Here is a 60948-nt window from a genome sequence, read left to right as displayed (position 1 = left end):
CAATGGAAGATCTCTCTGTTTGACAGTGATGGCCCCTGAATTTAGACGCCTGACCACATACACCTACCATCCCATATTCCAAGGAAGAGGGAGGGTTGGGAACCTTTCCTATTGGCTGCACTTTTACTACACATGGTTTGTGTAGTCTGCCCTGCTTCATTTATTTAATTCTTTTACAAAACTGCTTATAGAACTGTCTCTTTCTAAAGCACTCTGAGCATTGGCCTCAGCTCTTCTGACGTAACTGGAGAAAGGGATCAGTAATATCTGCAGAGGACACAATGCAATGTGCGCTCTGTACCTGCTACATGTAATTTCAGCCCAGGTGTGGGTACAGCAAAGCATCAAATAAAATGAAAAATCAGACTCAGAACTTGTCGTCTACCTGTAACTGAAGTTGGGGGAAATCCAGAGAGGCAAATAGCAGGCAAAGGAGCAGAGACCCTCGTAGCAAAGAAAGCACCCACATTATGAATAATTATGAATTATTACTCATTAAGAATTGCCCAGGTATCAAGACTTTCAGAAGAGAAAAGACAAAGGCCTGAGAGGGTAGAAAGTGGCAGAGTTTCTTCAGGCTTTCACAACGTATGTAATGCAACTCAGCACAGGCAAGCCAGGTTAACCTACACCCTTGGGGTAGCTGAGCCAAAACCTCCCTTTTCCCCTTCTCTAATCTACTTTGAATGAATGAATTAGAACATAGAGACTAAATATAAGATACTCTGTGATGTTGCTTGATATAGTACCCATAAGCACTGGTGCATCCAGTCATTTCAAGGATACAATTAGATATTAATACAGCACAATCATCATAATAAGGCATCCGTATGTAATCTTAGCACCACACAGACACAGGATAGGACAGGTCCTTGCACCCAAGAGCTTACAATCACAATAGACGAACCAGAAAAGCACTGGCTGAAAGGGTTACAATGTACAAGCAAAATGATTCACCCCCTCATGGCTTCTCCGGCCCCTCCTCAGAGTCGTTTGACAGCCCCAACCACTTGCACTGCAGATTGGGAAGGGCTGTCTGGTCAGTTGCAGGGTCTGCTGGGGCAATGGACAGAACCTTTATGAGCTTTCCTACAACCTCCCTGGAGAGTTTTGCTGGCTCCCGCTGCATCCCTGCAGAGTTGGGAGGGTTTCTAGTATGGGGAGTGCTGCGTCTTGCCCCATTCCTAAAGTCTTTTTTTCTTCCCTGAGGGGATAGAGGCCCTTGTCCAGTTTGCTGAAGGTTGGGTAAGGCCCTCCTGGAATCTCCGGTGGCTCGAGTTGCTTCCCCTGAGAAGAAGGACTCTCTGGTTTGGCCAAGGGGTCTGCTGGGGTTGGAGACCGGTTTCTCCTGGCCTCTCAACTAACCCATGTGTCACCATCAGTGAAGGCAATGGAGAAGTACACACAGCAATGAATGGTATTTTCCTGTTACGATTATAGGCTTTTCTGTAGTGCTTGTGACAGCAGTATCTGAGCACCTCAGGGACATTCATATATTTATCATCATGGCAGCCTCCTGAGGTAAGGAAGAATTCTATCCCCATTTTATAGATGGGAAACTGAGGCACAGAGAGGTTAAATGGCTTGCTCTAGCTCACATGGGATTAAGTCTGTGGCAGAACCAGGATTAGAACAGAAACGTATAGTTTTAAATACTTTGGAGACATTTTACTATCAAATAAATAGGAGATCTGACTTCTATCTGACTCCCACTCCAGTGCCCTCCCTCCCCAAGACCCTTCCTCTCAATGACAACCTCTTACTTGTCCACACACACAAACAGAGGAGGCAGGCATATGTGAAGGAATGAGTGGATTAAGTACAGATCTATTTGTGGGCTGTGTCTGGAAGGTATTGCCTTTGTTTCATAGCATGAGAGTCAGCAGAAAAGACATGCAGTGAGGCTTCCAGTGTGAACAGAGATGGAGCAGGTTGGCTGACATTATTATTATTGGTTTGTATTATGTTAGCACCCAAGGGCCCCAAACAGAACCAGGGTTCCATGGTGATAGCGCTTTACAGACATAACAGTCCCTGTCCCAGAAAGCTGACGAGCTCAATAAAGACAAGAAACCATGAGTGAGGGTAACCAACAACAGGGGGGGATGGGGGAGGGTATCAGACGGAGGGTATGTCTAAAACCTTGCGTAGGCATCCCTTTAATCTAGCTAGTGCAGCTAAAAATAGCAGCGAAGAAGGTGGCAGAGTGGGTTAGCAACATGAATCCATCCCAGGGTTCTGGGCAAACTTGTCTAGGCTGTACTCCACTCGGTGCCACCACCTCTACATTGCTATTTTTAGCTGAGCCAGATAAATTCAAGCTAGTGTGGGTATGCCCACCCTCACTGCAACCACACCTCCCACTGCAATGTAGACCCGCACTGAGACCACGTGGTTAGTTACAGGCATAACTTCACAGCATTCAGTCTTTTAAAACATTTTTTCCTTCAATATAAATAAATAGCAACAGCCCAGCCCAGCCCAGCCTGTCACCTACTGGAGGCTTAGAAACACCCGCAGGAATTACCTTCCTTCTCCGACGCAGTTCCCAGCGTACGCTTGGCAGGAGGAGCTCGCTCCCTGCAGGAGTTTTCAGACTCCACGCGGAGCAACGCAGGGTACTTTGTACATGGCTCCCCGAAGAGGCATTTGGGTCACCACCTCACTGGACATTATTGGCTGCATCACTTTATTGACTGGGATTTAGCCCAGTCACAGAGCGCTCTGTGACTGGGGCATCCCTCCGCTGTGCTGCCTGCACCAGTGGAATGTGATATCTCCTTGCAACTGCTGGGGCTCCTGCCCTGAGCTGGGCACAGCTGGTTCATTCACTCCTTTGGAGTCCCAGGTATTTCATGCCGTTACCAAAGGGACTAGGGCATTTCTAGGTATAACCAGAGGCGTGTCTGAGCTTTCCCAGGGCTGAGGCTCTGAGAGACACTAGAGGAGTGTGTCAGGTGGTGGAGGGAGAGGTTACTAGCCAAATAGGTGGGGGATTCCAAGTGGCACTGGAAAAAGAGGCAGGGTGTTTCCATTGTAAAGAGAGGAGGGGGGATTGTGAGTGTGACTGTGGTTTCTAGCCTCTCAAAGGTGAGGGGGAAGGTTTCTGAGCACTCTAGAAGGTGGATGGAAGAACAGAGTGTGTGACAGGAAAGGCCCATGAGTAACCAGAGAGGTGGCTGGTGAAACCATTCATCTCCTATTGCTGATGCCCTTGGATGTCCCCATTTCCCTGAAACAGCATCACTGGGTTTCATCTGTTCTTTAGTCCTGGTTTCAGTGCTTGGCCTTTGATAACTTTTTTAATTAGTGGTGGTGAGCAACAAGGAACAGGCCTTGGCCTGGGAGATGCTACAGTTCAGTACCCTAGTGTGCATTCCTCCAGGGATAGTTACCATTCAGTGGGGTTTTCTAAGAAGTTTATATCGCTTTTTAAAAAGCAATTCAGTAGTTCAGCCCTGTGAGCATGAGACTCCTTCCACCTGAGTGAGCAGCAGGACTAACTAAAGAAAATATTATCATTATTATTCTTTGTATTACAACAGCACCGAGACACCCTAGGATTAGGGCCTGTTGGTGTTAGGCGTTGGACGAGCATCAAGTAAAAACAGTCTCACCCTAGAGAGTTTACAATCTGGATTTATCATGAGATCCAGCAGGCGGGTGAAAGAGAAAAGTGTGCGGTGTAAAAGTTAACAGTAGAACAAGCCTGGTTTTGCACAGGCTGCTGTATTCTGCATTTATTTACCTACCTATCAGTTGGCAGGGTTCTGTACGCATCATGGCATCTTCTGGTAGTATTGGACTGGCATCCTCTTTGGAAATTAACAGTTACTATCTCCTTATTGCACGGATGTTGTAATTGCTTCTCATCTAATTCACTCCACAGGGCACCCACCAGTGTCCTCCATTTATTTTGGTCTTCTGTGGGTCTGTTCAGGCTTCTGAATGTCACCACCCATTATAAACAACATTTATTCATACTGTATTTTGGAAAGAAACATTTCAGATTGCATTGATTTCAACCCCCGCCCCATTTACTGATGTATCTGTTTTCTCGTCAGTGCCCTTTTTTCTCCCTAGAGAAGCAACCTTCCTATTCCCTTTAACCATTTGGCCACCACTCAGGCCCAGATACTCAAAGGTATTTAGATCCTAACTCCCACAGAAATCAATGGGAGATAGATTCCATAGGTGGCGGGTCTAATAGGCCAGGGGAGGGTAAGCCTCCCTTGGCGCAGCTGCCACTCACCTGCCTGAGCTGTGGTGGCCCCGCCTGTGCTCCGCCCCTTCCCCGAGGTCCCCACTGCCCACCACTGGCTGAGTCCCTCCTCCCTTCCACTCCACCCCCTGGAGGTTCTTGCTGCTCCACACGTCCCTCCTCTCCTCTAATCTCCCTCCCCTGTGAGGCCTCCCCCATCCCTCCTCTCTTCCCCTCCCCTCCCCTGTGAGGCTCCCTCCACCCGCTGCTCACTGCGTCCCTGGGGCGGTGGGGGCCTCATGGGGGAGGGACGCAGGAGAGGAGGGATGCAGTGAGAGGTGGGCAGTGAGGGCTTTGCGAGGGGCAGGAGAGGAGGAACACTGCGGGTGGTGGGGGCCTCGGGGAAGGGGAGCTGTGGATGAGAGGAGGGATGCGGCAAGCAGGGGCGTGGAGCGGGGGCGGGGCCTGGGGCGGAGCAGGTGCAGTGTGTGCGAGCCACGGGCAGAAGAGACAGGACAGGGAGCTAGCATCCCCCAATGGAAGCTTCATCCACTGCCCATGATAGACACCTAAATATGTTTGAGGAGCTGGGCCTCACACCTTTCTCCTCCCCATTTGTCCATCTGGGAGCCTTAACTGCACCTGGGTGTTTTCCGTGTTGGGCGATCTCTCCCATTTCCATCTCCGCTTAGGTTTTTTTTTAACCCCTCATGTCATCACCTGGGCTGCTGCTAGCTCTATCCTTCTTTTACACAGAGTGACGATGAATTTGCAACGAGCCCGCTGGCTCTTTATCAATCACCCCTGCCCTGCCATGCGCGAGCTAGAGGGGAAGAACAGAGCCGCAGGTCATTCTCTGCCTAATGGCCAGAGAAAAGAACTATCATCTGGGTGTGGAGAACAGAGGGAAAAAGCCAAAGGACTGTGTGAGCCGCAGGCCAGAGACAGTAATCTGGGAACTACCTGCGGAGGGAGAGCCATGCAGTGGGCAGCCTGAGAAAGTAAGGATCCTGGAAAGCTGAGAGCCAAGCCTAGAAGCAGGTTGCGGCAGACGCAGATGTAGCACGGGCAGGATAGACAGGAGGCAGCCTATAAGCAGAAGGCATGAGCCGTTACAGCAGCACCATCCCTTCCTCACCTACACCCGCCAGCATGAGAGGTGGGTGAATAATGGATTTTTTGATTTGCTGGTGGTTCCGAAACAAAGGGTCAAAGCGACAATGTCATTTTTTTTCAAAATTTGTGGGGAATTGAAAAAGTTTCAAGTCAGGTCGAAACAAAATGGCTTATTTTGACCTGACTCAAATTTTTTCATCTTGATTTTGGGTATCTTGACAAAAGCAAGGGTGGACCAGAGGCACAAATGCAGGGTGGGGGAAGCTGCAGGTCATAGAATCATAGAATATCAGGGTTGGAAGGGACCTCAGGAGGTCAACTAGTCCAATCCCCTGCTCAAAGCAGGACCAATCCCCAACTAAATCAAGGTCCTTTAGCCCAGGGTACTCGCTCAGAATGGGAGAATTGCACTTGGGTCTCCCACAGTACAGAAGAGCACACGGGGCTATGCTGGTCTAGGCTTCTCTCGGTTGAAGCTATTCCACTTTTGATAAATAATTGAATAGTCATTGAATCAAAGACTTGAACTCCCACATCCTAGGTGAGTGCTCCGATTCCTAGGCTATAGAATCAGTCTCACTCAGGTTCCCTGGCCCAATGATTATTCATTGTCATTTGCAGACTATTCACTGAAAAAATACACCCAGCTCTAGCCAGAGCGTGTCCAAGTCTGTGCTAGGAAAAGGGGTGGACCCTGGTTTGGTGAGGAAGAGGAGTGGGTGGGCTGCGGGTCATGCACTCTGGTGCCATTAAACTTACCCAGGAAAAGTAGTACAGCCCAGGCTGTATTACATTTCCCCCATAGCACTGCCTTCAGGGGTGGCAAGAATTCAGGCTGGGAGACAGACCCTTCCATGTGCAAAGCCCTCTTCCCAAAGAGCACCATAAAGAGGAATCTCTGTGAGATCTCTCATAGACATTTCCAACTGAAGAACCTGCCACCCATGACTTGTAACATGGACGGGAACAAAATGGCCCCAGCCTTTCTGGACCTCTTCCTCTCATAACAGGAGAAGTCTGGAGACAAATGCTTAGACTCGTTTGGGAAGAGAGAGCTGTAAACACATTTAATAAACAGGATGGGCTAAATGCAGTGTGTATAATGGCAAGACAGCACAGCTACTGGTGAAGGCTCCCAACCCCTTTCTCCAGGCGGATATGGAGAAGTGTGTGAGTGGGGTCAGGAGTTTATTGTCGAGGACAGTCACTGTCAAACAGAAGGATCTCCTCCTTTCTGTACAGTTCAACCAGCTTCTCCTCTAACTCACCCAGAGTGAGCAGCTCGACTGCATTCTGATCATTCAGAGCAATGACTGCCCAGGACTTCCTGTGATTGTTATCAATCTCACAGCAGGCGGCAGACCAGATGTGGCTGGGCTTATTGACTCTGCCTCCAGCTATGTAATTGTTGCCAGGGACCACTCCCACAACGACGTATGTGGTAGCACACCCTTCAGTCCTACTCATCATTACTTCTTGTTCGTAGTTGTTCCATTTCCCACTATTGAGATTCATAAACTGGGGCACAATGTTGGTCAGGGTGAAGGTAGCAGCCTTATAGTCAGGGTCGGGTTGGTGCCCATTCGGGTTCAAGTGGCCCCTGTTGAAATTAGTCAGATTCTTATAATCTCGCAGGACGGCCTGGCTCTCATTAAGCAGTCCCTGGTCAACACCGATATCATTTAAGAGCATCCATTCAGTTGCCATTTCCTTTCGGTAATTTGAACCCATGAGCTTGAAAGTCAAAAAACAAATACAGGGGTCAGTCATGTGTGCAGCAGAAACAGAGCCAGTGTCCTGGGGCAGGTGCCTTTGGAGGTCTAAAGGAATTGGTACCGCTAGGCAAGAGATCTCCCTAGGGCTCTGTGTTCTTGCTTCCTGGGCCCCTGGGGCCAGTGTGTCAGCTGGAAGGAAGTTCACCAGCAGCCTCATTCACAGTCGTGACTAGTGTGAAAGAGGAGCCACACTTGGAGTAACTTCCTTGCTTCCTGAGGGCTGGATTGTGCCCACAGTAATGTGGCACAGAGCTACCCTGACCCGGAGGAGCGCAGAAGTCTGTATTCAGTTTGGGGCAACTCATTCATAGAAAAATGTAAAAAAAAAATGGGAGGGAATTCTGAGATGAGCAATAGATGATCCACCCTCAGTGCTCTACAGGGAGCTGACAACTCCCAAGGTTTCTGCTAAAATGCCCCTAGGGTAACCACAGATTTGCCAGTTGACTCAACCCTGTCCTTGTGAGCCAGAAACACCCGGGTTAGTATATAATTCCATTTCAACGTGGAGATTGCATTAGTACAATAACTAAGTACATTTTTGACCACTGTTTTCTTGAGTTCCAGTAAGAGTAAATCATAAAAATGCTTTGCATGACCACAGCACATTTTCCCTGAAGAGTCCAAACCACCTGACAAAGATCAATTAACTCTCACAATAACCCTATGAAGTAGATAAGCATTAATATCTCCATTCTATGCCTGGTGATGGCAGGGCACAGACAAGGTGTGACCTGCCCTAGGTTGCACAGCAAGTCAGTAGAAGTGAGGAATAGGACTCAGCAATTCTAGCTCCCAGTGTCCTGCTGCAACTACACATCTTTGTCACAATGATGTGACCCTGCACTACAGCATGGGACAGGGAATTCCCGTGTGTGTGTGTGTGTGTGTGTATATATATATATATATACACACACACATATATTGGGATTTATTCTATATTTCAATTTTTCATGTCCAAGATTGTGCCCTATTGTAATGGAAAGGCAGTCAGGAGAGCATCTTACCTGGGGTTCTACCATCCAACTATCAGGTCGCTTACCATAACCAGGTTGGTACACATATGCAGAGTATATTGGAATGCGGTTGTCCGTGTCGTACAAAGTAGCAAAGCGATACTGATTCTTGTAAAGTTGGCAAATCTGGGCTGGATTGGCAGGTTTGATGGCATTGTTTGGGGGGGTTTCCCTGAAGAAAAACCCAGGGCATGTGTTTTCAAAAGATGTCACCACCTCACTGTTCCCCAGCATGAGGCAGCATATGGAAAACTGGAGCAGCAGCAGCAGCAGCATGGGAACGAGTTAACACTAAAGGCTCTTCTGTACCTGGGGAACAAATGTAAATAAAATTTAAGCTTGGTGTAAACGTGGTCTCCAAGAGGAGGAGTGAGAGGCTCTAGCCAGGGAAGAGCTGTTCTATATGGCAACCACCTTGTCTCAAAAAGTGGAAACTAACATGGAAGTTAGTGCTGCTCCTTGAGCTTTCAGAGAAGGGGGTTAAAGCACATACTTCAGGAGGGAGTCAATGGCACCATCATTTCTGACTGAGTCACACTCCTATAACAGGGGCAGGAAGAAGGAGGAGAGCTGTGTGAACAGGTTGATTGCCTACATAGACATAACCACATTTCTCCATCTGGCTGGTTAGAAAACCACACTTCTCCCCTATCTCTGTGGCTGCAAATCCCTGTTCCCAAAGGAAAAATGCAGGAGATGTCTGCAATTTGAAATATGCAGAGTTTCAGGATCATTTTCTCCATGGTTATTCTATGTGAGGGGAGGATTTGGCTCAATCATTCACATTTGGAACCAAGTAGACCTGCCAGCCACCAACCCTACATCTGCCTGTCCTTAGCTGTTAGCAGGAGGATATCCTGTTGCTTGGAGAAAACGATCTATACAATTGCCACAACAATGCCAGAAAATTTGGATGTTTTATCCTAGTTCAGCCATATCTCATAATGTAAGATGAACTGTTCCAAAACTGTGGTTCTTCCAATTTCACTGGGATCTGCAAAACCTCAATCATTGGTGCTGAGCAAGTGCTATTAAAACAATTAGCCTACACACCTGTTTCAGATACCACCATAACAGAAAGTTTTTTGCATCAAGTAATTAGAACAATCATGTTATAATACATATCAAACTGTATTTGGATGGCTGCTGCTCTATATCAGCTGCTCCCTGCTATCAGCAGCCTGGGAGCTTAGGACATGATCCAAAGCTCACTGTTTTTCCATTGTCTTGAACATCTTCATAGGCTGATTGCACTGGGTGGAAGGAAGAGTCCCAGAAACAGGGCTCTGTATTGGTTCTCCCTCCACAGTGTTTGCATTTTTTATCTCAAGATACAAGTGATTGGCTTTGCACTGAAACGTCTTCCGGTCAGGAACTCATGATTACGAAATATATAAATAACAATTTTTGAAAAAGAAACCAACCTACCGAGTGAAAGGTCTGCGCACAAACTTGTCAACTGGCTTGATTCTGTTTGCACCACCAAAGTTGTAGTGGATTTTTCAAAAGCTTCAGTTAGAGAATGAGCCTAGGAGCCTGAACCTGAACCTCTTTATATATGTGTAAGCAGAGTCTGAGTGAGCGCTCTCCTGACATCTAGTGGTGAGCTGTGGAAAAAGACTTCAGAAGCTGATCTTATTTGCATGGACACATCCACCCTGCCTAGGTGCTCAGCATGATGGGATTGCTTGCCCAAATGATCACTTGTGGCTGGTGTTGGATCCCCAGTCTCCTTCTTATTGGGGCAGGAATACCGGTAATAAAGGGTTGTTATCCTTGTTGTGTGAACTGAGAGCAGCAGAACTGTACCTGGCGTAGCCCAACGGAGAGACTCACCCTCAACTGAATGGCACTTGCTAGGCAGGGGACATGGGTTCTAAAGCCTAGTGAGCTGAAAGAGGGTGGGGGACAGAGATTTGTGCCTGATGGTGTGGGTCCTGGTTAAGAGTCCTAGATACCACTTGGTACCTCATTTCTCTGAGATATAATAAAAGAGCTAATTTAGACTCAATTCAGAGTCTTGTAGGGGTCCAAGTATGCAAGAAGCCTGGGGAACAAGCAGAAAGAACTGGAAGTCCTGGCACAGTCTATGATGTGGTTGGAATAACAGAGACTTGATGGGATAACTCACATGACTAGAGTACTGTCATGGATGGATATAAACATGCAGGATGTCATGGATGAAAGGACAAGCAGGGCAGAAAAGGTGGGGGAGTTGCATTGTATGTAAGAGAGCAGTATGACTACTCAGAGCTCCTATATGAAACTGCAGAAAAATCTGAGAGTCTCTGGATTAAGTTTAGAAGTGTGAGCAACAAGGGTGATGTCGGGGTGGGAGTCTGCTATAGATCACCAGACCAGGGGGATGAGGTGGACAAGGCTTTCTTCTGGCAACTAACAGAAGTTACTAGATCGCAGGCCCTGGTTCTCATAGGAGACTTTACTCACCCCTATATCTGCTGGGAGAGCAATACAGCAGTGCACAGACAATCCAGGAAGTTTTTGGAAAGTGTAGGGGACAATTTCCTGGTGCAACTGGAACCAGCTGGAGGAACCAACTAGGGGCAGAGCTCTTCTTGACCTGCTGCTCACCAACCAGGAAAAATTAGTAGGGGAAGCAAAAGTGTATGGGAACCTAGGAGGCAGTGACCATGAGATGGTCGAGTTCAGGATCCTGACAAAAGAAAGAAAGGAGAGCAGCAGAATACGGACCGTGGACTTCAGAAAAGCAGACTTTGACTCCCTCAGGGAACTGAAGGGCAGGATCCCCGGGAGAATAACATGAGGGGGAAAGGAGTCCAGGAGAGCTGGCTGTATTTTAAAGCATCCTAATTGAGGTTGCAGGAACAAACCATCCTGATGTGTAGAAAGAATAGTAAATATGGCAGGCGACCAGGCTTAACAGTGAAATCCTTGCTGATCTTAAACACAAAATAAAGCTTACAAGAAGTGGAAGATTGGACAAATGAGCAGGGAGGAGTATAAAAATATTGCTCAGGCATGCAGGAGTGAAATCAGGAAGGCCAAATCACACTTGGAGTTGCAGCTAGCAAGGGATGTTAAGAGTAACAAGAAGGTTTCTTCAGATATGTTAGCAACAAGAAGAAAGTCAAGGAAAGTGTGGGCCCCTTACTGAATGAGGGAGGCAACCTAGTGACAGAGGATGTGGAAAAAGCTAATGTACTCAACGCTTTTTTTGCCTCTGTCTTCACGAACAAGGTCAGCTCCCAGACTACTGCACTGAGCAGCACAGCATGGGTAGGAGGTGACCAGCCCTCTGTGGAGAAAGAAGTGGTTTGGGACTATTTAGAAAAGCTGAATGAGCACAAATCCATGGGGCCGGATGCGCTGCATCCAAGGGTGCTAAAGGAGTTGGCGGATGTGATTGCAGAGCCATTGGCCATTATCTCTGAACACTCATGGCAATCGGGGGAGGTCCCGGATGACTGGAAAAAGGCTAATATAGTACCCATCTTTAAAAAAGGGAAAGAGGAGGATCTGGGGAACTACAGGCCAGTCAGCCTCACCTCAGTCCTTGGAAAAATCATGGAGCAGGTCCTCAAGGAATCAATTCTGAAGCACTTAGAGGAGAGGAAAGTGATCAGGAACAGTCAGCATGGATTCACAAAGGGCAAGTCATGCCTGACTAACCTAATTGCTTTCTATGAGGAGATAACTGGGTCTATGGATGAAGGGAAAGCAGTGGATGTGTTATTCCTTGACTTTAGCAAAGCTTTTGATACAGTCTCCCACAGTATTCTTGCTGGCAAGTTAAAGAAGTATGGGCTGAATGAATGGACTATAAGGTGGATAGAAAGCTGGCTAGATCGTCGGGCTCAATGGGTAGTGATCAATGGCTCCATGTCTAATTGGCAGCTGGTATCAAGCGGAGTGCCCCAAGGTTTGGTCCTGGGGCCGATTTTGTTCATTAGCATCGTTAATGATCTGGAGGATGGCGTGGACTGCACTCTCAGCAAGTTTGCAGATGACACTAAACTGAGAGGACTGGTAGATACACTGGAGGGTAAGGATAGGATACAGAGGGACCTAGACAAATTAGAGGATTGGGCCAAAAGAAACCTGATGAGGTTCAACAAGGACGAGTGCAGAGTCCTGCACTTAGGACAGAAGAATCCCATGCACTGCTGTAGACTAGGGACCGAATGGCTAGGCAGCAGTTCTGCAGAAAAGGACCTTGGGGTTACAGTGGATGAGAAGCTGGATATGAGTCAACAGTGTGCCCTTGTTGCCACGGCTAATGGCATTTTGGGCTGTATAAGTAGGGGCATTGCCAGCAGATCGAGGGACGTGATCATTCCCCTCTATTCGACATTGGTGAGGCCTCATCTGGAGTACTGTGTCCAGTTTTGTGCCCCCACACTACAAGAAGGATGTGGAAAAATTGGAAAGAGTCCAGCGGAGGGCAACAAAAATGATTAGGGGGCTGGAGCACATGACTTATGAGGAGAGGCTGAGGGAACTGGGATTGTTTAGTCTGCAGAAGAGAAGAATGAGGGGGATTTGATACCTTCTTTTAACTACCTAAAAGGGGGTTCCAAAGAGGATGGATCAAGACTGTTCTCAGTGGTGGCAGATGACAGAACAAGGAGCAATGGTCTCAAGTTGCAGTAGGGGGTGGGAGGTTAGGTTGGACATTAGGAAAAGCTTTTTCACTAGAAGAGTGGGGAAGCACTGGAATGGGTTCCCTAGGGAGGTGGTGGAATCTCCTTCCTTAGACGTTTTTAAGGTCAGGCTTGACAAAGCCCTGGCTGGGATGATTTAGTTGGGAATTGGTCCTGCTTTGAGCAGGGGGTTGGACTAGAAGATGATCTCCTGAGGTCCCTTCCAACCCTGATATTCTATGGTTCTCTATTCTAAGTATTAGACCTACTTTAGGACAGTGTCGCTATTGCAAGAGTGTGCCCAGGGGTAAGGCTCCCCCCTAACAGCTGAAATCATTGAGAGCTGTGTTAAGTGTGTGTGTGAGTGGGCGGGGGGAATCCTGAAGACATCTTGTAGAGTGGGCAGCTGGTGGATAGGTGTGGCAAGCAGCCAGAAGGGTGGTTGGGGGGAGGTGTGGCAGTTGTCTGTTGGGGCAATGAGTGAGTGCCCGAGCAGTGCAGTGTGTAAGGTGCCTCCTTACCCCCTCTGCTTTCCACACAGGGTGGGAGGTGAACTCTGTGGATGCACCTCTGAACTCTGGGATTGCACTGGCCAAGGACAGCAACTGTGAGTGGGGTGCAGAGAAGGGACGAGCACATTAAAGGGACTTTTGGGTTGCTGGACTTATGATCCTGAGGGTAAAAGGATATTGCCCAACTTTCTTGGGGGTGGGTCTTTTGCTCATGGTTTGTGTTTATGAACCCTAGCTGAGGTGCTTTCCCAACTTAATGCTGAGTTAATTCCCTCCTTTTATTACAAGTTTTTGCTACACTCAGCCTCTGTGCTTGAGAGAGGGGAAGTATTGCCTCTTAGAGGCACCCAGGGGGTGGTGTGTAATTGTCCCAGGTCACTGGGTGGGGGCTCGAGCTGGTTTTATGTTCTATTGTTGAAAAGGAACCCCTAGATACTGAACCCGGCCCTTGTTGCTGCTGGCTCCACCTGGCAGAAAAGTTACATAGGTCCTTAAAGAAGGGAGGCTTGTATGTAATTGCATTTTATTAGCTTTTTCTAGCAATGTTAGTACTTCAGGGGCAGAGCTAGTATTGCAATTTTATTATGCCGTGTGTCTTTCACAAGGTCACTTACTGAGATAGCTCTCTGTAAGAGCTACCTCAGGTTATTTACAAGAGAAACAATTGAAGTAAATTCCTTGCCCCGTTTTATGGGAATTGCCCAGGTGAGTTGGTGGCTGGGTCTCAAATGTTTATTATGCAAGATGGAATGATCCCAAGCCACAGCCCCCTTTCTCAAGCCCGGAGCCAAACTTCATATCTGGCCACTGGGCCCAAACAAAACACCGAACCTACATGTTCTTGAACTTGGAGGTTCAAAACCCAGATATGAAGTTGAACTTTCCCAAATGTTAGTGTCTTTGGATCTGATGCCTGGATCTGAGCCTATTTTAGAGAAAAGGGTGAGCTTAGACCTCCAGTCCAAACCTGGATCCAAATTTGGGGTTCTGATCTGAAACTCTGGCCTGGGCCTATCTGTAACTCACAGAAAAATATCTCAGTAGATAGCGTAAAGTTGATCTGGTATCATCTCTGCCCGTATAGGACTAAATTCTTCCCAGATGAAAGCAGGTAACATATCAATAGGGCAATAAACGATTACCCCCAATTAGCAAAGTGTGGTTTGTACAAATGGGGACCAATAAATCCCAGGATTTGACTTTAGCATTGCAGGGTGAAGGGGCAGGTTGTTACAACTTGTCTCCATTATACAAAATGTCCTACCATAGCTGTGGCAGCTGCCACCAACTTCGTCAAAACAATGTGTGAACTGACAGCTGTGTCTGGGTCCTGACCTGCCAGAGATGCTCACAGGCTATGAATTTAGAGTTCTTGCACTTCTTCAGTGACATGATGCTTAGGGTTAGGACAAGCCTATCTTAGGGTCCCTGGAAATGGAAAGACATCCTTACAGAATAACAACCCCGATAATTATCCTATCATTGCATCTTGCTCCCATCCACCCCTGTTTGAAAACTTCCAGAGGCATAGGTACTGTTTATGTGAGTCAATCTGCATAAAGCAGTGACGGTTTCAAAGGTCACGTGCCTCAGATCAGTGAGGGAACCAGAGACAATGCCTGTAACAGTATGGGACTCACCCCTGCGGCGCCTCCTGCTAGTTGTCTCTGGGAATTAGCTCATCCAGCCTCCGGAGCACCCTCTGCAGGCTGGTGTCCTGCTGCCGCTTGGCCCCTGTGTCCCTCCCAGACCCAGTGCCCCATTGCTGCCCCCTAGCAATACCCCCACACTCTGCCTCTGGGTCTCCCCTCTCTGGGGAGCCCCCAACCCTCTGATCCCCACCTCACCTCATTCTGGGCTACTGCCAGTCATCACCAAGCCCCCACTCCCTGGGGCAGACAGCAGTGTAAAAGCCACTCAACATACGCAAGGGGGTTTTGGACCTGCTGCCTCTGCCAGCCTCCCAGTACCTCTGTGGGCCTTGGACCAGGCCCTGCAGCCTGGGGAGTTGCCAGCCTGGAGCTTCCCAACCCTGCTTCACTCCAATACCCTTTACGACTCAGGCAACTAGGTCCATCACCCTCCTTTGCTAGAGGGAGACTGCTTGCTCCTGGCCCACTGCCCTCTTGTAAGGGCCAGCTGGGCCCTTATTAAGCCACCTACATCTGTGGCTGCTTCCCAATCAGCCCAGCTTTCAGAGCTGCAGCCCTCTCCAAGGCTGCTTTTACCACTGCAGCCCTCTGTCAGGGCTGATTTCAAGCCCTTCAAGGCAGGAGCAGGTGACCACCCCACTATAATGCCTTATCAGGTGGATCCTCCCCTTAGGCTTGGGGGGGATCCTTTAGCATTGGGCGGGCTTCCGCCCACCTACTTCCCAGATACCCAATAGGTACAATGCCTTATCAGGGCAATATTCTGGCACAGTGCTGCTCAGAGTCCTATCCAGCACCAAGAGTATCAGGGGCTAGTCTCATTGTTCTAACAGTGGTCCCAGCTGAGTGCCAACCTGAACCCTCAGAGAAAGCTTGTCCCACTCTTTTGCAAATCTGAGAGGAGAGGGACACAAGCGAGCCAAATCGGAGGCTCTGTGTGGGTCGTGAACATATACCCAGAGGTGTAGTGTCGCTGGAATGGTCTGAAGCACCGGGCTGGCACCTGAAATCCAGGATGGAGCAGTGCTCCAGCACGTCACCCCTGGCACACAGGTTTGAAATGTCATTTTGGCCCGGCCACCCCTCCATCATGACTAGGGTGGCCATTGACACATCCCCAGAATAATGGATGTTCCAGTATTTCCAAGAATAGCATGGGCCCAATCCTGCCTGCATGGCCCTGCCTCCGCCAGCATGACCTCACATGCATGGTATGTGTGAGGTCACGCCACATGGAGAATGCCATTCGAGCACCCCCCACCAGTATGAGCTTGCATGCACAGTGTATGCTGCAAGGTCATGTAGCACCGAGGCTGCATTTTGAAGCACACGCTTCCCCGTCCCGATGAGTGCGATCTTGCACACACAGTGCGTGCGAGGTCACGCCGATGAAGGTGGAGCAGCACGTTTTTCAAAATGGCATCCTCAGCATGTGACACCAGACAAAACCACGTTGGGTTTTATATGAGTACCAGCCAGGGAACAAACGACATAAAAACAGGACTGCCCCACTTAACACTGGACAGATAGCCTCCCTAATCAAGACAAGACGGTGTCTGGGCCAAATGTGAACGAGTGGCATTGTGACCTGGTGCAGACCATTGCAACACCAGTCAAATTTGGCCTGTGCGGCATGGCCAATGGGAGTGAGCAGAGCTGGGATTGGGAGGAGCAGCCCTAGCCCAGGACAGGAACAGAGCACTGAGATGAGGGGACACCAGTAAGTGGCTGTTGGTGGGCTGTGGGGATTTTTGAGGGGGCTGTGGGGTGAGCTGTTGGGGGTGAGTGAGGGATGTTGGGGTGGTGCTGGGGGGAAATAGGGATTTAGTGATTGTGGGGTGGGAGCCAGGATGCTGGAGGGGTCAGTGAGGGCTGCAGTGACAGAGAAGTATACCAGGGCTGCTGGGATATCTGGGGGGGCTGTCAGGATAAGTGGGGGCTGGTGGAAAAACCATTGTCAACCTGGTCTGATCAGCCAGTTAAACTGGGTGTATGGAGTGGCCTAAATGTAGCTGGAGCATAACCGTGAAGCTTGCCCTTCTTTGAAGTTTGCAGAGAACATTAACGTTGTAAGAACAGTATTTTACATGTTCTGCCAATGGGCTTTTTGCCTACCTGTGCGCTTTGGCTCTGCCTTGCTGCTTAGTTTAAGTTTGGCATGTAAAAGCTGAGTTAGGCATGATTTCTCTTGATACAATGTGTATTTATTACTAGTGTGAGGTCTCATAATTGCTGTTGCACAGATTTTCAATGAGATAAAAGATGCTGATAAAATGTTAGTTAGGTTTTGAGCCTGGGTGCTTTATCTTATGGTGACAGCACACAAAAGATAGTCTCCAAAATCTATCTCCTGCCTGACAGAATTATTAACTTGAGATCACTACCGCAGGGCTTCTGCACTATCAAATGTAGCACTATGTCACTGCATACACCCATTATACTGGACTATAGTTGGGGGTCTGTGCTCGGCAACTGGCATCCACATACGGACTCACAGACAGCAAAAAGTGATGGGCCCTGCCCCCCCACTGTTGGCACCAAGTGGCCCTTCTCAGGAGCTGCTGGCAGATACAGTGCCAAACACAACTTGCAGCAATTCATAAGTGACACTGACAAAATGCCAGTCGTAGATTGCAGAACTCCCCTGTTGCACTGAAGGACGGTATAGGGAGGATAAACATTTCTTTTTTTTTGCAATATCTTTGGGAACTGCCCAGGTGAGCTGGCAGCTGATATAACAATTTTTAACTAGAATATTTATCTTGTGTCCTGTCATGACATTTATGCAGCAATAGTTCAGTAAATTATCTTATCACGTTCGGTGGCATTGCACTAAAGTTTAGGGGAACTAAAATCCTGCTTGGCCGTTACTCCCATTTAGCAAATAACTTTGTCTCAGAATATACTAAATATCACAGTAATGTGAAAATACACAAGACAAGGAGAGATAAACTCTATAGAACTAATTTTTTAAAAAAGGAAAAAATACAGCTAACTTGAGTACTCACAATCCACATTTAGGCACTTAATCACACCTCCATCACTCTAGAAGCTTTCTTTCTCTTGATTATTAACCTCTCTCAATATAATTTCTACCTGATGCTGCAGAAGGACGTAGTATTTGATTAACTGAAATTGCAGACCATGGAGTTAATAATTTGCAGGTTTAACTGACAGACCTTGTAGTCACTATTGATGTAAGGTGCTTCCCTCCAGCCCAGCAACATATCCCAGGATGTTGGCCAAGTGCTTGGCCTTGCTTGCAGTTCACTTGTGTCATTAGGGCCTGCAGGTTTAAATGGCTCTTAAGAGCAACATCTTACAATGGGGTGGTTCATTCCCTCTGGGAGATGTGGTCTCTCTTCAAGTCCCTTAGTCAGAGAGTGAGCAAGAAAATAATTCACCCTTAGATCCCACTTAAATTTTAACTTTCTTAGAGGTCACCCTAGATTCCATAGGGTTTCAGCCCATCTCCTTCGGGACAGGTTCACTGATCTATTTCAGCGTCTGGTGCACCTGAGGATCTAGCCCATATTTTCCATTTCTTTGTCCTCTTTTACTCTGGTGTTTCTTTTCCAGATCTGTCCTTTTTCCTTCTCGGTCCTTGATTTTACCTTTCATTTGTTTCGTCCATAATATAAAACTATAGTTACTGCAAAATATGACTGTAATATAAGCTGTGTGTTTCCCTTTATAAAGGTAGGTGGTTCTCTATAATTACAAGTTTGTTTTCTGTCTATTGTATTTACTTTTACAGCTTAATCAGGTTATATAAAGAATACAAGCAATGTGATAAATATATATGTATATAAGGAGAGACACCAAAGGCCACAGAAAAATCTGTTGAATAATTGCTTGGTTCTGTTGTCTCTAATTAAGGTGGATTTTTCAAACAGCTCTATCACAACATGAGAGTGGCTGTATATCTGAGGCTGCTTGGCGGAAGGAGGAGAAATGGAGTATATTTGTGTTGTTCTTGACAGAATTATTCATGCTGGAGTCTGCAGCGAGATAGGGATCCCACGCGTCCTGCTGGACCCACTGCCATAATAGCGGAAGCAGATAAAATGTACTTTGTTGGAGGTGGGATTAAGTGGGCAAATAACCAGACTGTCAGTTTGTCATAAATAGAATTTCAGCAATGTACAGCAAGTGTTTCTTGTCTTTATTAAATAAAGATTTTAATGCTTAATTTAAGTGAGGGATAGAAAGAGATTTGATGTCTATTAACAGGAGTTGAAGTGTTTTTTTAACATGGTTTAAGTAAGATTTTTTTTTTTTAGTGGTAAAAATCTGTACGTGAATTCCATTTTCATATATATATTAACCAACCATTTTTGTTTTGTTTTAGGGTTTTTAGTAGCATGGGGGAATCTGTCTCTCTTGTGGGATTTGCAGGAGCTAAGGTTTTTGCAGATAAGAGTGGGATAAAAATGCAAGAAACTATGTGGGAGCAGGTAGGAGTGGATATTGCATGGTGGGATGGGAAAAGGATTAAAATAATAGTCCTGCGCAGGGTGCTAGTTCATGCCTACCCAGCTAATTATGGTGCCAGAATTGCTTTTGTGTACTCTACAGGACTTCTCCCAAACTCATTCACTACCATTTTTTTGCCGCATAAAAATGAACATTTCTGTTAGTTTCCTTTCAGACTTCCAAAGAATTCCACAGGTTACATGGCTGCTGGAACAGTAATGAGAATGCGGCATCTGTGCATGTGCTCACACACCTATCTATCCTTATTTACACACACCGTACGTCTATAATTACATAATGCTTTGTAAACAATGAAAATAAGGAAAGTCACAGATTAGACCAACCAAAGTTGACTTTACATGGCAAGTTACTGCAAACCCTGGGAGTTTCAGTGTGCTGTAGCAGTGTCCACACCACATGTTACTGCACAGCAAGCTGGTGCATTGTAGATTCACAACTTGTCTTGCTGTGTATTAACTTGCTGTGTAAACAAGCCCTTAGATTAGTTCAGCACTCTACACCAGTGATGTACTTTCAGAGGAGAATATGGCAAAACAACTGGTGAATTGTATTGATGTGTTGATGATATTAGACCACAGTACACACTTCCTGTCTCTGACTAAATACAGGTCTTCAGACAGATCCTGTCTGGCCCCTATCCAAAGGCTGGTTTCTTCTTAACATATGCACAACATACCTGAGGTGGCACATGACCAGGATTCATCACCGAATTTGGTCCACTGATTGGATCACTAGCTTCCCTGGCTTGGGCCAGGTACTGATGGGGAGTGCGACATGAACGCTGATCCATGCCCCCCATACGTTTCTTAACTGATGGGATGAAAAACACTTAATGATGGACAAGCCCTTGGCCTGGGAGATATCACAGCTTAGTACCCCCGATCATATTTCTTTTAGGGTTGTTAGCCATTCCGTAGAGATTTCCAAAACAGTTTGCATTTGTTTTTCAAATCAGTTGAGTACCAAAGCTCTTTCTATCTCAGTGGATAGCAGGACTAATGTAAAGCAAAGAGAGGTTACTGACCAGTAATTTTATTCTTTAAGAATGTTGCCTCTGCATATTCACACTTGTGGAATTGGTGCCTACTAAAAATGGACTGAGGGTGACTCAATGCTAGGGAGTTCCGTACACCACATAAGAACATCAGAACGGACATACTGGGTTAGATCAAAGGTCCATCTAGCCCAGTATCCTGTCTTCCAACAGTGGCCAACGCCAGGTGCCCAGAGGGAATGAACAGAACAGGTGATCTATCCCCTGTTGTCCCTTCCCAGCTTCTGGCAAACAGATGCTAGGGACACCATCCCTGCCCATCCTGGCTAATAGCCATTGATGTACCTATCATCCATGAACTTATCTACTTCTTTTTTGAATCCTGTTATAGTCTTGGCCCTCACAACATCCTCTGGCAAGGAGTTCCACAGGTTGATTGTGCATTGTGAGAAGAAATATATCCTTTTGCTTCTTTAAAACCTGCTTCCTATTAATTTCATTTGGTGAACCCTAGTTCTTGTGTTATGAGAACACTTCCTTATTTACTTTCTCCACACCAGTCATGATTTTATGGACCGCTATCATTATCTCCCCTTAGTCATCTCTTTTTTCCAAGTTGAAAAGTTCCAGTCTTGTTAATAATCTCTCCTCATATGGAAGCTGTTCCATCCCCAATCATTTATTGGCCTTCTCTGTTCCTTTTCCAGTTCCAATATATCTTTTTTGAGATGGGGCAACCACATCTGCACACGGTATTCAAGATGTGGATGTACTGTGGATTTATATAGAGGCAATATATTTTGTCTCATTATCTATCCCTTTCTTAATGATTCCTAACATTCTATTCGCGTTTTTGACTGCCACCGCCCCATTGAGTGGATGTTTTCAGAGAACTATCCACAATGATGTCAAGATCTCTTTCTTCAGTGCTAACGGCTAATTTAGACTCCATCCTTTCATATGTATAGTATAAGCGAGACAGTAGGGAGATCCTCAAGGAAGAGGAAAGAAAAATTCCTTACTGGTAACTACAGATCTTTAAAAGTTGCCTCTGTAAATTCACACTTGTGGGATATGATACCTCCTGGCATAGACTAAACTACACCTCAACTACACCCCGAGAATATGCAGAGGACACTTAAAGAAGAAAAATTAGCCTATTTTATATTAATGATTGTAATCATTTTGCAACTTCTCTTCTTCTAATGTATTATCTTATACACATTTTGGGACACACACAATAATAAAAAATAATAATAATTAATAATCAATTAATATTAAACAAATACACAATATTTAATCATTTTGTTTTCCTGAAATACAAATTTTAAAATAAAACTGATTTCAACCCCCTTCTCAATCAGTCAAGGCCAATTTTCACTAGCACTCCTTTTCTCTTTATCAACATTAGAAGCTGTGTTCATATTTGGTCACTTTCCTCATTTACACTACTGTACATTTTTTTTAAGCCATCCCCTCCCCCACGCCTGATCTTTGAGTAGTCCATTTTGTAGCCCCATTGACTGTTCCTTATTCCTAGCTTTACTCTTTTCAGAGGAATTATGTAGGTTGTTCATGACACAGCATCTGCTGAAGTCACTAGCAGAACTCCCATTAACAACAATGGATCAACAGACACCTCTGTTAGCATGTGCACTGACTAGAACTCTGAAACTGTTTATATATGTCCAGAAAAAAGGGAGAGTATTAGGTAGGTAAATTATTATATTTCTGTACAAGGGGGCTGAAGTCTAGTTTTCCATGGGCAAAGCTGGTGCCAGAATGATTGTGTGTTATTTCACAGTCCTTTCACAAGGTCATTCACTGAGATATTTCTGTCTAAAGGCCACATCAACTCATTTATAGGATAAACAGTTCAATTAATTTCCATCATACTTCCAAGGGAATTGCCCAGGTGACCTGGCATCCAAATATTTATTCTGTCTGATCTCAAGGGAGTCTAGAATATATATTGACCGGAACCAAACCCCCAAGTCCAAATTCCAGAGCCATTCTTCATATCTGTGTAATGAGCCAAAACAAAACAGCCAAACATTCCTGAACCTAGGGGTTCACATTCCAGATGTGAATTTGAACTTTCCCAGATACTAGTGTGTTTGGACCTGATGACTGGGTTGGACTCATTTTAGAGAGAGATTCAAACTACAAACTATGATCCAAAACCATGTCAGGGTTCAGGGTTCCAACCTGCAGTTTTGGCTCATGTCTGACTCTTATCAATGGAGAAGTATCTCAGTACAAAATCTTAATGCAGTTCTTAGGAGTAACACAAAATTGGTTTACTCAGGTAGGCCTTGAATCCTCCCACAGAAATTAGGTACCATCTCAATAGGGGAAGAAAAGTTTGTTCCTGCACGGTGCTGAGCATTCTGGCCCCAACCCAGAAAACCATAAGCACATGAGAAGTCCCTCTGAAGCAGAGCCGGTGCAAGGAAGTTTTGCGCCCTAGGCAAAACTGCCACCTTGCGCCCCCCCCAAGCCTGTGGCAGCTCCACCCTGAGGCGCCCCCCTGTGGCAGCTCCCCCCCCTGCCCTGAGGCGCCCCCCTGTGGCAGCTCCTCCCCCCCAGCTGACCTCTGCTCCAGAAGCCCTGCTGTCGGGACCCCCTGGGCTGCCTGCCGGGGCGACGTGCTGACCCAGGGGAACCTCTGGGCTGCCTGCCGGGGGCTCAGACTCCCTCTCCCTCCCAGCGCAGCGGCTGCTGAAAGGCTTTAAAAAAAATAGGGGTGCCGCTTTTTGGCGCCCCCAAATGTTGGCACCCTAGGCAACCGCCTAGTTGGCCTAAATGGTAGCACCGGCCCTGCTCTGAAGCCAAGCATAAAGTCTCCTGAGAGCTGCACTGCAGCATCTGGCCCGAGTGCTGCTGTTAGTGCTCACGCGCTACCTGCAAAGAGAGCTTTCCAAGGGCTCATGCTGCTTACCTGCCGTACATACCGAAGTACTGTGCTCGTCACTGTCAGGGTCCTCTCCAGAGACAGAACATTATTTCCAGAACTTCTCGATTTGTCACTCAAAACCTGTTAAATGCTCACTCCCAGCTGGCTTGTCACTTACCTTCTAGCCCGTAGTAAGGAGTATTGCATAGCTGCACCACTCAGGAACAGTCGGGAGAAGGGATTGCAAGTCAGAAATACACAGTTGTCTCCCTGCCGATCTCCTTGCTCCTGGAGGGAAGCAAGATCCTTCTGGCCCATCTGAGTAGCAGATTATTTCAGTTCAGCTCTGCTGGGGAGTGCACTGGAGGGCACAGCCAAGGCTCCCACCGCCATCTCTCCTCCTCTTTGTCCATTTGTGCTCTACAAAGCCCTCTCCCTCTTGTACATGGACAGTAAGATGAGTGTAGCTCACACAAAGGAATAAGGGGAAATCTTACACCCCCTGTACTTCCTGGTCTCAGGTACATAAAAGCGAGTGATCCCCATTTCTAGTCTGATGACTAAATTAACAAAATGATCAGCAGCATTGACTTGCCTTGCTCATCAACAGCACTAAGGGGTTCCATCGTTGGTAACCATCTAACCTTTCCTGTAATGTACAGGAATCCATAAGCTCCTTCATTGCCTACCTCAGGACATGCAGCATACTGGAGGGGACTGAAAAACTTGGGACAGCCCACTCTACAGAGTCTTGTGGATGCACGGCATACAAGGGCAGGCTGGTGCTCCTTGGGAAAATATAGGCTTTGCTGGACCCAAAAGTGCATATACCAATGAGATCCACATACAAACTCTGCAGGATGCTCCAGAGAATGAGGCATATATGGAAGGGGAAGGGATCCCAGACTCATGCACAATGGAGAAGATCCAGAATCAGAAGATTCCTGTCTCCTGGAGATTATGTCATGGTATGGCCAGTCCCACCAGCATCAGTTGATATGATGAGATGGGGTGTCAGGCCTTGCCTTGGCTGGCCTGGTCCAACATTACTCAAGGAATTAAACACTAAGAGAAAACTCTGAAAGTGGCTGGTGCTGTTCACAGAACATAGGGAGCACTGAGAGACTGAGGTGCCTGCTAATTCCAGCTCCAGAAAAAACACTTATTCTGGGTTTATTCACCCCAATGCAACAAAAGAACCAATAGCTAATTAAGAGATAAAACGGTTAGTTTGGGTGCTTCTGGGGATGAGAGAGCGAAAACAGCAGCTGCCCTTTGATTTCAGTGTCATTGTCAGCTTTGGCCCAGCGCTGCTGAGCCATCGTGATTTCTTTCTCTTCACCTCAGCCTCACACCTCTGGGCACTGACTGAATGTTAATAACCTTGTCTGCTTTCCACAGATAAAAAAGGGTTAGCAGAAGATGTGAGCAGACAAAAGCAGAGGTTACTGAAGGGATGTGAGCCCATCAACTATGCACGCAGCATGGGTAATCATCATTATTATTTATCATTTGTATTGCTGTCATGCCCGGAAGCCTCAGTCAAGATTGGGGCCTCACTGTGCTTGGTACCATACTTCGTATCTGTGCGTAGCGGAGACGACAGCTCCAGGACGATAGCTCTCAGCACTCTATGGAAACAGGCAGCAGTGAGAACCAACAGGAGTGGCTGTATCACAAGGGCCATCCTGATTATCACTACAAAAGTTTTTTTTCTCCTGCTGCTAACAACCCACCTTAATTGATTAGTCTCGTTATAGCTGGTATGGCAACACCCATTTTTTCATGTTCTCTGTGTATATATCTCTTCCTATTGTATTTTCCACTGCATGCATCCGATGACGTAGGTTTTAGCCCATGAAAGCTTATGCCCAAATAAATTTGTTAGTCTCTAAGGTGCCACAAGGACTCCTCGTTCTTTTTGCTGATACAGACTAACACGGCTACCCACTCTGAACCCTGGTCAAGCCGCTGTGTTTGGATTCCACACAGTGGACCCATGTGCTTTTGGCTTACTGAGTCTGCACAGAGTCCAGGTACAGCCTCTGGCTCTGGATTTCTTGGCATGGTCTTAAGGTGCAGATTCTCTTTCTAGCACCCCCTTCTGAGAGCTGAGACCCCCATAGTGAAACTGCCCAGCCCCTGAGTCTAATGCCAGCTCTCCCAGATTCCCCAGTTGCTTAAGCAACTTTGTCAGTGCCACTCAGGGTTTTTTGGGGACCTGGGGCAAAATATGAAACTGAACTTCTTCTCTGAGTGCTGTCCCTGTGGGTGCTCCACGTCAGGTGTCGGTGCATCCTTGTGCCGTCAATCGGAGATTTACGGTAGCAGTGTCCATGCGGGTCGTGCGTGCTCAGTAGGTGTCTCACAGTGCTGTTGGTGCTGCATCTAGTGCGCACATGACCCTATTCCTCCAGTTCCTTCTCAACTGTTCTCGGCTAAAGATGGAGCTCTGGGGCAACATTCACCACTCTTGCCAAACCCTAGGAAATAATAGTCAACGTAGTTAGTTAGTCAGTTAGAAAGTTATAGTTAGCTTTAGTTTTAGTTTTAGTAGTAAAACAAAAAAAGAAACTGTTAATTTCTCCTGGTTTTCCCCCTCCCCGTAGTTTCCCCTCAGTGAGGTTGGGTAACTGTTAAAGGTGCCTGTCTCCCCAGGCTTTAAGAGGTGCGGCTCCTGCTGCAAAGCAATGCCTGTCGGACATTCGCTGTGTGTCCGATGTCTTGGTGAGGCGCATATCCTGCAAAAATGTGTCCACTGTAGTAACATAAGAACATAAGAATGTCCGTACCAGGTCGGACCAAAGGTCCATCTAGCCCAGTATCTGTCTACCGACAGCGGCCAATGCCAGGTGCCCCAGAAGGAGTGAACTTAACAGGCAATGATCAAGTGATCTCTCTCCTGCCATCCATCTCCATCCTCTGCCGAACAGAGGCTAGGGACACCATTCTTTACCTATCCTGGCTAATAGCCATTTATGGACTTAGCCACCATGAATTTATCCAGTTCCCTTTTAAACATTGTTATAGCCCTAGCCTTCACAACCTCCTCAGGTAAGGAGTTCCACAAGTTGACTGTGCGCTGCGTGAAGAAGAAGTTCCTTTTATTTGTTTTAAACCTGCTGCCTATTAATTTCATTTGGTGATCCCTAGTTCTTGTATTATGGGAATAAGTAAATAACTTTTCCTTATCCACTTTCTCAACATCACTCATGATTTTATATACCTCTATCATATCCCCCCTTAGTCTTCTCTTTTCCTAGCCTCTTTAATCTTTCCTCGTATGGGATCCTCTCCAAACCCCTAATCATTTTAGTTGCCCTTTTCTGAACCTTTTCTAGTGCTAGAATATCTTTTTTGAGGTGAGGAGACCACATCTGTACACAGTATTCGAGGTGTGGGCGTACCATGGATTTATATAAGGGCAATAATATATTCTCAGTCTTATTCTCTATCCCCTTTTTAATGATTCCTAACATCCTGTTTCTTTTTTGACCGCCTCTGCACACTGCGTGGACATCTTCAGAGAACTATCCATGATGACTCCAAGATCTTTTTCCTTACTCGTTGTAGCTAAATTAGTCCCCATCATATTGTATGTATAGTTGGGGTTATTTTTTCCAATGTGCATTACTTTACATTTATCTACATTAAATTTCATTTGCCATTTTGTTGCCCAATCACTTAGTTTTGTGAGATCTTTTTGAAGTTCTTCACAATCTGCTTTGGTCTTAACTATCTTGAGTAACCTGAAGGCGAGAGCATGGCATGACAGGGAACAGACACAGACCAATGGACCACCTCTCTGGGCACCCCCCCTTCGGCGAAAGGGGACATACCTTCCTCTAAAAGACTGAGGAAGAGGGCGCAAATATCATCACAGAGAGCACCACAGAAACAATGGTGGTCTCCTGCCAGGTCGCGACCCCCGATGCCGACACATGCTTGGGTGAGCGCCTACGATGCTCCGGACACCTCTGGCACCGCCGAGTCCCAAGCTAAGGAGACGTAGTTGAGACTTAGGAGACATGCCTCCTCCACAGCACTGACCTCCCCTGTGAGGGACGTGGTGCCGAGCGTCTACTCAGGCAGCATGCCTCCATCTCTAGCACCGACATCACAGTCAGCATCGATAGAGAAAGTGAAATCGGCACTGACCTCACCAACTAAACTGCCAGAGCATCTGACAGCACCATCATCGGCACCGACGAGAGTGCCCCCATTGGCACTGGCACCAGATACAGCACAGAATCTGCTGCAACATAGAGATTTAACAGTCTCTTCGGCACCGCAGTCCCCTTTTTTTGGTACCAAGGGCTCTCCTGAACATTATAGCGTGAGTCCACATACTTCACCCACTGCTTTACATTCATCTATTGAAGATGATGCCAAGCAGGAGCCGTGCACCTTCTCAGCACATCAGTCATCTCCAAATGAACGAAGACCATCTTGGGGGCATATGGGACCTAAATACTCCTATAGTCAGGCGGCTCAACCATGGTATGGAGCCCCATGGCTGTACCCACTGATGACTGTCCCTATCCAATGGGCACCAGGGGAACATTGGGCAGCTTACAGGGGCCATCACTCCAGGCCACCCGCAGCTCATAGAGGCAAGCTGAGATCAAATCCCACATCCCCCATCACACAGACGTTGGATGCTCAGAACATTGGGGATAAAACTGAACCAGGCCCGGATCAGAAACTCATCTCCTACACATAATTCTTCCTCCTCCCCGGATAAAGCAATCATGCCACCGCCTCCTACCATGGCAGATGACTTCAAACAGTTCCAGGAACTGTTCAACAAAGTTGCCCAAAGCCAAGACATTCCGTTGGAGGAAGTTCAGACAAACCAACATAAACTGGTCCAAATTCTGCAAACTTTCTCAACTTCCAAAATCGCTCTGTCCATTAATGATGCAATTATGGAACCGGAAGAGATCGTCTGACAGACCCCGGCCTCGATTCTGCTGACTTGCAAAAGGGTGGGTAGGAAGTACTATGTCCCCACCAAAGTGGGGTAGCCTTCCTCTTCTCATGGTCATCAGAGGGGATGCTACTGAGGGCCTTTGACCAAAAATTATGAGACTGGGCCACTGGATGGCTGAGGCCAGATGACTGAGGAATTGGGGAGGTCACGCACTCTATTATTCTGGAGCAACTGCTACAGAGTCTCCCCAAGGCTGGTAGGACTTGGGGGCAGAGACACTTTTAATTTAATGTTAATACTTTGAATTGTCCAGATGGTTTAACTGTAAAATTCCTCTGAATAGATACATAGTAACCACATGAAATTAAAGTGAATGCATTTCTTTGTTAATGACAATTCTGTGCACACCCTCTGGTCCTTATTCCATATATACCTACCTAGCTCTAAAAGCGTAGCTATCTCACTTCTAGCAAACCAGCCCAAATATTAAGGGGGAATATCTGCTGCCTCCTTCACATGTTGAATTTTAGTCTGGATTTGTTTCTCCTCATTCTCCACGTCTGCTCTTTGCAGCTGCTGCTGAGATCTGACTCATCCCCTCAGTCTCTGTTTTCAGTACATCTCCTCCTCCTGTAGCAACACACTAACAGTACTTTGGAGGACAGGGTTAGAATTCAAAGCCACCTTGGCAAATTGGAGAATTGGTCTGAAATCAACGAGATGAAATTCAACAAAGAAAAGTGCAAAGTACTTCACTTAGGAAGGAAGAAGCAAATGCTCAACTACAAAATTGGGGAATAACTGGCTAGCCACTGCTGAAAAATATATGAGGAGTTACAGTGCATCACAAATTGAATATGAGTCAACAGTATGACACATCTGCAAAAAAGACTAATATCACTCTGGGGTGTATTAACAGGAGTGTTGTATGTAAGACATGGGAAGTAATTGTCCTGCTCTACTCAGCAGTGGTGAGGCCTCAGCTGGAGAACTGGGTCCAGTTCTGGGCACCACACTTTAGGAAAGATGGGGACAAATTGGACAGAGTCCAGAGAAGAGTAACAAAAATGATAAAAAAGTTTTAAAAAACTGACCTACAAAAAAGAAAAGTTTAAAAAAAATGGGCATGTTGAGTCTTAAGAAAAGACTGAAGAGGAAGCTAATACCAGTCTACAACTATGTTAAGGCCTGCTATAAAAAGGACTGATCAATTGTCCTCCATGTCCACTGAAGGCAGGACAAGAAGTACTGGGCTTAATCTGTGGCAAGGGAGATTTAAGTTCGATATTAGGAAAAACTTTCACACTAAAAGGGTAGTTAAGCTCTGGAACAGGCTTCCAAGGGAGGTTGTGGAATCCCCATCACTGGAGGTTTTTAAAACAGGTTAGACAAACACCTGTCAGGGATGGTCTAGGATTTACTTAGTCTTGCCACAGCACGGGAGGCTCAACTTGATGATTCTCGAGGTCCTTTCCAGCCCTGCATTTCTGTGATTCTATTGTTAAAATCACAGGCCTGGGTTAGAATGCAGCAGTTCACTGGAAGTCTCTTTATAGAGGGGGGGAAAAGGAGATGGTGTTTGTGACCAATTCCATGTTTGTTCAAAGGAGTTCAAAAGTGATAATATTTATCTTTTATCTCAACTGGCAATCAGTCAAGAGCCAGTGCAGAGAATGGTTCACTAGGGCAACGTGCTTTCTCGATGAGACTAACCATGGAATGCAGTCCTGGCTGCAATTTTCACAGGGCTTGATGGTACAGTCCTTCGCAGATCACACTGCAGAAATATGACCTTGAGAGGTCAAAAGCATGGAGAACTGGCGATATATCTCCTCCAAAAGCAGAGGACACTCCTCCTTGCCAAATTCAGGTGATAAGAGGGACATTTGGCAGCCACTATCACCTGAAAAATCCAGTAACAGCTAGGGATATCAGACTACAAGCCTTGGGTGGAAAAAAGACAGACATTTATAAGGAACTCTGATATAGTGTCTTGTTTCCTCCATCCTATAACTATTATCTCTGCCTTATCTGGGTTGAGCCTTGCCAGTTAGCTGTTATCAAGGCCTCAATTTCCTTTGACACAGGGCAAGAGGCCCCACTGTATCTTCAGGGTTAGAAGAGATGGAAATATAGAACTGGCTACTGAAGACTCGCAAGCCGTATTTCCTGATTACCTGCTCCCTCAATAGCCCCACAAACCCAGTTAGCAAGAGGGGTGACAGAAGGGGATGCTGCAAAACCCTGATGCGGTGCTGCTTGCTATTGTTTCTTTACAATGATCCGTCCTAAATGAAGACAATAATCAGGAAGGCAGTAGTGGCAGCAGCTATTAAGACCCCAAAATCAAAGCTGTTAGCAGATGACTTTGTCTGTAACACCAGAGTGATTACTACAGTTCTAAAGGAAAGAAGGTTTCTCTACAGTTCATTTAGAGAAAGAGTTGTTGGAAGTGGGATATGAAGTTACATTCTTGCCCATGCAGAGGGACATAGTAATATCTAGGCACCACCGCAATGCTCTTTACTCTGGTAGAGCTCATATGGATAAGTGAGAGAGACCAAAGATCAGAGAGATCCAGAGGTCTGATCTGGCTCTCATTAAAGTCAGTCGCAAAATTCTCACCAAGTTCATTGGGACAGTATCCAGCCCATGGACGAGTGATTGCAAAATAATCCTGGAATACCAATGCTCCTGCCATGGTAAACATCTGTGGTGCTATTCATTTCCTTCTCTTAATGGCTTCCTATTAATCCTAGTTCCCCCCTCATGAGTCCCCTAAGCAATTCATCTCCCTCCTGGGAATTTACATTTGTCACATATTAGTAGAGAATGATTGTTTTGCAAAACATTCATTAACCCTGGTTGTGTTGATTCTCTTGAGGAGAGTTCACTAATTTAAAACCAGAAACTCACTTTTGTGAAGGAAGAATTACCCCCATTAATGAAGAATTCCCATGTACCTGTTACAGGAAGTATCACAGATGGAAAATTACACCTAAAAGAGAGAGAAATATTCCTGTTTTACTCTTGATTTACTGACTTTAATGAGACAGAGCATTGTCTTTCTATTCCTGTAGCTTTCATCTGTGGCTAAAAAGGGTGGCTTTGGGGATCTCAACCCAAGATAAGCAGATTGTTTGTTTGTCTCATCTGCCTGTAGTGCATCTACTGCACAAGGACAGAGAAATTTGTTCTGTAGCACCTGCTGGAATTCCAGCCAGATCCCAGCTCAGTTATATGACCCATAGTGACCACTGTCAGCCAATGATATTAGGTGTTTTTAAATTGCAACCTGCCTCTAGTCCATAGAGAGCAGTGCTGTGAGAGCTCTCTCAGAGAGACACTTTCAGTAAAGTCTAGATTTGTCACTCAGACTTCAGAGGGAGCAGAACTGGGCTTTAAATATCAATATTGTTAACTATTTCTCTGCCAAATATTTTAGCAAAAACATCCAGGTATTCTGGGACTGTGGGCCGAGTTTAAGTGGAGGACTGTGACTCTGGACCCCCTGCTTCTCACTGAAGCTACATAGCGCTCCCCTGAGTGCAAAATGGATGTGGTTTTCTTTCCACCTGGTGACAGTGGAAGATGTAATTCTTTCTTTGCATCATGTGTTGTATTCAGCTCTAATTTTTTAAATGCTTTGATAACCAGTTGCTTTAAATATCATCCTTTAAGATATGCAGTGAGGCACTTCCAGCTGAGACAGGCTTAGCATGGTTCCTATTATCTTGCCTAGGAAGAGGGTACCTTCTAACTCACCTTATAGATCTTTAGGTTTTTAAGGCCAGAAGGGACCATTATGATCATCTAGTCTGACCTCCTGCATAACACAGGCCAGAGAACCTCACCTAATGCTGTCTACAGTCCACAAAACACCCATTCTGAGACTTGCTGGAGATAACGTATGGGAAGTACGCACATAGCAAGTCCTGTTGCTTGATGAGGAACTCTGATAACTGACTTAGTCAGCTCTGTTGTCGAGCCACAAGTTGGAACGTTCGAGTCCCTTTGTGGTAATCCTCTCCTGTGTCGTGCAAGAAGCTGACAGCTCAGGGGAGTGAATTATGAAGTGGTGCTCTCGGTGTCTCAGGGACTGAAATACAGAAGTCCTGCCGTTACTTTAGTAGTTGGGTTTATTGAGTATTCCTTGATCACGTGCCTGGGATACTGTCAGTGGAATGGACACGCCTGATGCAGATTTCCCATCTGAAAGGCCCTGCATAAGTCCATGGAATGACAACAGCTATAGCCAACGACGCTTTTCCCTTAAGGGTCAGTTTTATAACAAGTAAAATAAAAGTATGTAATATAATCAGAAAGGAAACAGATCTTCCTGGCTTGGGATTCAACCCTGGAGATGGAGCTCAATGTTCCCCACAGCAGTCACTTCACTCTGAGAGCCAAGCAGACACTTCCCTGGAGCACCTACGTCAGGGGTAGGGTAAAGGTAGCTAACACCTCATTCATCAGGGACTAGTCAGTACCAGTGCACCCCATCACACCTGATTTGGGAATCTGCTGTGTTGACTCTTGCTCTCCATGCTTGCTCTGTGTTCTCCATGCTTGTTGTCATTAATGCACTGCAGATTTAGCTTAGTCCAGATTTTCCCACTGTCATCCTTACATGTGCAGATGTCAGAGGTTGGTGCGGGGGTCAAGCCTTATAACTACTCAGACACTTAAAATGCAGTTCCTGCCCCATGGGATATCCTGTCTCAATAGCTCTGGCATGTTGCATGGGCCTGGGCATCCCACAATAACCAAAGAGATCCAAAGGAGGCAGGCAGTTATCTAGATACCACTTGTACCCCACTGTGGCTATTATCAGATCAGTGCAATTTGCTGCAATGTGCTTGTGCGGGGAAAACCAGACTCTCCCAATTATTCGGCGTGATATAAAAATACTGCCATTAGATCACATAGGAGCAACAGTTTCTGAATCAATGATTATGAAATATTGTCTAATACAAAACATTAAAGGGTGGGATTTTTGAAAGCACTCATCACTGTCTGTTCTCTGCTCCTATGGAAGTCAATGGACGAAATGTTACAGTAATTAATGACTAATACTTATTTTACCTTTCATGTCAGACTGGACCGTGGCTAGTGGGTTCTCAGTAACTCTGCTCCATGTTCTTGTTTCTGACTGATATGAAGGTCTGGGCAGAGTAGATCTGTGATCCCTGGTGGAGAAGATTGTTTCATCTCTTCTGTTAGACAAGATGATATTTTATAGAATCGTAGGAGTTAGGAATGGAAAAGCTCCATCTGATTGTCCAGTCCAATCATTTGTGCCAGGGCTTGCCAGGCCTGAGCCCCTGCCCCTCTGGGCTTAGCAGTTCATAGCCCTGGCACCTCTGTGCTTGTTGCATCAGTTCTGAATGTAAAAAACTTGCTTGAGCCTCAGCACCTCTTTCATTACAAATTAAGCACGGAGCCCAACCCTGGTCAATGCAGAATTACTCTCTGTAGAACATACTCATATGTCTTGTTCAATCTTGTTTAAAAGTCACAAGAAACAGGGCTTTCCCCATTGCTCTAGGGAAACTAGTCCATAGTCTAATACACAGCATCTCAGCACTGGGAAATTTTCTTGATTTTTGTTTTTATTTTTTAGCCTAAATCCTCCCTTTGTGTTTTAGTAAAGCAAACAGTTTCACAATTAAATGCGTTCATGTGTTGTTTTTAGATTTGTATCTCAGGGACAGCGTTATATTCTCTGTACCAGATCATAGAGCCAGATTAACTTGAAATATTCAAAAAATAGCTTTTGTGGCTGCACCAGGAGAGAGGGTGTTTTAAACCAGAATGACCATGTGATGGGGCGAAGGTGTTGAAGAGACACCTGGTGATAAAATCCCCTTGCCTCATTGCTAATGGTCCCCAGGCAAACAGCAAAACAAATGTCCAAACGGCTGCTAAATAGGTCAAGAGGTGTGAGGTGGCTATTGTGGCCTGAAGAGAATAAACCCAAGCAGCAGCAAAAAAGATATGAGCAAATGAAAAATAAGTAGAAAAAGCATTGCACTGAAGTATGAACTTTTAAGTTGGCTGCATTCATTAGGGGGCAGCTAACACTGTGATATCCTTGGCAATATACACAATCTGTGATTCACAAGATATTAGACTTGGTGATACCCTTACTTACGTCTGTGCAGTCCCACTGAATTCACCCCATTGGTGTAAATAGGAACAGAGTGTGTCCTACATGGAGACCATCCTTTTTCCTGTGCCAGTACAGTAGACCACGCTAGAGGATTAGCCTGTAGCAACTAGCCTGTACACTAATAAGAATATGAGCCCTGGTGAAGCAGTGTCTGTCTCACTGTATCCCACACCACAGGCTATAAGATTCACTCTTGTGAGATGCTGGAATTGGTAGTAACCTTGAACAAGAGGTAAAGATCAAACCACATAACTGAAAAGGCCTGAGATCCCTTGACACAATGTCACAATCTCCTCATTAGTGGAAGCAGCCAATTCTGTTCTTGCCTGGGATCCATCTGGAAGTTATTTTTAAAAAGCTCTGCATTTTTTAAATCTGTCATAAGGAACATCGTGCATCTCAGGTGTAAATTCATTGCAGCATTTATCTAAGAAGAGCCTTATAAGAAACATCAGTTTTATGGAATGGATTATGGACAGATTAATACAAGTTGGAGATGGAAAAATTCTATTAGGTCATCTACTCCAACTCCCCGCAAGTGTAGCAGTGCAGTTTTAAAAAACTCCAAAGATAACACCAGAGGTGTGTGGTCTTGTGGTTCTGTAGTTTCTACAGCACCTAGAACAATTGGGTCCTGGTCTATCACTGGGGCTTCTAGGTGCTGTGGTAATACTACTACTAATAATAAATTATTTGGCTCTGACCACTTTTCCGGAGACTATTCCACAGCATAATCTGTTAAACATAGAAGTGTTGCCATGCTTTCACTTTAACACAAATACGTTAAATCCATCCTTTCCCTACACAGGTCAAGAAGCATTTCTGGCATGCTATTGGTTAGGTTGAATTGATTAGTATGGTTTTAGAAATATTAGCTCCATGGAACAGGAATAGTGTCTTTGCACTCATTACACTGCAAATTTCATGGTCAGTCCTAAGAAAATAAATAGTAAATATAAATATCTCTAATGAATAGATAATTCCATTCAGAATTTTTCCTATTATCCTGTGATTTCAGAGCTTGGCCTGAGTCTCAGTCTGCTCAGACATGATGACGAACATGGTAGAAATGCCTAGATTGATTGATTAAGCAGAAGTTTGGTTATAGATTCAGATCCAAACTACTCCAATGTTCAAGGATGTCCAGAATGGGAGGGTAATAGGGACTCATCTGTTACTTTTAATAGGATAATGCTTTAGCCAGTATCTTATGAATCCCTATCGGTCAGGTTTCTATGTGGTTTGCTTTCACTCTTTCAGTTTCATTCAGCTTGGAGAGTGAAACTAGACTGGACAGTTTCTCTTTCTCATTCTCATGCACTGACCCAGCATTGTTGAGTTTCTATAGGTCTGCAAATAATGTTTAAATAATTAACTATGTAGGTTTTTTAAATACTTTGTCTCAGGTGATGATAAATGTATGAACAGAATTATATGATGGAGTTGCCTGTGATAACAGGGGACTGGACCTGATGACCTACGAGGTCCCCTCTGGTACTATGTTCCTATGTTAATTCCATGTCAATATCTCTATTTATATTAGGTTTTGTAGTGTGAGTGGAAGTCAATGGGACACTAGTGGGAGATTTGCGTGGGCAAGAAGTTAAAGGTAGTAATGCAAAAGCGTAATTCATTGACATAAATCAATGTACTTCCATAGGAGAAATTAAGACTCCTGTGTTCATACCTACCATGAATAATACATTGAAAGGATCTGTAGAACTAGCAGATGTGCCCAGATTCCTTTGTACAGTCAATAAGACCACTCTGCCTGGGTTTCCTTTTATACCCATCTTCACAGATGTAATACCCGTTACTGCCTACCACATACCTTTTGATTGTGAATTCAGCAAGCTCAGTTACATGTGGGACTGTAGGACATTTTTCTGAAAAGAGAAAGAAGGTGCATAAGGATAACAGTACATGGCTGGAGGACTTAGAATAACTTTGATCTTAGATAACCAGGGAGGCTATTGCACTAGTTCCATTACTGCAAACGGGTGCCACATGTTTAAATAGAGACACAAAAAACAGACATAAACTCGTGTGTCAGAGGCCTAGTCTGAGGCCTGAAGCCTGAATCAAAGTACTTCCAGGCATTGCTAAGCAAAAGCTGGGCTGTGCGCCAGAGGCAGGCCTCACTCACAGAAGTGGTGAGAAGAGGAACTAGTGCCAAGATGACATCAGGACACTCCACAGACATAACAAGGAACAGGCAGGTGCATCTTAAAGACAGGACAGCATGATGGATAGATCTGTTTGTCTGGAACAACACGATCAGAGGGGAGACAGCACCCTAATGAGCCAAGGGGCTGCACTTAATATGTCAGTAGGGATGAGTAACCTGTCCTGTAACTGTATAAAAGTAGGTCCCAGAATGAGCATCTTTGTCCAGCCTAGGGGGCAGTGGAAAGTCCCGCCACTGACTGAGCTGTGTCCATTGCCAGGGGGCACATATTGGTAGTATGTCCTGTAGAGTCCATAGGAAACTATTACTGTGCTTCGTTTGACAATAAACCTGGCTTGGGTTCCTTCGTACCTTACTAGAGTCTGTGATCTTTGGGGGTTCTCTCGGAGTTTGCTGTGTCAGCTATCTGCGCAGAGCTGGGGCAGCACACAGAGGGAACACACATGCAGCCGACTGTTATCATCATCGAACAAGAGCAGAGCACCACACCGGTAGCTACTGACAACACAGACCTGGGAAAATCCAGGCCAAAGTGGCAGTGATTGGGGGCCTGGCTTTAGAAAACTACACTTCTAAGATATAGAATCAGAGACATGCAGGGCTGGAAGGGACCTTGAGAGATCATCTAGTCCAGTCCGCTGCACTGAGGCAGGACCAAGTAAACCAAGACCTTCCCTAACAGGTGTTTGTCTAACCTGTTATTAAAAACCTCCAATGACGAGGATTCCACAACCTCCCATGGAAGCCTATTCTAGAGCATAACTACCTTTACAGCTTGAAAGTTTTTCTTAATATCTAACCTAAATCTCCCTTGCTGTAGATCAGGGGTCTCAAACTCAAATGACCCCGAGGGCCGCATGAGGACTAGTGCATTGGCCCGAGGGCCGCATCACTGACACGCCCCCTTGCTGCCCCTGGCCCCACCCCCAATCCACCCCTTCCATGAGGCCCCGCCCCTGCCCTGTCTCTTCTCCACCTCCTCCCCTAAGCGCGCGCAGTTTTAATAAATATATACACTCAGTAATGCACCTCACTCAAAGGACAAAACACGCACTTAGATTTACTGCCTAAGGCTCTGGGAGGGAGTTTGGGTGGGGGAGGGGGTCTGGATGCAGGCTCTGTGCTCGATGCAGGCTCCAGGCTGCGGCAGGGGGTGGGGGTGCAGGCTTTGGGACGGAGTTTGGGGATAGGAGGGAGTGCAGGGGTGAGGGCTGTGGGGCTGAGGGTGAGGGGTACATGATGCAGGAGGGGGCTCAGGGCTAGGGAAGAGGGTTGGGCTGTGGGGTGAGGGCTGTGGATGAGGGGTTCATGATGTGGGGGCGCTCAGGGCTGGGGCAGAGGATTAGGGTGCGGGGGGATGAGGGGTTCATGATGTGGGGGCGCTCAGGGCTGGGGCAGAGGATTAGGGTGTGGGGGGATGAGGGCTCTGGCTGGGGCTGAGGATTAGGGTGCAGGGGGATGAGGGGTTCATGATGTGGGGGTGCTCAGGGCTGGGGCTGAGGATTAGGGTGCGGGGGGAATGAGGGCTCTGGCTGGGGCTGAGGGTTTGGGGTTGGAGAGGCTCAGGGTAAGGGCAGCCTGCCTTGCCAGTACTGGCGGAGGGCAGGCACTAGGACCCTGCGGCAGCAGACAGCAAATCTGCTGGGAGCTCTCCGGGCAGCAGGCAGGGGAGAGGCGCGCTGCGTTCTGTCAGGCAGGGACGCAACACAACGCGGCGGAGGGGGGGGAACACGCGGAGGGGGGGGGCAGGCGGGGGCTGGGACCTGCTCCAGGCAGGGTCGCGGCGGCGGGGAGAGACCTGCGGTGGCCGGGCCGATCCAGGGAGGACCGGGGGGGGGGGGCGGGAAGAGACCCAGCTCCAACTATTGCTGGAGCAGGGCGCCCAGCCCTGAATATTGCTGGGGCCCGGGCCCCACACAAGTATATAACCTGCCGCCCATGCCCCCCGGCCCGGCCCAGCCCCGGCGGGGCTCGCTTCCCTTCCCCCGCCCCCGGCGGGTCCCGCTTGCCGTCCCCCGGCGCTGCCCTGGCGGGTCCCGCTTCCCTCACCCCCCCCCCGGCCCGGCGGGTCTCGCTTCCCTTCCCCCCCCCCCCCCAGCCCGGCCCCGGCGGGTCCCGCTTCCCTTCCCCCGGCCCGGCCCCCGCGGGGCCCGCTTCCCTCCCCCACCCCCCGGCCCGGGCCCGGGCCCGGGCCCGGCGGGTCCCGCTTTCCCCCCCCCTTACCCGAGCGCGTCTCCAGCGAGGCCTGAGCTCCGTCCCGCTCAGAGCCGCGTGGTGAGGGGGCGGGGCTGTGAGCTCCACGCCGAGCGGAGGCAGCTGCCCCGCCCCCTCCCCACGCCGCTCTGAGCGGGGCGGGGCTCAGGCCCCGTTGGAGCTCCCAGCCCCGCCCCCTCACCACGCGTCTCTGAGCGGGGCGGGGCTCAGGGGCCCCGCCAGAGACGCTGAGGCTCCAGGAGAGGGGCGGAGGCGGGAGCCTCCGCTCTTCTCTTGGGGGCCCCTGCGGAGCTCCCCTGGGGAGCTCCGCGGGCCGCAGGGAAGAGCTCCGCGGGCCGCATGCGGCCCGCGGGCCGCATGTTTGAGACCCCTGCTGTAGATTAAGTCCATTACTTCTTCTCCTACCTTCAGTGGACATGGAGGACAATTGATCACAGATCTCTTCATAGCAGCCCTTAGCATATTTGAAGACTGGTATCAGGTCCCTCTTCAGTCTTCTTTTCTCAAGACTAAACATTTTTAACCTTTCCTCATAGGTCAGGTTTTCTAAATCTTTTATCATTTTTGTTACTCTTCTCTGGACTCTCTCCGATTTGTCCCCATCTTTCCTAAAGTGCAGTGCCCAGAACTGGATCCAATTCTCCAGGTGAGATCTCACCAGTGCCAAGTAGAGCGGGACAATTACCTCCCATGTGTTAACTACACCACTCCTGTTAATACACCCCAGAGTGATATTCGTCTTTTTTCACAGCTGCATCAAAGTGTTGACTCATATTCATATCCTTCTCATCAGTGCTACTACTAGCCAGTTATTCCCCAATTATGTAGTTGTGCATTTGATTTTTTCCTTGTGTTTATTGATTTTCATCTTCATTTCAGACCATTTCTCCAATTTGTCAAGGTTGTTTTGAATTCGAACCCTGTCGTCCAAAGCACCTGCAACCTCTCCCAGCGTGGTGTCATCAATAAATGTTCTAAGCATATTCTCCACTCCATTACCAATGAAAATAGTACCTGACCCAGGACTGACTTCTGCAGGATCCCATTAGAAATGCCCTCCCAGTTTGACAGAGAACCAATGATAAATATTCTGTTGGTTCCCTCTTTCAACCTGTTGTGCACCCACTTTAGAGTAGTTTCATCTAGACCACATTTCCTTAGTCTGCTTATGAGAATGCCATCTGGAATTGTGTCAAAAGCCTTACTAAAATCACGATATATCACTTCTACTGCTTTCCCCTATCCACTAAGCCAGTAACACTGTCAAAGAAGGAAATTAGGTTGGTGTGGCATGACTTGTTCAGGATAAATCCATGCTGGCTGTTCCTTAACTCTATTATCTTCCAGGTGTTCACAAATGGATTGTTTACTATAATTGTTCCAGTATCTTTCCAGGTATCCAAGTTAGGCTGACAGGTCTATAGTTCCCCCTGGTCATCTTTGTTCCCTCTTTTAAAGACAGGTCTGAGTAGGGTGACACACACACTGATTATGTTCCAGCTCAATGGAGGCTCCTTTGGGAAGGTCTCCTACACCACTAAAGTGGCTTATGGAGCTGTCTCTCAGGGCTAGTCTACACTAGAATCACTATAGCAGCACAGCTGTGCTGATTTTGTAGCACTTCTAATGCAGACACTGTATGCTGATGGGAGAGAGCTCTGCTGCCTGCATAATTATTCCACCTCCCTGAGCGGCGGTAGCTATGTCAGCAGGAGAGCTTCTCCTACCAACATAGTTCTGTCCACACCAGCGCTTATGTCGATGTAACTTATGTTGCTCAGGAGGTGGCTTTTCCACACCCCTGAGTGACTTAAGTGATACTAAAGTAAGTGCTAATGTGTACAAGCCCTCAGAACAGAGGAAGTCAAGGAAAGGCTGACTGTGACTCTCTCTAGGAACAAAGGCTGCATTAAGTGTAATGAGTACGTGTGGCCACTAGTTGGCAACGCTGCATGGTATGAAGTACTTGATTGCTGTATCTGGGATAATGAGGGTGGGGTGGGTTGCCGGGGGAGGGGGGGGGGAGCCATGATTAGGTCAGATAGAGAATGGCATATTTGCTGTGTAATCCACATGTAATCCAGTGCATCTGTACAGGGAGAATCCCATTCCCTCAGGAATCTGAGTGCAGGAATTTTCTCTATCCTTCCCTTCCCATTATTTCTAATATTTAGCACTTGAATTCCCCAGATTTCTCTAGTGTTAGATCCAGACCTGCTGCAGTCCATGGACTAACCCTTAACTCTCAGGGGAGTGGGGCCAAGCAAGTGCTATTCATAGAGGTTAAACAGAGAACAGTTTATTCAAGAATAGTTTTTCTATTGAGACTGTATATTATTCACTGTTAATGTATAGAATCATAGGACTGGAAGGGACCTCAAGAGGTCATCTAGTCCAGTCCCCTGCACTAATGGCAGGACTAAGGATTATCTAGACCAGGCCTGCACAACTCGTAAAGTGGCGAGGGCCATATTACTTTAAAGAAAACAGCCGAGGGCCGAACCTCCCCCCCCCCGGCCCCACCGAACCCCCCCCCAGCACCGCCGAACCCCCCCCCAGTGCCACTCAGCCCCCCTGAAACACAACCCTCCTCCCCCCAATGCTGCCCGGCCTGCGGAAACAACGCCCCCAGCACTGCCGAAACACCCCACCCCAGTGCCGCGCGCCCCGTGGAAATAAAACCTTCTTCCCCAGCACCGCCCCACTGAAACAGCGGTATTGAACCTTGGGAATATGTTATAGCGGGCCCCTAAGGTAGTAAAATTAAGGTAAAAGAATGTCTTTTTGCTAGAAGTAGAATAAGATCTTCCCCCAACGTTGTAATCAATTGCCCTGTTGAATGAATGAGGTGTGTCTGAGGAAGGCGTGGAAGGCAGCACCTCCAGACAGCTGCAACCCTTGGAGAGGGGATGGGAGCCAGATCAGATCAGAACAGGTCAGCCACCGACTCACCACTTGCCTCCGCAGCTCCCCTCCCCCACCGCCGGCTCACCTGCCCCCCTGCCACTGCCTGCCCACTCGCCTCCCCGCCACTGGCTCACCTGCCCCCCCACCACTGCCTGCCCACTCGCCTCCTCAGCCTGCCCCCCGCTCGCCTACTCACCCCCAGCCACTGCTCGCCTCCACAGCCGCCTCCTCCCCCGCCACCGGCTCACCTGCCCCCCCATCACTGCCTGCCCGCTCGCCTCCTCAGCCGCCTCCTCCCCCACCACCGGCTCATCTGCCCCCCCGCCACTGCCTGCCCACTTGCCTCCTCAGCCGCCAGCTCACCTGCCCCCCCCAGCCACTGCCCGCCTGCTCACCTTCTCAGTCCCCCGGCTCGCCTACTCACACCACTGCCCGCCTGCTTGCCTCCTCAGCCCCCCCCGCCTACTCATCCCCTGCTACTGCCCACCCACTTGCCTCTTCAGCCCCCCTTCCTCACTCACTGCTTGCCTACTCACCCCCCGCGGGCTGCACAGTGAGACCACGTGGGCCGCATGCGGCCCCCGGGCCGCATGTTGTGCAGGCCTGATCTAGACCATCTCTGACAGGTGTTTGTCTAAACTGCTCTTAAAAATCTCCAATTATGGAGATTCCACAACCTCCCTAGGCACTTTATTCCGGTGCTTAACCACCCTGACAGTTAGGAAGTTTTTCCTAATATCCAACCTAAACCTCTCTTGTTGCAATTTAAGCCCATTGCTTCTTGTCCTAGCCTCAGAGGTTAAGAAGAACAATTTTTCTCTCTCCTCCTTGTCACAACATTTTATGTACTTCAAAACTGTTATCATGTCCCCTCTCAGTCTTTTCTTTTCCAGACTAAACAAACTGAATTTTTTCAATCTTCCCTCATAGGTCATGTTTTCTAGACCTTTAATCATTTTTGTTGCTCTTCTCTGGACTTTCTCCAGTTTGTCCACTTCTTTCCTGAAATGTGGCTCCCAGAACTGGACACAATACTCCAGTTGAGGCCTAATCAGTGCAGAGTAGAGCCGAAGAATTACTTATTCTTGCTTACAACACTCCTGCTAATACCTCCCAGCATGATGTTTGCTTTTTTGCAACAGTGTTACACTGACTTATATATAGCTTGTGGGCCACTATGACCCCGCAGATCCCTTTCTGCAGTACTCCTTCCTAGGAAGTCATTTCTGTTGTGTATTTGGTTGTCATGGTTTTTGTTGCTATGGCAACTGAGTTAGATTATTATGGGTTAGCTCAACCGGTTTCAACCGGCTGAGTGAGCTCTCTGTATATCTGTAAATAAAATGGAGGTTTTGGTTAGCTGCCTGCTCTCTGGCCTCAAGTGATTGCTTCCTACACCGGCTGCCCCAAGGATATAACACTGGCGACGAGGATGGGATCCTGGTGCTGCTCCAGTAACAGAAGGAAGTAGAAGTCAAGGTAAAGAACAAACAAACAAAAAAAGCTGCTTGTTTGCACTGACTGTGAAAGTGAAACTAAAAATCATGGCTACTCTGACCAGGCCCCTGGAGCCTTTTGATGAGAATACAGAGCAGTGGCATATGTATACTGAGCGTTTTGAGCTTTTTGGTATTGCAAATGACATTACAGAAGCGAAGAAGGTGCCAATATTCTTAACTGTTGTAGGGGCTAAAACCTACTCTCTGCTACGCAGCTTACTGCACCCTGTTAAGCCTGAGACTAAATCTTACAGTGACATTGTGGAAATCCTGGGGTCTCATTTCTCCCCAAAACCACTGGTAATTGCTGAAAGATATAGGTTCCACAAAAGAGACCAAAAGGAAGATGAAACAGTTGTACAATTTGTAGCCATTTTAAAAAAGCTAGCAGAACACTGTGAATTTAAAGAGATGTTAAATGATGCCCTGCGTAACAGGTTAGTGTGTGGCCTCTGCAGTGAAGCTATACGGAAGCGCCTACTGACAGAGGCTCAGCTTACATTACAGAAGGCTGTTGATATTGCTGTCTCCATGGAACTGGCTACAAGGGAGGCACAATACATTGGTGCATCCCCTAGGGTGCAAAAAGTGTCACAAGAACTGACCCACAAAACGGTGCAGAGTCAAGAATGTTACCGCTGTGGTAAGCTGGGTCACCAGGCATCAGAATGCTGGTGTAAGGACCTGGTGTGTCGACACTGTGGCAAAAAGGGACACATTAAGTATGCCTGTAAACAAAAGAAAAAGAGGCCTGTGGTCTGGCCGACAAAAAGAGGAACCTTGCATACCCTAGAGCAGACCCAGGATGATCAAGGTGACACCTCCTCACAAGAGGAAGTGCCACTGCATGTTTTGTCTTTGGCAGCGGGCTCACATGAATACTGGGTAACCCCTTTATTGGAGGGCAAACCTATACGCATGGAACTAGACACCGGTGCAGCTGTCTCGCTGGTTCCTGAGACTGTGTATAAGGAAAAGCTACAGCATCTTCCGCTTAAGGCAACAAAAACTGTTCTGAAGACGTATACAGGTGAAGCTGTGCCCATGTTGGGCATTATTGATGTTAAGGTGGAGCTCAATGGACAGGCAGCTAAATTGCCACTGTTTGTGGTGAGAGGTGACTACCCAGCCTTAATGGGTAGGTCTTGGCTTGGGAAGATTCAACTGAACTGGGCAGAAGTGCACCGGATGACTAAAGAAGAAACCAGTCTAACCCCTATTCTAAGGAAACATGCTGCTGTTTTTGAAGATGATTTGGGAAGTATGAAGGGAATCACTGTGACATTGAACATTAAACCTGACAGTCCACCAAAATATCTGAAAGCCCGAACTGTGCCATATGCCATCAGGCCAAAAGTTGAAGCAGACCTGGAGCGCCTGGTCACCAATGGAGTCCTAATACCAGTTACCCATAGCTCATGGGCCACTCCTATCGTTCCAATCGTGAAGAAAGATGGCTCTCTCCGGATTTGCGGTGATTTTAAAGTCACTGTCAACCCAGTGTTGTGTGCAGAGCAATACCCGCTTCCCCGCATCGATGACCTCTTCGCAGGCCTGGCTGGGGGACAAAAGTTCAGTAAGATTGATCTGAGTCAAGCATATTTACAGATGCACGTCGATGAAAAGTCCCAAGAGCTGTTGACTATTGTGACTCATAAGGGGCTTTATCGATACTGTCGCCTACCCTTCGGAATAACATCTGCTCCCGCCCTGTTCCAGAGGGCTATGGACCAGATCTTGTGTGGCTTGTCAGGAGTTCAGTGCTATCTGGATGATATCCTGGTCACTGGAAAAAATGAAGAGGATCACTTAAAGAATTTAGAGGCTACCCTACAAAGACTGGAAGAGTATGGCCTACAAGTTCGCAAAGACAAGTGTGAATTCTTCAAGCCCTCTGTTAAATATTTGGGACACATCATTGATTCTGCAGGTCTTCATAAGGCCCCTGCAAAAGTTAAAGCTATTGTGGAGGCTCCCCCACCTCGAAATGTAAGCCAGCTGCGCTCGTTTCTAGGACTCCTGAACTATTATGGAAAGTTCATCTCACAGTTAGCCACACTGCTAAAACCACTTCATGAGCTCCTTGGGCAAAACAAGGCCTGGAAGTGGACTGAAGCCTGTGATGTTGCGTTTAACAAAGCTAAGGATGCATTGCTAAATTCTAAAGTTCTAACGCACTTTGATCCATCCTTACCACTGCAATTGGCCTGCGATGCCTCCCCTTATGGAGTGGGAGCAGTCGTGTCACATATTATGCCTTCAGGAAAAAAAAGACCTATTGCTTTTGCTTCACGCACTCTAAGCAAAGCAAAAACTAACTACGCCCAAATCGAACGTGAGGCATTAGGAATTGTTTTTGGAATTCGGAAGTTTCATCAGTACCTGTTTGGGTGAAAATTTACTCTTCTCACAGACCATTGACCTCTAACATCAATTTTTGGACCCTACACAGGCATTCCCCCATTAGCTGCTAGTCGTATGCAACGTTGGGCATTGTTACTTTCAGCACACACATATGAAATCAAATATCGAAAATCCACTCTGCACGGCAATGCAAATGGCCTCTCAAGGTTGCCTTTGCCGGTCAAACACCAAGATAGTGCCCAAAAGAAAATCTTCTACTTTGAACAGGTAAAAAATACACCCATCACTGCTACTCAAATAAAGAAGGCAACTCGCGTTGACCCAGTATTGTCCCACGTTATGGACCTGGTGATGCATGAAAAATCTCGACAAACCTCTCCGGTCTCATCCAACCTTGTTCCCTACATGTCCAAGCGAACAAAGTTATCGGTCCAATCTGGTTGTTTGTTGTGGGGAAGACGTGTCATTATTCCACCACCACTAAGATCACAGATGTTAGAACAGCTACATTCCGGTCACTGTGGAATAGTGCTCATGAAGGAAATTGCACTAAGCTATTTTTGGTGGCCTGGACTGGACAGCGCTATTGAAGAGAAGGCAAAAGCTTGTATGTCATGTCAGGGTGTGAGGAATGCACCCCAGTGGGCACCCCTACACCCATGGGACTGGCCTGAAAACCCGTGGCAACGTATTCACGTTGACTTTGCTGGCCCCCTTGAAGGAAGCATGTTCTTGGTGGCAATAGATGCCCATTCTAAATGGCCAGAAGTCTCTATAATGCAGTCCACTTCTGCAGAGAGTACTATCCAAAAATTACGAGGACTCTTTAGTCGTTTTGGTCTGCCAGAACAACTTGTGAGCGATAATGGACCGCAGTTCGTTTCTCAGGAGTTTCAAAATTTTATGAAGACAAATGGGATACACCACATCACGTCAGCACCATATCATCCGTCCACCAACGGATTAGCTGAAAGATTTGTGCAGACAATGAAAAACGCTTTGAAATCAGCAAGGGGACAACACTCCATTCAGAAGCGTCTGGATACCTTTTTACTTTCCTACAGAAACACACCTCATGCTACGACCCACGCATCTCCGGCCTTTCTAATGATGGGACGACAGCTGCGCACTTGCTTTGATCTGCTGAAACCTTCTGAACCCCGACAAATTGTGCAACATCAGCAGCAATATCAAGTCATCAGACGGGCACCCAGAGCAAAAGACCGAACCTTTAGCCCGGGACAGCCAGTTTTGGCTCGGAATTATACTTCCAGAGCTAAATGGGTTCCGGCCACAGTCATCACTCAAACAGGACCTGTTTCCTACACAGTCCGGACTGCAGAGAATCTTACCTGGCGGCAACATGTAGATCAGCTGTTGCCAGGTCATGCCAGTCCTCAGGACCCATCTGCAGTTGAGGGGTCTGACTTCACCTCTTCTGGTGAGGGACCGAATCACGAGTCACCTGTTTCTGACTGTTCTCCTCCATTACTGCCGGCGGCTGAGATACCCCTTTGCCCAGCACGAGCTGATACCACCTCCTCACCTGTTCGTGCTGCGGACCCTGAGCCCCTAGTGCTTTCGGGTGCAATAACATCAGAAGTTCGCCGTAATCCACCTAGAGACAGAAGGCCTCCTCATCGGCTGCATCTTTAGCTAGGGCGAACCCACGGTTATGGGGCAAAATAATCCCCAGGGTTTAGCCGGGAATGGAGGCAGTCTACCCTCCTTCTCTAGTCTAGTGTGTGTTTTATTTAGGGGATGTTCTTATTAGGGGGGGAGGAATATGTTGTGTATTTGGTTGTCATGGTTTTTGTTGCTATGGCAACTGAGTTAGATTATTATGGGTTAGCTCAACCGGTTTCAACCGGCTGAGTGAGCTCTCTGTATATCTGTAAATAAAATGGAGGTTTTGGTTAGCTGCCTGCTCTCTGGCCTCAAGTGATTGCTTCCTACACCGGCTGCCCCAAGGATATAACAATTTCCCATTTTGTATGTGTGCAACTGATTGGTCCTTCCTAAATGCAGTACATTGCATGTGTCCTTATTGAATTTCATCCTATTTACTTCAGACCATTTCTCCAGTTTGTCCAGATCATTTGGAATTTTAATCCTATCCTCCAAAGCACTTGCAACCCCTCCCAGTTTGGTATCATCCGCAAACTTTATAAGTGTACTCTCTCTGCCATTATTTAAATCATTGATGAAAATATTTAATAGAACCGGACCCGTAACTGATCCCTGCAGGACCCTACTTGTTATGCCCTTCCAGCATGACTGTGAACCACTGATAACTATTCTCTGGGAATGGTTTTCCAACCAGTTTCGCACCTACCTTATAGTAGCTCCATCTAGGTTGCATTTCCCTAGTTTGTTTATGAGAAGGTCATGTGAGACAGTAACAAAGCCTTTACCTGCAGGCGGCTTCTTGAGTGTGCGACCCCCGCAGTAAACTAACCATGAATACATCCCAAAAAAGAAAAATCTCAGAAGAAAATAGAGAGTTTAATTCTGCATGGACAGATTCCTTTGCCTTCACTGCCAACGACGCTGGCTTACCTGTGTGCTTGATATGTGGCGAGAAATTAGCAAACAACAAAAAATGTAACGTTGAAAGACATTTTCAAAACAAGCACTCAGCATTTTCTGAAAAGTACCCAACTGAAGATGGGCGAAAGAGAGCGATTTCGGAACTACTACGGAAAGTTGAGCAGAGCAAACATACTTTCAAGAAGTGGATCAACTCTCCAAACTCAACTACAGCTGCTAGTTTTGTGGCAGCTCATGAGATCATAAGGAGGGGGAAGTCGTTCACAGACGGAGAATACATGAAAGAATCGTTCCTAAAAATATCAGAGCATCTATTCTCCGAATTCAAAAACAAACAGGAAATTATTCAGAAAATTAAAGAAATGCCTCTCTCTGCAAAGACCGTCAAGGACAGGACCATTAAAATGGCAACAAACATCACCAGTAAGCAAATTGATGACATCAATTCAGCTCAAGCATATTCAACTGCCTGTGATGAGTCAAGTGAGGTAAACGATATTGAGCAGACAGCACTGTTATGCAGATATGTGAACTCTGATGGGCCGCAGGAAGAACTGATTGAACTCATACCGCTAAAGGGCCAAACGCGGGGACAGGACATTTGTGAGGCTGTTTTGAGTTGTCTAAAAGCCAAAGGAATAAACACCACTCACCTGGTGTCAGTGTCTACTGATGGTGCACCCAGTATGAGAGGAGCACAGAAGGGCTTTGTGAATTTACTTCAAAAGTCGCTGGATCGAGAGCTGATGACATTTCACTGCATCTTGCACCAAGAAGCACTGTGCGCTCAAACATTCCCCCCTGAATGTGTGGAAGTGATGAACCTCGTTATTAAGATAGTGAACAAAATAATTGCAAACGGGTTAAACCACCGACAGTTTTGTTCATGGTTAGATGAAGTCGAGAGCGCATATTTGGATCTCCTGCTGCACAACAGAGTTCGGTGGCTGTCAAGGGGAGACGTGCTGAAACGCTTCGCTGCTTGTCTGGAACATGTGAAAACCTTCTTGGAAAGCAAAGGCCTCAGCTATCCCGAACTGGGAGACCTCGATTGGCTGGAAAAGTTTTATTTCATGGTGGATATGACAAGTCACTTAAACACGCTGAATAAAAATCTCCAGGGAAAGCGAAGCACGGCCCTGCAGTTGCTGGATGATGTTCTGGTGTTTGAGCGCAAGATGACAGTGTTTGCCAGAGATGTACAGAGAGGTACGCTCTCTCACTTCCCCTCCCTGAGAGAGTTCAAAGAAGAGAACAATCACATAAATTGTGATTATTTACACTGTGCAATTATGGCAATGCAAACTGCATTTGGAGAAAGATTCAGCGAGTTCAGAAAGGAAAAAAACACTCTGTCCTTCCCTGTCACACCGCTGGACATCGACCCATCCCTGATGAACATATCCGCATTCACAGGGATAAGTCAGCCCGATCTTGAAATTGAACTGGCCGACATAGCGGATAAAGACTTATGGGTGTCCAAGTTCAAAAGCCTGACAGCGGATCTCGAAGAAGTCGCCTGTCAGAAGGCCACTCTCGCTAAAGAGCACAAATGGAATTATATTGAAAACCTCCCCAAACCCGACAAACTTGTTTTTGAAACATGGAGTGCCATTCCCGACACGTATATGAACATGAAAAAGTATGCATTTGGAGTCCTGTCCATCTTTGGCTCAACATACTTATGCGAGCAAGTTTTCTCGAGCATGAACTTCATAAAGTCCAAATATCACTCCCGCCTCACAAATGAGAGCCTACAGTCCTGTGTGAAGATCAAAGTCACATCTTACAGCCCCGACATAGGGAAGATCAGCATCGAGCTTCAGAAACAGAAGTCACATTAAACAGGTGAGAACACTAGCATTTAATAGGCTATTATTATTCAGAAAAAAACATTTATTTCAGACCCGGAGCTGATGTAGTTTTTTATTGTATGTTCAGGTGCTTCGGTTGATTGCTGGCTGAGGGCTTGGCTACACTTGAAAGTTGCAGCGCTGGGAGTTACAGCGCTGGTCGTGCAGCTGTGCAGGGCCAGCGCTGGTGTGTGGCCACACTCACAGCTACCAGCGCTGGTGTGTGGCCACATTTGCAGCATTTACAGCGCTATTGGGAGTGCTGCATTATGGGCAGCTATCCCAGCATTCAAGTGACAACAACATGCTTTTCAAAAGAGTGGGGTGGAGGGTGGTGTACTGTGACAGGGAGCGGGGAAGATAGAGAGAGTGGATTTTTGGAGCCAACACTGTGTGTTAGCTTCCCTGGATTTAAAAATCACAAAATGTTCGCGAGCCCTTAGTCTTAACTCTTAATTGCAAACAGCCTGCCTCCAACACGGACTCCCCGCTGTTTCACTCACTCCCTGTGGTGTACTGTGACAGGGAGCGGGGAAGATAGAGAGAGTGGATTTTTGGAGCCAACACTGTGTGTTAGCTTCCCTGGATTGAAAAATCACAAAATGTTCGCGAACCCTTAGTCTTAATTGCAAACAGCCTGCATCCAACGCTGTTTCTCTGTCAAGCAAACTGCTTGCCTCTCATTTGATCGTCCACAGCCAGGTACAGATAGCTCCTGTTTGCTGTGATCAGTGTTTGTTTTTTAGATAAGCAGTTCAACGGAGCTCCGATCGGAGTTCACAACAAAACAAAGAGAGGCTGCATAACAAAACAAAGAGAGTAATTTAGTTAAAAGCATTCTGGGATATCTCCTTATTCCCCGGAGGCCAATAAAAGCACTGGTGTGTGTCCACACTTGATGAGCAGCGCTGGATCACCAGCGCTGCAATCGCTACACCCCAACCTGGCCAGGTGTACAGCCAGCGCTGCAGCCAGGGAGTTGCAGCGCTGGATGTGCCTTGCAGGTGTGGACGGTTACTAATTGCAGCGCTGGAAAGCCTCTACCAGCGCTGCAACTTGCAAGTGTAGCCAAGCCCTGAGAAAGAAACCCGAAGAGGATGAGAGCACACTGAAATGGACTTGTCAAATAACATTCCTAATTTTATGTTTACTTTTTAAAAACTGCTAAGCTGCAACTATATGTTTTTTATATTAAAGTGGGCTACGTTTTATTTTAATTTTACACAAATACGGGAAGGACTCAAAAAGGCCTGCATAGTTCAGTGTTTAATTTATTTCAAAGTAGGCCTACACATGCACACTGCACTTCTGTTTGTTGTATTCTGTTGTTGTAACAGGTAAAATTAAAAAAAGATTAAAACTTTTAAAAGTTTATAAGCAGTGTTATGTTTTGCGACTCCAGACTATTTTTCTTTAATGGAAGAGGGGGCAAAATGGCTCTTTTGATAGTAAAGGTTGCCGACCCCTGCCTTAGAATCATGAACTCCATTATTTCATGATCACTTTCACTCAAGCTGCCTTCCACTTTCAAATGCTCAACTAGTTCCTGTCAATTTGTCAAAATCAAATTGAGAACAGCCTCTCCCCTAGTAGCTTTCTCCACCTTCTGAAATAAAAAATTGTCTCCAATACATTCCAAGAACTTGTTGGATAATCTGTGCCTTGCTGTGTTATTTTCCCAACAGATGTCTGGGTAGTTGAAGTCCCCAATCACCACCAAGTCCTGTGCTTTTGATGGTTTTGTTAGTTGTTTTAAAAAAGCCTCATCCACTTCTTCTTCCTGGTTATGTTGCAATGTGGTTTACCAGTTTATATGTTTGTGTTTTAATCTATGCATGATTGTAATGGGTAAATTCGTGTTTGTTGTTAATTAGGTGCTTAATGCAATTTTTTAATGAAGTAACTCTGGGAATAAACGGTCACCCATGGAACTAGTTCAACTAACTCCGCTTAGAATTTTTGCGCGCTCACAGACTATATAAGGGTTGCATGCACGGCCGTCAGATGCTGTCCATTAGAGAAGCAGCCGAGTACCTGTTAGATCTGGACATCCTTCGTCAGTTCCTGATTCTTCCAATGATAAAAAGGCTTCTAGCATCAAGTCTTATCTAGTTCCAGCTGCTGTGGTTCCTGGGTCCAGTCATCCACAAAGGCTCTGTGCTCCTCCTGCCTCCAACTGTGCCAGTCCTGGTCCAGCAGTCGAAGGTCCAGAGTCCTGCGATCCCTAGCAACTGAAGCAGATACTTACCATGAACATCTGATTCCAGTCCATCACCCAACGTGAAACAGTACAGTTTCTGTGGCACCTTTTTCTTAGTTTGTTTCAAGATCTAAGAAATCCAGTTACGTCAACCAAACAATCAATCAATTAACAGCAGTTTATGGAAAGCAGAGTCTTCATTCAGCCCTATTCAATAGATGTGTGTCAGCCCAAAAAGAAACCAGTACCAGTACCAGAACAACCATTTAACATTAAGCTTCAAATTTACATTATTGTATGGATAATACAAATTCATTTACTTTAGTCTGGACACTTAAAATGTGAATTTCATATGAAAATAATGCCATTTTAAAATTAAAAATGGCATTTCTCTAGCATGCTGGTGTTTACCTGTACCTGGAGAATTTAAATAACTACATAATTTAAAAAATATGATTGATATTTAGCCTTCATTTATATATCTGCCAGAACTGATTTCATAATATATTACATGTAATGAGAACCTTAGAATTTCTTTTTAAATTGCATTGTGAGAAAGTTAAGATTGCTAACCTAAATACACTCAACGAACACATCTGTTAAAAGCAGGGCAATCAACATGTAAGGCATCAGCAAGTGACACCCAAGCAGAATTCTCCATCATAATCCATTGTCTTCACAGCACACATTCCCAGTAAAATAAGTATAGCTCTGCAATCCAGCTACAAACAGAAATTTTAACCTTCACTCTGACCATTGGAGGCCTGCATGAAACTGAAGTGAGAATAAAGTGTGTTCTTTTTAAAAACAGATTATGATGTATGCATTGTATGTGTGTGTGCTATGCTGTAAATATTGATAGATTACTCTCCTCCATACTTCATGCAAAGTACCCAGTCTTCTGTTTGCCCGTAGAAGGGATAATGTATTTCCTCAGTTGGCTCATTCTCCAGTGGTTACATGTGATTAGTAGATTTTGTTAAAAAGCACTATGTAGAAAATATTACGGTGAATTGTAAATGAAAGTACGTTTCTACAAAGGAATTATCATACCCTTGCAAATCACTGATCCACCAAGTCCAGCCGTCTGTCTCTGACAATGGCCTGGACCACATGCTTGTCTCGCTACCTTTATAAATGACAGATCCTTTTTTCACTTCCTGATAAGCTCAATTAATATCATGTGACCATGAGTTCCACATGTTAATTGTGCATCATTATGTAAACAAGTACCTCATGCATTTGTTGCCCATCTCTGAACTCCCTCTGTTTTATTATATCCTTTGTGAGACAGGATGAGCAGAACTAAATACAGTATTCCAGGTCAGGGCATATCATCAATTTTTACAATCTCTCTGAGTCTCTTGATAGCTCCTTCATAAACTCCTTGGGGAAGCATGTAAGACAATGCTGGGGGCTGCACCAGCACAGGCTATTGTGGGTGGGAGGATGGATGAGGACTAGCAAAGAAGTTTTTGTGTCTTGAAACCTTTTGGGATTAGCATTATTTAGGATTGGTCATTTAAATGCTGGTGGGGAGCCAAAATCAGGCTCTAGTGCAGGGCCAATGTTAGATGAATGCATTAGCCCAGTAAAGTTTTGGAATTATTTGCTCAAGGTGCCTGAAGCTTATGGAACTCACGGATGGGATTCAGGACCTGGAGGGCTACCTTGGTATGTGGTGCTGTGTTAGGAAGGCAAGTAATTAATTGATGGAGCCATTACAGAAGTAATCCTGCCCAGAAAATGGGGTGTTTAGTGGACAGAGGGCCTTGGGTACATGCAGAAAGAGACAGAGAAGACAGACAAACACAAATATTGTAGAAAGTGGCCATTTCTCTTTTAATACCACAGATTGCTGAGATGTCTGTCCCCACCACCTCTGACAATAAAGAATAATGAAACCACCTGCCCCCAGAGAGGAGAAGGGTTAGGAAAGGGCCTCAAGCTCGAGACAGCCTTCCATCTTTAATTCTTTTTGCCTCCTACACGATTCCCAAGATGAGCCTTGCTGACATTAGCCCAGATCATGGAGACCAGCGATTTCTAAACCCCGTGCAGAATATCATACTCCACATTGCTCCCTTTTTTACTTACCCTGTCACCTACTGTTGCTTTCCTTGTTTTCATTTCCTTCTTTGTACCCTCCTGCCTTAGTGAAAGCCGAGAGCAAGTGAGCACACAGGCAGAAAGGGAGGAAGAAGATAAAGAGACCCATTGTGTACAAATGATCTGAACTGTTTAACATTTTCAGTGCTCCTATAGCTTTACACTGTACAAGGCAAATCCTTTAACAATCTAGTAGCAGACTGTGGCTTCTAGAGAAGCTACTTTACCTGAAATAGTTAACCACATGCTTCACCACAAACTGTCGGGGTGATTAAAACTAAAGGGTATGCAGGTTTAGAAATGTCTTGTGGGCATATTCTCTCGCTCTCCCTTAAAGCTAAAAGCACATTCCCCTAGAGACTTCAATCACCTCTTTGAAGCAGCTGGTAGATCAAAATCTCAGCAGGATTCAAACCTCTTAAAATCGGTCTCGAGGGAAACCCACAACACTTGTACAGTACTTGTCTATGTACAGTAAAGGGCCATTGCTGTTTTAATTCACAAGCAAGGAAAGAACTTTGGGTCTGCCACTAGTAACCTCTCTCCAGCCTGACAGTTCACCTTTCAGTACGACCTGTGGTAGTCTCCCCTTTAACCAGTTCCTTATCCACCTTTCAATTTTCATATTGATCCCCATCTTCTCCAATTTAGATAATAATTCCCCATGTGGAACCGTATCAAATGCCTTACTGAAATCAAAGTAAATTAGATCCACTGTGTTTCCTTTGTCTAAAAAAATCTGTTACCTTCTCAAAGAAGGAGATCAGGTTGGTTTGGCACGATCTACCTTTTGTAAAACCATGTTGTATTTAGTCCCAATTACCATTGACCTCAAGGTCCTTAACTACTTTCTCCTTCAGAATTTTTTCCAAGACCGTACATACTACAGATGTCAAACTAACAGACCTGTAGTTGCCTGGATCACTTTTTTTCCCTTTCTTAAAGATAGGAACTATGTCAGCAATTCTCCAGTCATACAGTACAACCCCTGAGTTTACAGATTCATTAAAAATTCTTGCTAATGTGCTTGCAATTTCATGTGCCAGTTCCTTTACTATTCTTGGATGAAGATCATCTGGGCCCCCCAATTTAGTCCCATTAAGCTGTTCAAGTTTGGCTTCTCCCTCGGATGTGGTAATATCTACTTCCATATCCTCATTCCCATTGGTCATCCTACCGTTATCTCTAAGCTCCTCATTAGCATCATTAAAGACTGAGGCAAAGTATTTGTTTAGATATTGGGCCATGCCTAGATTATGCTTAACCTCCATTCCATCCTCAGTGTTTAGCGGACCCACTTCTTCTTTATTTGTTTTCTTCTTATTTATATGGCTATAGAACCTTTTACTATTGGTTTTAATTCCCTTTGCAAGGTCCAACTCTACATGGCTTTTGGCCTGTCTCACTTTATCCTACATGTTCTGACCTCAATAAGGTAGCTTTCCTTGCTGATCACTCTCATCTTTCACTCCTTGTAGGCTTTCTGCTTTTTCTTAATCACCTCTCTGAGATGCTTGCTCATCCAGCTTGGTCTACAACTCCTGCCTATGATTTTTTTCCCCTTTCTTGGGATTCAGGCTTCTGATAGTTTCTGCAACTTTGCCTTGAAGTAATTCCAGGCCTCCTCCACCTTTAGATCCCCAAGTTCTTCAGTCCAATCCACTTCCCTAACTAATTTCCTTATTTTTTTAAAGTTAGCGCTTTTGAAATCAAAACCCTAGTCCCAGATCTATTTTTGTTTATCCTTCCATCTAGTTTAAACTGAATTAGCTCATGATCACTCAAACCAAGGTTGTCCCCTACGATTTCTTCTATGAGGTCCTCACTACTCACCAAAACCAAATCTAAAATGGCATCCCCTCTTGTTGGTTCAGCAACTACTTGGTGAAGGAATCCATCAGCTATCGCATCTAGGAAAATCTGAGCCCTATTATTATTACTAGCACTTGTCCTCCAGTCTATATCTGGGAAGTTAAAGTCTCCCATGATCACACAATTCCCATTAATATTTATTTCGTTAAAAACATTAAAAAGGTCTCTATCCAGATCCAAATCAGATCCTGGCGGTCTGTAGCACACCCCAAGCACTATCTCAGGGGAGGCTCTAGTAGCTTTCTTCCCCAGTGTGATTTTCGCCCAGACAGACTCTATCTTATCCATTCCATCCCTTCTTATTTCTTTACAGTCTACCTCATCATTGATATACAATGCTACTCCACCACCCTTTATTTCTGACTTTCCTAAACAGCACATACCCTTCAATACTTGTACTCCAGTCATGACTACTATTCCACCATGTTTCTGTTATCCCTATAATATCCGGTTTCACTCCCTGTACCAGTAACTCTAGTTCCTCCATTTTGTTACCTAGGCTCCTCGCATTGGTGTACAAACATCTTAATTCTTGCTGTTTGGCTTCACTCACATTCTTTACCCAATTACGCCCAGACGTTCTACCGCCAGTATCACCTATTAGAATTGTATCTACAGTACCCTTCCTTGTATGTCCATTCTCCTACCCACGGCTGTATCCTTTCTTACTTCATTTTCTTCCCTCTCAATGTTAAAATCCAGCGTGGAGATTACCCAGATATCTCCCAACCATCTCCTCCCAATTCCTAGTTTAATGTTCTCTTAATCAGTTGTGCCAGCCTCCATCCTAGAAGTCTATTTCCCTCCCTACTCAGGTGAAGTCCATCCTGAGAGAACAGTCCTCTGTCCATGAATGCCTCCCAGTGGCCATACATCCCAAAGCCCTCCTTATAGCACCACTGCCTGAGCCATCTGTTGATCGCCATAATCTTATCACACCTTTGTTGCCCTTTTCTAGGAACAGGCAGAATCCCACTGAAGATCACCTGAGCCTCAATTTCCTTAAGCGTCTTCCCCAGCCTGGCATAGTCTCTCTTGATACGTTCCAGTGAGAATCTAGCCATATGATTCATTACCACATGAAGGACAATCAGTGGATTGTTTCCCGCTCCCATTAGGATCCTCTTGAGCCTCAGGTCCATATCCCGTATCTTAGCACCAGCACCCAGCACACCCTTCTGTTTTCTGGATCAGCTCTGGTTACAGGCCTATCTATTCTTCTCAGTAAGGAGTCCCCAATCACGTAGACCTGCCTTTTCCTGGTGACGGTGCAATTCTCCAGTCTATCCCCTGTTCCCTCTGGCTGCAAGTCCTCTCGATTCCTATTCACCCTTGCAATCCTCCGCAACCCATCCCGTATTCTCCTGGGGCTCATATTTGGTGTTGTTATCTCCACTGACTCTTCCCCTCTTCCTATAGGACTAGTTGCTCTTCTCTTCTTCCTTGCCCTCTCACCTTCAGCGACCACCTGCTGTGCCCCTTCTTCATTTTCCAACTCCCCAAATCTGTTCTTGAGCTCTACTTCTCCTTCACTGACCCATCTTTTCCTCTGCCTGGTTCTCTTAGTCACATGCTTCCTTCTCCTCCAACAGAAGTCCCACTCAAACTCCCCTGTTTACAGCTCTGTTTTCTGACTCCTGTGCCGCTGCAGCAGTCTATGATCATGACATTGTCTTAGAAGAAGGAATACCACCATGAAAACACTGCTTCCTTTATAACCTATTTTCCTTAGGGGTCTTCCCTTCCATGATTTTTACTCCTGTGTATATGAAATCTGACAAGTGGATGGGGAATTAGTTAAAGGATCATTTTGTGTATGTGACGAGAGGGAATTTTTTTTTAAAAACAAGGTGTCCAAAATACATGAGTGGGGAAATTTGACATGGGTATTTCCAGTAAGATGTCAACATGATACTGTCAGCCAAGCACCATGGTAATCTGAACTCCGATTTCCTCTTTTGTGGGTTGAGGGCACTAACTGTGACATGGTTTTGATGCAGAGTTTAAAACTGCAACGTACAGTACAGTATGTTTCTTTCCAAGTACAAGTGACACATGAAAGGGAACAGTATGCAGCTGGCAGCTCTGAAGATTTATCCACAAAACATTTGAGTAAATAATTCATAGAGAGCCACACTCTTCAGAAATGAAGAAATACGTTCCCCAAAGGTGGTAGGGGCCAACCCTGTGGCAAAATCGAGACGCCCAACCCAAAAACCCTTACGGTTCACTTCCCCAAGGAGTCTGCTGCTGCTTCTGAATCCTCTGTCTAGCCTCTCTAGAACATGGGCTCCCCAAACTGAGATTAACCTCAGGGAGAACAAGTACCATATGCTGGGTGTGACGAAGTGGGACTGGTTTTAATGTTCCCTCTGAATACTGTGGGGGGGCCTCAGCTCTGGCCGACCCTCTGTCGCCTAGCAACTAATGGCCAGGCCCTTCCCCCCTGCAAGGGAATGCTAAAGGTGTTGGAGACAGAGAGATCAGGTGACCTCCTGGCCTGGGAAAGAGACACAGCCCAGAGAGGAGGTGCTGGAGGGGGGTTTGGGAGTTTTTGGAAGCTGGTTGGAAAATGGAGGGGAGCCCCGAGGAGGCTCGGGCCTCCCAGCGGGGCTGTGGCCTCCCTGGGGCCCCAGATGGACCTAACTCAGGGGAGTCTTGTTGTCTGTACTGGCAAGACCTGTTTTGGACTGTGTTCCTGTCATCTAAATAAACCTCTGTTTTACTGGCTGGCTGAGTCATGTCTGCCTGCAAGGTGGGGGTGCAGGACCCTCTGGCTTCCCCAGGACCCCGACCGGGTGGACTCGCTGTGGGAAGCACACGGAGAGGCACATGCTGAATGCTACGTGTGAGCTTCCTGCCCTAAAGATAGTCTGCTCCAAGGGAGAGGAGGCTCCCCAAAGTCCTGACTGGCTTTGTGGGGAGCAGTTCCAGAGCATCGCCCGGGGACTCCGTGACACTGGGCTGAAACAGAACAGTGGTTGAGGCACTAACCTTGGACTTAGATCACCTGGCTTCAGTTCTCTCTTTGGGCAAATCACTGAGCCGCTCAATGTCTACATTGCCTCTGGGAGCAAGCCGGATGGCCCCGTAGACGGGCTTATGATAGCTGAGCTCATGCTAGCATGCTAAAAATAGCTGCATAGATGTTGGTTTGGTGCTGCAGCCTGGGCTTTCAAGCTGTGAGGAGTGGACTTGACAACCCAAACTGCAGCACCTACATTGCTATTCTTAGCACGCTAGCATAAGCCTGTTTTTCCTGGGCTGGGAGCCTCACTCACAGAGGCAATGTAGACATGCCCTTTGTTCCACATCTGGGGATGTTTGGCTCAGGGGGCTGTGATGAAGTGGGAATGTTCGTGATGTGTTATTTGAATGCTGAGTGGGAAGTATTAACCTGGGAAGGTTGCAGGGGAGTTTTGCTGGGAATGCCTGCACTGGGGAAGGGAGGATACCTGAGCATGTAACATGAGTACCCAGGAGGGGGGTTGGAGGCCAGGTAACACCTCTGCCTGGGAAACTGGACAAAGGACACAAAGGCTGGGGGAGGAGCCGGGAGAAGGGGAGAAAGGAGACGGCTGAAGGGAGTTTCAGTTTGGAGCTGGTTGGAAAATAAAGAGGGGTGCCCCGACCAACAGGGCTGTGGCCTCCGTGGGGGCCCCAGATGGACCTAACTAAAGGGGGTTCTGTTGTCTGTATCGGGAAACCTGTTTTGGACTGTGTTCCTGTCATCTAAATAAACCTTCTGTGTTACTGACTGGCTGAGAGTCATGGTAACTCACAGGAAGCCGGGAGGGGGCAGGGCCTTGTCTCCCCCACACTCCATGACAGGGGCTTAGAGTGGGGACCACCCTGGAGGTTATATAGCACTTTATGAAAACATGAGCGATAACAAGAATCTTTTCCCTGAGGAGTTTTCAATCTAGCTTACACAGATGCTTTACACGTGAATGGAGAAGGCGGAAGAGCAGAGGCTAACAGCAGCAGGGGAGATCAGCACTGGAAAGCTGTGGCAGAAGTAGGTTTGTAGTGCCCCTCATGGTAGAAAAGCGACAAGTCTCGGTTGTAATGAATATTCGGGTGATTTGTTTTTTGTTCAGGTTACTGGACCCAGACATACCATAGTGTTTGCTGGCTCTCTAGCTTGTCTAAACTGATTCACCACATGCTTGTGCCAAGTGTAGTCATTTGCACCTGTGCAAAATGAGGGTAAAATGCCACCAGTGACGTATGTGAGTAGAGAGCTCTGCGTGGCAGTGTTTTTTACACTCACTTAGCACAGGTATAAATGACCACACCAATTGCAAGGCAGCAGTTTGCTCAGCCTGCACTGTTTAGTGTCACCACAGAGGGTCTCCCTAAAGTCTGGCCTGGACTCCATAGTCATGGAATGGACTGCTAACTACACTACAGATTTAACAGGAGATTTTTATCATATATATATTTGCTCCAAAAACCTATGCTGGTGGTTCTCAAACTTTTTTTTTTTCGTGGACCACTTGAAAATTGCTGAGGGTCTCGGTGGCCCACTTAATGATCTTTCCAAATGTTGTTTGTACCCGTAGCTAACTGTTGTAAAGCACTTTGGATAAAGCGCTATATAAAATAAACGTAATAATTAATGTTTTTTGTTCTACAGATAAAAGCACACAACTCGTATTTTAATATCAGGTGTCTTAATATTCTAATGCAATGGATGTGCCCTCTGTCCCCTGCTGCAGCAGCCCCTGAGCTGGGGCTGAGAAGGAACGGGGGTGGTCTCTCCCTCTCTCCCCCACTGCAGGAGCCCCTGAGCTGGGGCTGGGA

At 46.5% G+C, this 60948-nt stretch overlaps 1 protein-coding gene across 2 annotated transcripts; it reads right to left on the bottom strand.

Moving 5' to 3' along the window:
• Positions 1 to 6364: 6364 nt before the first annotated feature.
• Positions 6365 to 23784, bottom strand: LOC123354669 (endonuclease domain-containing 1 protein-like). 2 transcript variants are annotated; one of them, XM_044996803.1, is made up of 3 exons: positions 23460 to 23784; positions 8100 to 8417; positions 6365 to 7051 (listed from the first exon to the last, which is right to left on the bottom strand). In XM_044996803.1, the coding sequence occupies exons 2-3, from the start codon at positions 8382 to 8384 to the stop codon at positions 6506 to 6508; spliced, it is 831 nt and encodes a 276-aa protein (XP_044852738.1). In that variant the 5' UTR covers positions 8385 to 8417; positions 23460 to 23784; the 3' UTR covers positions 6365 to 6505. The 2 variants fall into 2 exon arrangements, with proteins under 2 accessions (XP_044852738.1, XP_044852730.1); XM_044996795.1 differs by lacking the exon at positions 23460 to 23784 and adding an exon at positions 9537 to 9666.
• Positions 23785 to 60948: the final 37164 nt, after the last annotated feature.

The sequence above is a fragment of the Mauremys mutica genome, chromosome 1 (assembly GCF_020497125.1).
Source record: "Mauremys mutica isolate MM-2020 ecotype Southern chromosome 1, ASM2049712v1, whole genome shotgun sequence".
Classification (NCBI taxonomy): Eukaryota; Metazoa; Chordata; order Testudines; family Geoemydidae; genus Mauremys; species Mauremys mutica.
Note: the sequence above shows the minus strand (reverse complement) of the source record. Positions and strands in the feature narration are given on the sequence as shown.

What these genes read in the sequence shown, in the direction of transcription:
- LOC123354669 (XM_044996803.1), bottom strand. Translation starts at nt 8,384, where the DNA reads ATGCTGCTGCTGCTGCTGCTCCAGTTTTCCATATGCTGCCTCATGCTG. An exon ending in GTTGGATGGTAGAACCCCAG is followed by an intron (nt 7,052 to 8,099) that starts GTAAGATGCTCT and finishes TTGACTTTCAAG; the next exon opens with CTCATGGGTTCAAATTACCG.